The 72089-nt window shown below is 38.7% G+C and overlaps 1 protein-coding gene across 1 annotated transcript; it reads left to right on the forward strand.

Moving 5' to 3' along the window:
• The first annotated feature begins 10076 nt into the window (after nt 1–10076).
• Nucleotides 10077–59899, forward strand: LOC139131215 (prokineticin receptor 2-like). Its single transcript, XM_070697187.1, has 3 exons — nt 10077–10278; nt 17094–17954; nt 57566–59899. The coding sequence occupies exons 2-3, from the start codon at nt 17500–17502 to the stop codon at nt 58308–58310; spliced, it is 1200 nt and encodes a 399-aa protein (XP_070553288.1). The 5' UTR covers nt 10077–10278; nt 17094–17499; the 3' UTR covers nt 58311–59899.
• The last annotated feature ends 12190 nt before the right edge of the window (nt 59900–72089 follow it).

Genomic DNA, 72089 nt, shown 5'->3' on the forward strand with positions numbered 1-72089 from the left:
CGAAAATAAGCTCATTCAAACTTGGGCATTAACCTTTGTACAAGATTGCAATACAACCTTTGACTTGGATTTTTTTGAATCAAAGCTTTGTCTAAGCTTCAGCATGAACGCCAGCACAACCTTGGAGGGAATCGACCTTCAACAAAGGTGGTGCACAATCGCGTGTGTACGGTACGTCGCCATACCTGTGATAAATCGATTTCAATCAGCTTGATTCCAGTGTTGATGTTCCACGGGCTGAACAAACCTGGCACACCTCTCGCAGTCAATCATGATCCAAGATAGCTCCTATATTCAAAACAGAATACGCCTTTCTGTGACAACTACATGAAAGGTCAAATAAATGCTTAACCAATATTATGTTAAACGTTGATTCGTTAAACGACGGATGCATCAACAAAAGCGGGACCCGTGGTACCTCGTTATTCACCCACGTCACACACTGATTCAAGGATTGTTTTTAGACAAGTGTCCATTTTGACTTGTCTCTCTTCCGGTGTTCGCCTCGATATCCGACTTCGCCCTACATGACACAACGGATGTATTGGAAGTACATTGTACTGGCCTCCGCGTTGTCCGCCATCACGTGCCTGCCTCGTTCACAGCCACTTACTATATATAAGGCACATGGCGACAACTCTCTCAGCGTCATGTCCAAGGACACCATGAGTGTCCGATATGGACGTGCATGTAAATGTGCAATAATATTCCAACACTTGCTAGATTCACTTCGAAGAGCAACTTAAACCTAAGGGAGCTAATTAAGTACTTCCGAAAGCTGTCATCTATTTTCTATAGACATTGATGTTGCGCCTTGCCGCGCGTTCGCAGTTTAGAATAGAAGGGATAACTTTCACCAAAGACAGCAGAAGAGGGACTGTCTACGCTTTTACAAAGCGATGATAAAGGTAGAATGCGGTCATTAACAATACTTTTCTGATTTTCAGGGCTAGCGACGCCTCTCAGGCATGTTACTTCGAATTCAAAATACACCTCGGAGTTGAAAGACTTCACACTTTTGCTCAAACCCTCTGTAAGGGCACTGGTGAATAATTGACTTTCAAAAGCAAGAATAAAGTCAGGGGTCATAGAGCAAAATTTTTGCACCGGAGAAACAAATGACCCGATATATCTCTCGACACTTGAACTCAAATGGCCGCCATCCTATGCTAACTTTATGGTTAAATCTTGTAATTGAAGAGATGTTTTACTCCATGAGCTATGATTGAGCTCCCCCTCTCTCGAGTGGTAGACTAAAATCGCACTGTAAAAGTTTGAGACTCCGAATATATGTCTCCTTCTATCATTTTACCTTAAAGGCCATCCTTTGCGTGTAATTTGCATATGAAAAAGGCCAATGGTTCTTTGCGTTGACATTGCACATGTCCGTTTGCCTTCCGATGGACGTACATGTTGGTAACTTTAATTGCTAGAGACAAAGGTCACGCTTACATCTCATTCAAGGGTCGCTTCACGAAGCAAGCGCTTGTTCTGAATTAGTAAATCTATTTGTGTAGCACTTTACCAATGCAGTTGGGTCATGCAAAAATGTGAAGCAGAATGTTAATTAAAGAAATAATGAGAGGGTAAGAGGTTTTGCGGGTCTCCGGGTAGAATTTGATGAAGGATGAACAACTACTATAATATTTTACGCTGAATGACCTTTAGGTAAAGTCGTGAGGTGGAAGCTATCCTCGATGGGTTACCTTGGATTGCTATGTACACTCGCCAACACTGTGATAATCGTCACCCAAGAGCGCAAGCTGAACAATTATGACTGACCTGGACACTGTTTTGTGCAGTTCGGCGAGGTTTAGGATCACCTCCCCTGATTTGGTGAAGTTTATAGTTCACCACGTTTGGGGTCGTGGGATCAAAAAGCAACAATGTAACCGTATTATATAAATTCGGATAGACCAATACGGGCATTTCAAAATACCTTGGAATTACAACGTGCTTTACAGCGAAAACGGAGTCAGCGTGGACTCTCTGTTGTGCGGCGCAACAAAATAAACGCAGCCACAGACGTTTTTTCAGACAGAACACCCAAACTAAACGTCATCAAAGGCACACTGCCTATTCAATCAATCCCACAAATCAAACAAAAGATTCAATTTGTATTCTTATTGTTACAAAAAGTTCCTCATGACGAGTTGAGAATAAAACCAAAAATACGGTAAATTATGTACAGAAAGAGCTTGAACGGTGCGGTATCACGTTTCCTGCGTCTGCATCTACACAAACTTCCTTGGTCAATCGAGGTGGTAGCTTCAGCGAAACTGGGACAGCATCAACTGAACAAACACCGCATCAAGCAGCTCAATATAGATTGCTGCCATCGAAATGCCAGTATTATACACCTTATCTATATTATTCGATGCCACCGTCATCACCGTACGTCTATTATAAACGTCCAGATGAAATTCCGACGACAGCGAGCACACCGTCGACTGTTTTGACCAACCCTACCTCCACCTCCCCCCCCCCCCCGCCACCAGCGACAATCCTTACTAGGGTTGGGTCCGTAGTGTGTTTTTTCCGTTGACGCTATCCGCTTTTAGAGTCAGTTGTTCTTCCTAAAGACGGAAAACCCTTGCTTCCGTGTGTGAGTTGGATACAATTATGGATAATATTGAAATTTAGGGAGCCTACATTATTTATGGCCGGGGTCGGAGGAATTGATTTAGAAACTCCAAAATTTCGAGTACACCCTCCTGCCAACCATAACGTGTTTGAGTAACCCCTTCTCTGCTACAGAAATTTTGAGTGACCCCCCCTCCCCCAAAATGGGGAAAGTTAAATATCTATACAGTAATCTTGCCCTTGCTGGCGTGTGTTATTATTTAAATAGAACATGGCTTAGGTGATATAGCCCTGTCGCGTGCGCTGATATAGCCCTGTCGCGTGCAGTGATATAGCCCGCTACCACGTTCTGGAATACCGCGCGTCCTTTCTGCGCGTACCACATCATCGCGTACATTTGTTTTGGAATTTTCTGTAAAGCAATGGGTTTTGAAAAGGGACAAGAAATTAGCTGGACCTGATGTAGAGGACATTTAGTACATTAATATTAAACGAGAAAAGCTTTAACAACACTGTCTTTGTTTTTATAGATGTTAATTTAAGTGACCTTCAACTTCATGTAGCATTACGATCGAGCAACAAATAGAACGCTTCACTGTTGCGAGTCTCGATCGACACTTGACTGCATTCTAAGCAAAGTTTCAAAACAATAGTGTTTGTTCGGTGAAATAGAATTAATAACACACGCTAGCACGGGCAAGATCACGATTGTTGCCTGCCCTCGGGCTGGTGCATATGACGGTAATATTGATGATACCCTCGCCTTCGGCTCGGGCATCATCATATTACCGTCATGAGCACCATCCTTGGGCGGGCAACAAATCGTGATCTTGCCCTTGCTGGCGTGTGTTATTATTTAGTACTCCGATGACATGCAGTGTCCTCCGTAGGATTTTTTTACAAGAAGGCGAAGATGTGGTGCAAAAGTACCACAAGCAACCGCGCAAGCAGTCGGGGGGGGAGGTCAGGAGGGGGTGTCCCCCTCCTGCTGTTGGAGCTTTTGAAAAATAGAGATTAAAATGGTGTTATTTGGTGGCACTTGGGGAGTACTTTTTTTCAGATTTTTTTGGTATAAAAAACTCAAAGGAACAGAAATCTGAGACAGTATTCCAAAACTTATATTCCAGTTCACTGATTTCAATGAAGATTACATTTTTTGAAAACGAAAAAATAGCGACAGACATACATTTATTCACATTTATTATTTATTATTATTTTCCTGCAATAAAAGATGGGTTTGTTGTCAAGGCATTCCACTGGTTTTAAACTTTATAGAATCAGAATTAGCTTGCTTTACACATTTCCCCTATCGGTAACCTATACAATGTAGAATATAGAAAGCAGACGTTTCTCATGAATGATCAGGCAAGTATATCAATCTTTAATCAGGAAATACTGAAAAATGTACTCAGTACTAGCCTCTAACATAAGGCTTGCCACGTCGAATAGCTGATCATTCTCGTCTGAAGATCACAATAACGTGAAACACATAGTGTAATGAGATTTTAGTTTCTACTTGAAACCACCTGTATTATGAATATACATATATAATATATATATATATATATATATATATATATATATATATATATATATATATATATATATATATATATATATCTATATATATGTATCTTTATATGTGTATGTCATATAGTAATTTACAACACATATTTATATATATATATATATATATATATATATATATATATATAATATATATATATATATATATATATGTGTGTGTGTGTGTGTGTATGTGTGTGTGTGTGTGTGTGTGTGTGTGTGTGTGTGTGTGTGTGTGTGTGTGTACATATACCAGGGTATGAACATACATACTAACATACATATTAAGCTACATATTGCTGTTCTTTATTATTATTGCTGTATTAATTCATAAATTCACTAAATGCTTCAGTACATATCAACAAAATTGAGTAGCCCCCTTCTTGTTCTCCACTTTTGAGCAACCCCCCTCGTAGCATTCGATTTTTGAGTGACCCCCCCTCAGATTCCTCCGACCCCCAGGCCATAAATAATGACGGCTCCCTTAGATTTTTCTCATTTTTTTGTTCAAGACGTGTATTTTGTTGCGCAGCACAAGAGAGAGTCTAGGCTGACTCCGTTTTTGCTTTAACGTGCTTGGATGATACGAAAAACGTTTCTGCCGATTGAAAAATGACGCCACCTACATTCATTACAAACGTTCTCCTTCGATAAATTTTGCAACAATTTAACCCAATACGACATTTACTGTGCCACAGTCAACATCGTTTGTATTGCCGCGCTCCCATTGAAAAACTCACCCGTACCCGTACACTGACTGCTTGGATATTTTTATATTGCCTTTATCACATTTCCCGGCAATGAAACTGCACAGAACGCTAACGATAGGTTTTGTTCTCGATGCAGTGTGTACGGGTCGGTACAGCAACTAATATTGCCCACACTGAAAGTGTTCTGTCAGTTGACATTGGGTTCAATTGTTGCAAAATCTATCAAAGGAGAACGTTTGCAATGGATGCAGTTGGCGTTCTTTTCTATCGCAAGAAACGTTTTCCTAATCACCCAAGCACGTCGTAATTCCAAGCTATTTTGAAATTTATTATAATAAAATCAGACGCTGGTTGATGTCTCATCAGGGATCAATTCAGGGGTTCGCAAACTTTAATGGCGTAATTAACCAGGCTATTATGATCACTTGCAACCTCAATAGCCTCAGAATAGAAACTTGTGTATCGAAGGTTTCGTGGCGCGTTTACAAAATTGAAAGCGGAGTGACTCATCGCTCATTATAGCTCGTGATATGACAACTTAAATTTTGCCGATTGGAAACAATGCAGCCATACAAAACCATTAAAATTGGAATGTTTCAATTTGAAGCTACAATTAATCAGCTACCGTTCTGATTAGCGTTCGATTAATATGTCATAATAAGGCAATAATACAACTATGCTTCTAAAATCAACACGTTCCATGAGAAAGCAACAACAAAAAAAACGCATGCATTGATAAGGCGCATCTTTAAAGCGCAGTGGTCGTCGCGCTGCGCGGTGCGTGGTTTTTTTGTTGATAAACATAAATTTTTGTAAACATAAGTCTTCTCAACTTCAATAGGAGTGAGATGGGAGCAGTCCCCCACTTTGTTAAGGCCTTTGTAAGACTCAACATCATGCAATAGTAAAATATTAAGATCGGAAACGAACTTCAGTGGTGTATTTCTATCTATAAACTCGTGTAGAGCTACGAACATTGGGACACTACACTCAGCACATTATGTCGCTGAGTTTACTGCACGCAGTCACAGTGAACAAAAAGCTTTGATCGCGCGCGATCACGATGGTTGTACACAATGCTATGTACAGTACAGTGAAAATACATAACTAAAATGATCAACATTGCCTATATATGTAGACCAGCAACAAGCACAATGCCTAACACAAAAATTACACTCAAGACCATGATCGGCAAGCCAGAGCAGGACACGTGAGATGTTGTTGGGAGACGGTCACTGCGTTGACGTACACTGATATAGAGAATCCGGTCCCACAACGTACCGGCCCGCTACGACTTGGCCCACAACCAACTGTTGATCACCATGTCTTACTTCTCCTAGTATTACGTGGTAAGAAATAGTAAAATGACAGGAAACAATAAACAAAACGAGCGGGTTTTCGCGGCATTTGGCAGGGAAATTGCACGGCTACACCGTGCATAGACGTATCGAGAGATCCTGTGCCCCGGTCCTGTGCACGGTCATGGCAGTGATCCAACCGCTAGCTGGTGTAGGCCTACCGGTGCTGGGCAAACTTCGTTGTTGTACCTCCTGATTGCCGGGTAGGTCTGAATCCTCTTTCAAGTGAGATAACCCCCACATAACAAGAAGACCTATGAAAGGTCCTTCGCTTGACTTGATACCTGTACTCGGAATTCTCGTTTGCACCCCAAACGGGGTAAACTTTGTAGTTGAGTTGGATTCTCCACAGCCGAGTGTAGCGCGCCATATACCCGGTTTGACACCGACGTTCATACAGACCACGGAACGGAACAGATGCAGAGATGCTTCTTGCTGCAGCGGGCATTGCTCTGCGAGCTGTAGATTTCTGTAGTTTGGGTTGTTGTCTTTGTACTCCTGTCGGGCCTCTTGAAATGAAAGCTCTCGTCCTGCTAGCGAGTCGAAAACTAGAGCCAGGTCGTTGATAGTCTGTTGGCGTATACATGCGTACTTCTAGCTCTATGGCTCGAGCGATAACAGTAGCCGAGCCCCATTCAACTGATTCAAGAAAATCATGAGCAAATGTGATCTCAATCCAGCGTGCAATTATTGTTCAATATTCAGCAGATATTTAACTTAGATTAATTGACCTTTTATTGCGTGTTACATTTGGATAGTTGGTATGCTTGTGACAGATCAGCCGCCATTTTAACAAGCGGCAATATCGCAAACATTACAATCAACCCGTAACATGTGCGGCGTTCTTGGATTTGTTTACAACAGAGGGGGACCCCCTCAGGAGGATGCGCAGCGCGACGACCACTGCCTTTAAGGTACTGCGCACCTTGAGTTTGAAAGGAAAACTGTTGCTCAATTTTTAAAGGAGACTTTAAACCATTCTTTCAGTATCAAGGATCAAAATCAGGTGTCGGCGCGCAATTTTGGTACAAGAGAAACAAATATGCCACATATTTGCAGGAATTTGAATTTCGTTTATGTTCACAATCCCCATTTTGTTCCCCGGCTGTTTTTAGGTTTTCACTGCCTTTCCATTCCCTTACGTGTCCTAAAGTATGTCACGTATGTTGGCAAGGTTACATGTTGGTGTAGGTCTAAAAACTCCTGGACCACGCTCGTTGCAACGTTATGTTCAGATAAGGTCTTCTGGTTCTTTTTAATTGATCAACAAGGATGAAATGCAGTTCAATTATTTTTGTACTTTAACAAGAGTGGATCTTGGAACAAGATGTGAACTGAAACTGCTCACGTATTTCAGTATAAGTTGCAGTTGTAAATGGACACTTTTCTCTGACATGTTGCCGACAAGTCTGCAGTTTTATTAATATGCCATTAGTGACTTGCTGACATGAAACTGCTAAATGTCTTTCAATATGCTTCTAGTTATAATAGACACCACTTGCAAACATTATCAAATTTGATTTAGCCGTTTTTGAAATAAACGCCAAATTTACGAAGTTCTTTATATCTTTCATTATCAGACTATAATATATGTGTATCAATATACATAGCAATTATCATAAACCTTGGTCAAGTCCTTCTTGTTAAATGTCACCATTTTGAAAGTTCGCCAGATATGTAAATTACGAATTCCGTGACGTGAAAATAACCAAGTCTTTCACAACTGTCGTACAATAGCATGAACTTTGATCAACTCCTTCCATTTGTATATCCCTTCTTAGGAGAGTTCGTTAAATATGCAAATTACTAATGAACCGACCTGACCCTGGTTAATAACTTTCACAACTGTTATATCATCGTATATCGTCGATATACATAGCAAGATTCATTATCAACTTGTGGTCAGGTCCTTCAAATTTTATACTCCTAACGTGCAAGTTATTGGTTGCCTGATGTGACGATGGGTAAATGACTTTTACTGCTATCATATTCTTTGTATTTTCAATTTATGTAGTAAGTTCAATCAACTTGTGGTGACTTAATCAAAACATATAGCATGGAACGTCAAAAACGGATTTTTGCTAAAGCTGAGAGCTCGCACGAATGCCAGCAATGATATATCGCCAATATACCATGGCTCTTTCGCGTCTCAACCTATTACATCGCTGTATTTGGGCCATCAATATACTGGTATGATATAATATCAATTATATCATACCAGTATATTGTGGCTCAAATACAGCGATATCATTGGTCGAGACGCGAAAAGAACTGTGGCATATTTGCGATATACCACGGCTGGCTTACATGTAAGCATAATCGCCCAATAAAGGAGAGAACCTCCTAGATACAACGATGAAAGCAACAAATTTTATGTTTTTACATCTAGCTTACACTTCACGAAATGTGACATCTAATTGAAATGAACAAACCATGCTTCACTTTTTGTCTTCCTGTCAAATAAGCAGATTACTGTACGGGGCAATATGGTTCAATTTAAATCGCTCCCGCGATAGGCATTCAGAAGAAATGTTCTATTCAGATAATTCACTTCAGGATAACCAATTTTGTTGAACAAGAAGTTCTTAAATTACTGTTATCAAAAATGAACTATTTTACAATTATTGTAGATGATATATGAAGTAGCTGCTTACAAACATTACAAATATGAGAATAATAAATCGAAGCTCAACATGGTAAATCGTGGAAAATACTTCCGAAACATCTGTCAAGTCAGTACAGAACTTGTCATTTTCTGACCGTTGTTTAATCAAGTGGACTGTATGTTTATTCGATCATCAACAGATTTGAAGTTGATTCAAAAATTTATATATAGGCAATATTATATTCTTGCAAGTGTATCGTCGCGCCTCTATCTCCTTTTGTGTATCTGCTTTTGTTTTTAGGTGTACGGTTAGTTGACGGCAAGAAACAAAGCCACCTCGCCAGCTTTTTCGCAGCGACTGGTGGCTCATCTTCACCTCCTTTCAAGTATTTCAGGTTGCGCACTCTCTGTAAAGACGACGGACGATTCATCTGAACAACCCCGCTCAGGGACATTGACAAGGCGTGACTGATCGTGCGTGTGAGTTCATTTCTACATAATTACAGGCAGGTGTGAATTTGCTTTACAACGCCCAAGTGTCTTCTAAGACAGATAACGACTCGAAAATAAACCAAAAAATGTAACTTTTTACTCCAACTTACCAAGGAAACTTTGAACCATTACCTTTCGTGGTCAAGAACAAAAAAATCGGTGGTTACCGTGCAAAGTAGGTAAGAAAGAAATGATTATCCAATATCTACTGAAACTTGACCTTCAAAATGGCTGCCATCCCTGTGTTAACTCGATAGGGGGAAAATATAATAATAATAATAATAAGCCAGTGAAACTTTTTATTCAATAAGTTTCAAAATTAATCCAACACGTGATAGAACAAAATCTTATAATAAGTCTGAGAGTCCGAATATCTGTCCTTTAGGCGCGTTGACCTAAAGGCCAGATGACAATTTTAATGTCTGTGTAAATGGTTATGAAACAACATCCATGGATTGACAGGATTTGCGGAATAAAGTCCAACAAGTGGATGCTGTCGTTGATGTATAGACTTTCCACATTTAAAACCCACTGGCCTATCGCGTCTTTGTCCGGAGAATCGTGCAAAACAGAACACACGAGACAGAAAATTTAAGACAATATTGCTGTAATAGCACGACCTTAATTTCTGTAATGAGTTGTCAACGCGTACCCATGGTTACGCCGTTCCGTATTTGCATCTCCCACGGTCGTCATTTGTGCGAAGATGAATCACGTGTCTCCTGATTCTATTCAGAAGGAGACCACTCAAGATCCCAGCAGAGCCTCATGGACATTGACCTGCATATACTTATTGTGCTTTTGGCAGCTGGCGGATAACTCCATTGCCACGGTAAAGAGCCACCTTGACGACAAGACATCGAAGCCTCTGCCACGTTTCTTGTAGACACGTTGCCTGTCCAACTCTAAATTAGAACCCAGCGTCGCAAGGGGAGACTCACGGCACTTCCGACAAAAAGTCCAGGTGAGTGACATGGACGCGTGACAACGTTAACCCAACGACACGTGAAATGGCGCTCGAGCTTCATTATACAAAGTCATAATTTTTACCGACGAACTGCGTGTGTGTGTGTTTTTTTTTGTCAGCTGTAACGGTACTAGACTGTAACCTGTCAAATCCTCGGAAAATCATTTGAAGATGACGGTTGTTTGTTGCACAAAACTGAAAACCGACCACCGACAAAACATCGTACAAATCTATATTCAAATGTTCTAATAGTAGCGTTATCATTTCACACGGTGATAAAAATATGGATCAGTAAATTTTCAGCCCAAAATGGAAGTAAATTCGACCACAGTCAGTATTTGGTTTACACTTTTCAATTCAAAAAGATTGTATGTGAGGTAATCTGAATCAGTGTCGATTTAAAATAAAATACTTATTTGTTAGGATTACAGATTCAGTTTTAAAATTAAGGTGTGTATTTCAATATTATTTGATTTCTGTGATCTCCTTACATGTTACAGTCCAAAAGCTGTGACGTCAGCATTAATATTATATTTAAAAATATTCCAATCTTCTCTGTTATATTTTAAATCATCCAATTATAGTGAATTTGTATGTAAACTAAATTACCTGCTTTTACATCCGCCTTTCTCCTATCCATGATGGATTAGTGGAATAAAGTTTTGGGGTTTTCCCGACATTTCAATGCCGAGTGTATACCCAGGTTGGAAATTGTGTTGTGATTGTGATTTCTGAAACAGACAAGGAAAACCAACTGTGCATTGATAACGCAACACTGAACCAGTCTGGACAGAATAGACTAAAAACAGCAATATTTGTGTATTTATAGATGTTTGACAATCGTCATTAATATACAAGATCATAGAATAGGGCTATCGGTTACAAGAAATTTGATTTGGAATTTCACTAGAATGTTGATGCACTATGAGAAAACTGTGAACAATTTTCTTTTCCGATACAAAACTAGCAGTGTCTGTGCATTTGTTTGAAAATTCATACAAAGTAAATGTACTTGATTAGAATAGGGTGTTTGAAAGTGTAGATGTGAACAACAAATGTGATATGGAATTTCACAAAAAATATCAATTCACTTCATATGATAGTCCAGGTGTAAATTATTAACCATTGTTCCTCTGCAAAACTTGTTATATCTGTACATTTATATGTATGTGTTGTTTAATATTGACATTCAGGTTGAATAAGTTTCTTGAGCAACAATAATACTGCACTCTGTACAACTTCAAGCCAGGCCTTGCAAAACATTATTTTCAGTGTATGGATTGCAATATGGCCTATTAATCAGACGTTCGCTGATAGTGCGAACGTAACCAAAAACAACTTAAGTTTACCTGCGAGGCCGGTAATCTTCAACGCACAGTCCCTTTCTGTTTGATTATCGTATGATTCGTAAACAATCTCTCCAGAATACAAATGGTAGATCTAAAGGTATGTTTTTCAGACCATAGGTTGGATGCTTATCCATGGTATGGAACATGATTGGCGTCTTCGTATCCAAAAATATGGCAAGTAAAACGCGTTTCACATGCTTTGTTAGCTGTCGCGGTAGCGTTTGTTACACTTTCGAGTACTTTAGATCTCTTGTGAAATAATCTTACAGTGTCTACATCGCGAAATTTCGACCTGTCAATTCGGTATGTATTTGTTCCTAATGTCAATGCCATTTTTGACGACTGAATTTTTCTCCGCGGAGGCAAGAATACCTTTGTAAACAACAGCGACAACCGTGACTGCTCATTGCACATTATGCATTGCGTTGGCAAGACTGACATTTTGCATTTTCCCCATACCTGAAACTTGATGCAAAGTTGATGTATTTGATTAGAATTAGGGTGTTTGAAAGCGTAGATGCGAACAACAAATGTTATATGGAATTTCACAAAAAATATCAATTCACTTCACATGAGAGTCGAGGTGTAAACTATTAACAATTACTCCTCTGCAAACTTGCTATATCTGTGCACTTATATGTATATGTTGTTTAATATTGACATTCAGGTTGAATAAGGTTCTTGAGCAACAATAATACTGCACTCTGTACGGTAACAGGACAGTTAGTTAACCCCCCCCCCCCGGAAATTTAGTCCCCGGACATTTGCCACCTACCATTTACCCCCCGGCTATTTACCACCGAACACTTACCACACAGGACATTTACCACACAAGACATTTACCACCCGGACAATTACCCCCTCTCTTAAAAATTAATTTTAAAGGATGTCAGATTCATTATCTTTATTTTCAAACTGTTTCAACTTTGTTTTGACATAGCATAGACACTGTCAATGATTCAAACAGCCTTATGGAGTGTATTTTATATATTGGTGATGAAGGAATTTGCAAATATTTTATGAAACATTCTACCCATACAACATGAAACTGAAGATGTGTGTAACTTTCGATGCAACGTGGTTTGGACTAATATTATTAGCTGCCTAGTGTTAGGGTCAAGGTTAGGTTTAGGATAAGGTAATAAAATGATTCGTATAGAAAAATCATTTTAGTCCGTTAACATCATATTGTTGTTATTTTAATGTCATTCATAAGCGCGATTTAAAGACTCACCTTTTTTAAAGCACTATAATTACCAATATATTGGAAGGGTCACCATTTTTCAGTGACCGTTGATGCGTGATTTATTTTTAACGTGTACTGATGCTTACTCCGTAGAATTTTAATCATTTTTATCACTTTTACTGTTTTTACTCTGCAGAAGTTGTCTTCATTTTTAACCATGTACATTTTACCCAATTTGATTTTTTTTACACTTTAGTATCGGGCGTCCGGGTTCCCTTCCCTGATAGGCATAGGGTAAAATTAGAACGTATGGTGACACTTGCCAGGCATAGCAAAAGATAAGTCATGTGGCACCCAGCAGGAGACAGTACTAGAAAAGATGCAAACGCAGTCTCCGCGATTGTCCGGGAACGTCTTTTTTCATCATTTCCTATTTAATATTTGACAAAGCAACATTGTCGTTATAAAAAGTATGTGGGGTAAATATCCGGGTGGTAAATGCCTCGGTGGTAAATGGTTGGTGGTAATTAGCCGTGGGGTAAATGTCTGGTGGTTATTGTCCATAGGGTATTTGTCTGGGTGGTAACTGTCCTGGAACCCTCTGTACAACTCAGACTTCAAGCAAACTATAAGTGAAGGTAAACATTAAAGCCATTGACCTCATTAGTTTTGAATGGCCAATTGTGCTTCAAGTAGTTTGTAGAATTATTTACATCCAAATGTGATCTCTTTTCATCAAAGTAATTGAAACTTTGAATAAAAGTGATTATTTGTAAATGTAGAGAAAGTACTTTAAAAGGTCTAAGGTCAAATGGGAAATCCTTTCATTGAGGTAATATTGGTATGGACCAATGACACGCATCGGTGTTACATTCTCTAAATTTACCAGTTAAAGGTATACTGTCACCTGTTCCAATTTTGCCACAGTTACCATGGAAAGAGAAAATCTAGCCAATCACAGATTTAAGCGGGTGGCCGCTTTTTAAAAACAGCGCCCTCGCATGGGCAATTTGAATACCAAGGAACGCCCCTTTGACCATATATAGGCATATTTAGATTACAGGTGACTGTATACCTTTAAAAAGTCAATCACTTTGAAGCTTATATCGACCGGTAAGCAATCCTACCTCATGACGCAAATGTCTGCTTTCGTTTCTCTCAGCATTGTGGGATTTACTCTCGGATCAAGGGAGAATAATTTGATCTTTCAAAAGTTATGTTTTATTGATGAGGTTAACGCGAAAAGAAAATGGTAACTTGCCTCGGGCAAAATCATTGGACATTATGATAAGACCTTGCAAAAATATTAATCCAAATGCACAGTTTGCACTAGCCCATTAACCCACCGTTGTCTGCAAGGGCGGACGCAAAAATAAAGCTGCGTGAAATGCCTTCGGGGCCATTAAGCTCCAGCGCACCGTCCCTTTCTGATCGATGTAATCTGTCTGTGATTTCTTGTAGTTTTAAAAGTGAAGACAGGCGTCATTACATTTCAGCGCAATTCGTAGAAAGATCTATGAGCGGCTCTTATTAAAGGGCAGAGTGGTTGAAATGTGTTCATTTTAAATTTTTGTTTTGCTTCGTTGACTCTCAGTGGTAGATTATCGCGCCCTCACTGGCATTGCCCTGAAACACTATCGTACATGTAAGTCTGTAAATTCAATCAACCTCTCTGGTTACAAACAGGGGCTTATGCCATGAAGAGATTAATCTTTTCACATGATAGATAAACCAGGTCACAACTCTTATTTAAATAAATATAAAATGGTGCAAGAATCGTTTTGATTAGGTAATCTCAGTAGGTTTAGCATGTACAATTGGGGCTAATTCATAAATGGAGAGAATCGACATCCCCGTAGCTATCGTTTAAGATTTGATGAAATTGTCATGAATATTGATTTTCATCGCCGTATTTTGAAAAGACAATCCACTCATGCCAATGCATAAATCATTTGCATGATCACACACTTTGCATAATTGATGGGCCATCAAGGGTTAGTTCCTCGGACCCGGTAATGTTCAGCGGAACAAATCATGCCGTAAGGGAGTAAGTGTATGCAATACACATATAATGAGGAGATGTGTATTTTGTGGAGTATTGTTACAGCCGATTGTAGGTGTTACAACTTAATGCCTGTCAGTAAGGTCACTCTGCCAATGGCTGCTGAAAGGTGAAACCTTATTGTTCAGTACTGAAACTCTAAGCAGATACTATATAAAGAAATATGACTTTCAGATGGTTCGCGCCCTGAAGGACTTAAAATTTTGTTAAAACTTTTCGTAGGGAAACTTTATATCATTCCCTTTCGAAATAAAGATACAAAATCCGGCGTCACCGTGCAAATTTTGTACTAAAGAGACAGATCAACCAACATTTACCGACATTTGAAATTCAAAATGGCCACCATGCCTTGGTTAACTCTGTGTGGAAAAATAAATTTTCGAATGCAACGAAAACAAGCCGTTGAAAAGTTTTACTTACACCATGATCTTTAAAATGAGCCCTTTCAATTTAAGTTGTAGACCAAAAACAGTACTGTAAAGTTTTTGAGAGTTCAAAATATGTGAATATCTGTTCTCTAGGCGAATTCTACCTTGACATACGACATATCAAAAGTTTTCACATGCCGTACCTTTATAGATGACTCTCGGATAGCTTTCGTCTTTAGGCAAAACATTGCCCGTGCTTTGAGGGGTGGGGGGACTTTTCTCTATATCCAAAAGTTTTGTGGGAAGTCATCGACAATATTGCGATACAGTTACACGTTCATTTGTTACAATCGCAGCTTCAAGATGTTCATTTCGATGTTATTGTGCATCGGTTTTGCAGTCGCTACATTTACAGATTGCAATATTGGAAGCTTTGAAATTTCACTCTACTGGGGAGAAATCTCGTATCCATATTATCAGCCAACCAAAGTTACGCTTTCAGTCAGCGTTACGGATGAATTCCCAAATCTGGGAGAAAATATTTTGATCTTTCAAAGGTTATGATTTATTGATGAGGTTGACGAGAAACGAGAATGTGTAATTTCTATAGGCGAAATCATTGGACATTATAAGACCTTGCAAGACATTACTTTCAGTGTACAGATTGCAACATGGCCTATTATTAATCGGACGTTCGCTGATAGTGCGAACGTAACAAAAAAACACCTTAACGCGTTACAGTGTACCTGCGGGGCCAGTAACCCAACATACAGTCCCTTTCTGTTTGATTATCGTATGATTCGTAAACAATCTCTCCAGAATAAAAATGGTAGATCTAAAGGTAGTTATGTTTTTTAGACTATAGGTTGGATGCTTATCCATTATATGAAATATAATTAGCGTCTTCGCATCCAAAAGAACGGCAAGTAAAACGCATTTCACAGGCTTTGTTAGCGGTAGCTGTTGTTACACTTTCATGTACTTTACTTCTCTTGTGAAATACAGTGTTTGTTTTCCCACATCGAAATTTCGACTTGTCAGTTCGGTAAGTATTTGTTCAATGTAATGAATTGTTCAATTCGATTGAATTTTTCTCCGCACAGGCAAGAATGCATTTTTCAACAACAATACCTCTTATTGCACACTATGCATTTTGGTGGCAACACTAATATTTTTCATTTCGCCACATTTTGGGAAGAAAAAGAAGAAAAAGAAGAAGAAAGAAGAAGGAGGAGGAGAAGAAGAAGACGAAGATTTTTTAACTGAACGTCTAATACTAAATTCAAACTCCTATAGAGAACAGTACATATCAAATCAATTCAATTTTTAAAAACGAAAACGCAAAATGAAATCCAAATGCCGTAAAAAAAGATGAAAAGGAATGACTGTTGAACTGAAAAACATTGAAACAAACTTAAGAAGGAGAAGAAGTTTCCTCGCAAACAAAAAAATAATGAAATTGCGATAAAAGTTCAAGCTGTTGTCCTTTACAGTGTAATGCGCTTTTGGGAATTAGAAACACTCAAACCTTTACGTTTTTTCTGGTCTGCTGCTTTGAAGCTTTCTTGACTTATGTGAAATCTTTGGAGCCTTTGGAATTTTGTTTTAACTGTCTTGTTGTCGTGAAAATCGAAAACATAGTATCATTTAAGAATTCAGCGTAGCAAATAACAAATAGCCACTTTGAATTTAAAACATCGGTAAATTTTAGGTGATTAATATTCTCATCCACGCTTTCATTCTTGATTATAAAAGAGAATGGTATCACGTTTTATTGAGGTAGGTTTCAGAGAGCTTATGTTTTCGATTTGCATGTTAATGAATCCCGCCAAAATCTGTTCTTGCAGCGATCGATCTCCTCTCCCAGACTGCGATTGATGGCATGCACCGAACTGGCTTTCGTCCAATCAAGTCGTCCGTTTCGTCTGCTCACAACAAGAGGGAAGAGCGCCAGCAAGTCGCAGCCTGTCACGACATGTGTGCCGATGGGCCAACACCACATTCGTTGATTTGCCGCGAAGAGCAGGACATTCTCCTGTCGGAGTAGGCGGAACAGTCAAGTCCGTGTCGACTACACTCGGCGGTCGATGGTTGTCAGCCTAGCAGCAGCAAGTGAAGACGACCGCGTAACCCAAACGTGTCGGTAGAGAGAGAGAGAGAGAGAGAGAGAGAGAGAGAGAGAGAGAGAGAGAGAGAGAGAGAGAGAGAGAGAGAGAGAGAGAGAGGGTGCTTGTAATATATTTTGTGTTTAATATGACTTTATACTCCGACTATCCGGCAATGAAGGAATTTTCCCTGCTTGACCCGTCTAACATCTCCAACCAATACAATGAGGTCTACTTTAACTATTACTACTCTTCGGAAAGCGCACTCGCCTCCAATTCATCGGTGCCCGACATACATCCCGCCGCCAAGGTGGTACTGTGCCTCGTCTACTCTCTGATGATAGTCGTGTGTGGGATCGGCAACGTCGTTCTCATGTACATTTTGTTGCGCTACCAGAAGATGCGAACTGTGCCCAACTTTCTCATCGCTAACTTGGCGGCGTCAGATTTCCTGGTGGCCGTCTTGGTTGCTCCGTTGAACCTGACTTTCTACCTCAAGCAGACTTGGTCCTTCGGGAAGCACTTGTGCGTTGCGGCTGCCTACGTCAAAATGATGTCTCTCTATGTCTCGACCAACTCTCTTCTGTTCATCGCCATCGATAGGTAAGCCCTAAATGTTAAATTCCTATGTGTCCGACTTTAAGTTAAAAAGCGGGGGGTATCGTTTGACGAGCCACAAAGATGTGAGCGTGAATACGCGTCACCCTTTGCATGCTGGTACTTTGGTTCCCCCCCCCCCCGACGTCTGTTTGTCGCTGTCGGGGAGTGAGACACAATGATCAAGTGCAAGATTTGAACCGGCGTTCCTTATCACTGGCACCGAGGCGTTGTTTTGGTTCGACTCGGTTTCGATAAAATGTCTCATCGTTAGAAATCTTTATAATCATCGAAAGTACAAGACTTCTGCTCTTGTCGGTGTAAAGGGGAAAAGACATCTTTGATTTCAAGTATGATAACCTGCTTAAATGATGGTTCTCTTGTGCCGTACAGTCATATTTTCGATAAATTAACCCAGAACGAATTCGAATACGAGGAAAATCACAATCACAGCGCCACCTCTTGCCCGTGATATATCCGAAATGACGGCACAGAAATCATTTGCGGGAACTGTCCCGGGATGTATACTGAAGCTGATGTCAAATTTCATTCGTGAGTCCGGATACGTAGAGGGCAAACATGTTCTTGACAACGCGGAGAGTAGTCGCGACTTTGCAAACAGTGACGGGCCTTAGGCGCGTTGTAAGAGCGCCATGTGAAACAGTACGACTTTGTTTGTTCGGTTAATATCACATAAAGTAAACACTTCCAGTGTCAGCACATATCCAGGGTAGCTAGTGTCTGCTAACGCTAGCCTAGAAGCATTTCCTGGCTAAAATGCCAGCCCAGTCTTTGTGACGATCCCTTATCTACAAGCCTGAGGAAAATGGTCCACCTCGTTTTGTGATTTCGTTTTGAAAAATAAAGTCGGATCCATAATTACGCCGAGACACTAGTATGTGAGTCCGTCGAAATGGCAAGTCAACACGAATATGAAAGTGCGCGTCTAATAGACGCCGCGCACAGTTTACATTCTTTTACCATTTTCATAGATTCCTTATATACTGATGCACTGTGTGGGGCATCGATGTGACATTGAGGGAGGGTACATTTGACGATCAGAGTATGCGATTTTAATTTTTGACACTGTGTATTGCAAGCAGTTGGCTGGTGAAATCCTTACCGTCGATAAAGCGTTGAAGTACGGTCAAAGTAAATCAAAACAATATATAGCCATGATATGGTAGTTAGCACCTCGCTCGACATTAAAAGACCTAAACCTTTTCACAAACTTTCCTTAAAAACTTACAACCATCCCCTTTTGAAATCAAGAATAGAAATCAGGGATCACTGTGCAAACTTTTGTAATAAAGAGAATATATATATATATATATATATATATATATATAATATATATATATATATATATATATATATTTTAATAAAGAGAATATATATATATATATATATATATATATATATATATATATATATATATATATATATATATATATATATATATAAGCTTATATATTCCACTTCATTCCACGGTAACAAAGAGATCTTTTTGCATTAAAGATGATGTAAATTGTAAATCTACTAATGTAATATACGCCCTAACATGCCGTACCTTTAATATTCAATATATTGGCTAGACCACACAACCTTTTCATAAGAGAATGTACGGACATCGTTCCAATATCAAAACGAACAGAAAAGATAGATCCCCATATATTATACCTCACTTCAGGATGTCAGGACACTCCTTATGTGATAATGCTTTAACGGCAACGATCATCTGTCGTTTACCTAATCCCAACACGGAAACAATGAAACAATTAGAAAGCTTGTGGATACAGAAAATGAGAGCAACACGTCCTCAAGGACTATATGCATATGACCCCGCAGGAATTCAAAACTATCTTTCCATGCACTGTTCATTTCCCGCTCGTTTCGTCATGTGATTATCTTCTTTTGTTTATCTCGGACATGCGTACTGTAGTAAGTCTTGTTTCTGTTCATTGCGTCAACTGCGAAGCCTGATGAAGGTGTGCTAGCCACATCGAAACGTTGCTTTAAACAAGTTCTCTTTGGGATTTGAAGTAAGGGAAAACTTTAGAACAATACTATCTGAAGGTTCTACTAGTCAACGTATTTTGATATATATATATATATATATATATATATATATATATATATATATATATATATATATATATATATATATATATATATATTCAGAATTAGTCATACTGTTTAAATTCACTCGGACGGAAATAAGTACAGCCATGGTGTATAGTAAAGTCATGTAGATGCAAAGAGTGGATCACTATGTGTTATATATATATATATATATATATATATATATATATATATATATATATATATATATATATATATATTATGTGTGTGTGTGTGTGTGTGTGTGTGTGTGTGTATATCACTATGTGTTATATATATATATATGTATGTGTGTGTGTGTGAGTGTGTATAATATATATATATATATATATATATATATATATATATATATATATATTATATATATACATTTACCATATAAAATATATCAAAACATTAATTTTTCGATTTTCAATAAAAAAACAAAAAAACAAAACAAAGCACTTACAAGAAAGCTTTACTTACTTCACGAACTTCAAAATGTTCCCCTAAGAAGCGGTAGGCCAATAGAGTGTTGTACAAATTTGAGAGTCCGAATATCTCTCCCTGAGGCGACGTATACAAAACCGATTATTTAATGTTCTTCTATGCTCTATTGTAGTTGAGCAAAAATAGTCGGCTGGCCACGTTTCAGTGCACGGTGTAGTCTTTGGCGTCTAGGTCGACATATTGTCTGCGATGTAGTACTAAAGAAATAAAACGGAAAATGTGATCAATTTGGAAGAGGAACGACTGTTTATCTTGGAAACCTAAAGCAAACGATATCTTCTTCCATAGTCAATTTTCTTCTGCAAGACCCTTCGTTGAACGTGCGTGTAAATACGACACCGGGACAAACCAGTAAAGGGCGGAAGATATTGAATTGTTGTCGTCGAGGTTTTCTTACGTAAACCTTTCAAATTGGCCACCACTCTTTAGACCGGTTGTTCTGCATTAATTATTTACCATGAAATTTGTTTTCTTCGAGAAGGAGATCCTTGTACCAGGAGAACGTACAATGTGTGACTGACCTTCATACTTCTTAAGGTATAGTTTGCACCTTTAAAGTGAAAGACTTAAACTTTTGCTCGAACTTTCCTTATGAACCTTTCAACCATTCTCATACTAAATTAATAATAAAAATCGGGAGGGGGGGGGTCAGTGTGTAAATTTTGGTACAAGAAAACAAATAATCGAAGATTAACCAATATTTAAAATTCAGAATGGTCGCCATCACTGTGTTAACTCCATAAAGAAAAACCAAATTTGATTTTCGGATAACTAAGCCATTGCAAAGTTTTATTACATTAAGAGCTTTAAAATGAATCCCAACAAGTGGTAGATCAGAAAAGAATTGAGAAAGTTTGTTCTACTAAGAAGGTTAGAGTTCACAGGTTTCTGCGACCATCCATATTTTGATACAATTCATATTGTCGTGAACAAATTAGCATATTTCTTCTGCAACTTGGTTACTCTAACAGGCATCTCTGCACTCGGGAGCTCTTGCACATGACAAAATTGTATATCTCCCTTCACTTTTTAATTACTTTCCAACAACTTTCACTAGCTTAATCTCCAAAAGCATGAAAATGACACAAATCAGTTTCTGTTGGGGCGAACCTTTTTCAAAATTTTCGAAAAAAACGAGCGTGCATAGCTGATAAACTTTTAATCTCAACTCTCTTTTTAATTTGAAGAATTCTATCTGAATTTGAATGAATTCAGTCTTTGAAGGACAATTTTTCTAGATACGTGCCCGAGACAAAAGAACAGTACATCGAGTACCAACTCCTTCAGTTTCACATTTTATGTTAAAGTTTGAGTCCTTAAGTCACACTTTCGTGGTGCATACTACCTTAAAGCAATATAAAAACTCTCTTGCAATGTTGCGATGACAGACATTCATAGCTAGCAATCCCGCCTGTAGCGTGCGCCTTACGTCGCACTATAGCGTTTGATATAGATAAAGTTTAAGAGGATATAATCAAGGATTTCTGGGATAATCGTATGTTTTCCCAAGCCATTATTACTTAGCTACTTTTGAATGCTTCCGTATCGCTTCAATGATAATGGAAAAGTATAGAGCACAATGGCCGATGTACTGATGGCGACCTTTCGCCCGGGCCGTCGCTACTTACGCCGAAATTAATAACTCTTCCTTCAAATAGGAGTCATTAATCCGTCAGCATCTTTTTTTTAAACAATAATAAAAGATTTTTGTTCGAAAGTAACAGCGAAAGATTCCCGGTTTTCGAAATCGTTGGCGCGGCGTATATTGACTTGCTCCGTATGTCTTGTCAGGTAGAGAGCCTGGACGAACGACCTGAATGATGTAAATGCATCGTAGCGTAATAATATTTTTAAAAATTTACATAGAGAATTTACTCGGAATACAACAAAGTGCATTTCCTATTTTTATTATCTTTATTTTATCATTCAGAACATTCTCATTCGCCCAGGCAATGGGCGCCATTGTGCAGTTCGATGGTATACAATACTCTGCGATATTGCACCGTATTGTATATATTGCGTTGATGAGCTGAACTCTCTGCACCCCCATCCCCGCAGGGAATAGAACAAGAAACCGCAGTTGATACAAGAAATAATAATTCTCAAGAAGGTACAGGACATTACAAAAACTGCTGTTTATTAGTAAAGATTCAAGAATATTAGTTGACTAATTGTAGCCTTTGCGGCGAACCGTAAACTCTAGGTGCTCCAGGGTTTATGTGGACAAAACCGATGTATTTTATCGACAGATGCGAGTAAGCATACGATATTTTCAGGAATTTTATTGGCAGACTTACGTGTATACAGGTACATTTGATGTACCTAAATAAATCTTGTCGTATTATGAATCATAATGCTTTATATATAGATATGGCCTATCCTGATGTTCTCTGAGGACGTGCACGTATTATATCTTTGGTAACGTATATATTGTAAGAAGAAATGCCGTTTAGATAGACGAGGCCTCTATGACGGCAAACATTCAATTTTTTGTTGCATATGTAAGAGTTTCGGCTGGGAACAAGGGAAACAACATGATCATGGCTGCTCGTCCATCATGTTTGAAAAACGGGCGAACGAGGTTTCGCGCGAATCTTGGTCCTACTTAATCATTCTTTGTTCTGAATTTGACTCTTGCAAATGGAAGATCGTCACTGAAACCTAAGAGGACAACTTCCAGTATCTGTAACTTTTGATGAATTTTTCCCACTATTATTTCAACTATAGTTCCGCGTTCTTCTCTCCAAAGCATGCTGAGATACCCAGTATTCAGCTGATCAACTCAGTCTGTACAATGCGTCATGTGTAGACTGCTTTGCTATTGTTGACAAGTGAATTCTGGTACGGACTTGAATTTAAATGCGAACAATAACATTGCATTCAAGCTAAATAGGTGTTTAGCATGCATTGCTTTGGGAACTTACAGTGGACCCCCCCCCCCGCAAAAAAGAAAAACGTCACTAAAGTTACAGCTTGTGGCCCCTTTTTACCAATTATATATACATGCCCATTATACTTATCGGTTAGCGTTGTATCATTACTGATGCCGCTCTGGTGTGTCCAGTACTACATCCCACTCAACACTTTCAGACAACAGGCATAAAAACCTCACCCCCCGGATATCAAAGAAAGGATTAGGCTTAATATCCTAAATCTACTGATTTTGACAGCTGGGATTATTTTCTTACCTACGGCGCGCTAGGAACCACATGCCCACATTCGTATTTATGTCATCAACGATCTACTCGATATCAGCAACGTCACGCATTGGCAGGGGTTTCAAGAAAACAACGCAGAGAAAAAAACCGGTGTCGACTGTCGGTTCAGCGGTCCGTCAACGTCAAGATCCATTATGTCGTCCGGTATGTTTTAATCCCCCACCAAATCCTAGCCAATGTTAGCATGTATCTTGTGACTGTCAAATGGATTTTATCATTTTTCCAAGCTGTTAGCGGCATTTGGGACTAAAATTGGTGCTAAACGAGGAAAAGAAAATTCCGTAGCGAGCAGCATTCATAGTGATGTGACACATAAATCAATATCGAATAGAAGACTTAGCAAACTGATGACCTTTGACCAAACATTGTTCGCAAGATTGTTTACGCTACCGGTCTAGACGATCCTACTGTTTCATATATATATATATATTATATATTATATATATATATATATATATATATATATATATATATATATATATATATTTATATTTATATCACAAATTACTTCAAAACAATATTAATCTGTATCTGCTCTCTCATTTATATGGTTGGGGCGTACCATTCTATTGTCAGTTGGTGTTAACATTTGATAATAACATTCGTTTTGGTGGCGACATTTTGAAACCAAGTCAGATTGTTTGTTTAACAGCGTAGATTTGTCAGTATTAATAATGTGTAGCTTTTCTGATATACAAAGATTACATCGCTTGCTTATCTTAGAGTAACTCGATTCTTTGTCAATAATTGACCACAAGACGTCAAAGACCTGGTTCTTGTCTTTTGAAGACAAATATAAATATATACACAGATATATATATATATATATATATATATATATATATATATATATATATATATATATATATATATATATATATATATATATATATACAATGTATATATATATGTATGTGTGTGTGTGTGTGTGTATGTACGTATTTGTTTGTGTAGTGTACATTCTTGACCCCTTGGCGATGCTCTCTTCTACGCAAATGAATCGTAGTGCTCTATTGTAATCAATTGTCTCCCAAATAAACAAGCAAAAAAACCAAATAAATAAATACATAAGTAAATAAATAAATAGGACATGATCAAATGCCTCATGCATTGTAAGCAGTTGCAATCGGTTATGGTAACGCTCATTGATGTCGTAATGCATGCATTTTCCTTTCTATATGTGTATTACCAAAACAAAAATGCCTTGCAGTCAGCCGACCTGCCTGTACCCTATTTGGAATCCTCAAGCTCTAATTTTTCCCTTTATCGCATTTTTAAAATCACGCAGGCTTTGAAATTTTCCAATTGTTTATTTGTCAAAAATAAAACACAATGATAAAAAAATTAAAAAAAATTCCCGACCGGTCTACTCCATTTCATGAGGGCATGTTTAGGGAAACACAATATTTTTTTATTCCTGAGTAATTTTAGCGTCGATTATTCAGCATGATTTACAGTACTATTTGTCTCCTCTCCCCCTCCAAAAACGCCATGGCGTTTACGTGAATCGAGTCCAACGGATAAATAGTCGTTGGTATGATGGATATTATGAAATATAACCGTTTGTAGGCAAATAATATAAATCACGTTTCGAGACTCTAAAAGCGCCCACTTTGTGATTGCATCTGTCCGGGATAAATGCTGTAAATTTAGGTTAGACGCACTTCAGGTAATGCGTGAACTTTAGAACTTACATCCTCCATCTTTCCATTAATCGACCACCTACCGATTGTACTCAGAGTCATTTTCGACATTAAAGCGACATGGCATATGTGCTGAAGGCGACGAAACCATGCGCTAATGGCTGGGAAACGCATTTCATGACGTTGTCGCTTCCGTTCTCTCATAAGAAACCTGCAATGCCCTATCAGAGTGCTCCAAAGGTAGGGCATAGCAGCTGCACGCTGCTGATGTGTTGTATCGGGTTGCATTACCACGGCGAAGGCAAATACGACGTGTGATTCAAGCGCCCGGTTGACGGCCATTAACAGGACTTTTTTGGACGCGCCAATAAGCCGGGACGCAGAGGATAGCTTAGCCGAGCATATGGCCGCTAGCTTGTGACGCATGGGCTGTACAGGCAATTGTTACGCAGTCGACTCATTCCTCAAGGATTTTCCGAACATTTACACAAAGGTTCATATATCTAGCTGTTGTTGACACCGATGTTATAAATTAAGGCACCAGTACCTCAATTGTAATTTGATTTGCATACAAAGCGGGCACTATATAACGGCAAGATAACTGGAGTTTTATGAGCATGTTTTATAAAATGAAGTAATTCAATTTCGTTTTGTTCATGATGACTCAACTATTATTGTCATTTTCTATTTGTCCCTTGGACCTTGATTTATAATATGTTCCTCGTTTGGCACAAACTGCAAGAGATCAAAATTTCTCAACTCCAAGGTACGCTGGGAGTACACAAGTGTGGGATCGAGACTGTGCTATCGCGCGGAAGAAACACACATTCCTCATATTCGTTTGACAAATGCTCATTGGTCATTCGCTGTTTCTGCGCTTACTGTATGCCTATAGCGCGGGCAGACGACACACTTCAAAGTGATTTTGTGTACTCGCCCATCGGTAAGTAATATATGAAATGTACCAAAGCAGTACATGATCATGTGAAAAAGTTGGTTTGACTAACCAACCGCAAAATGATTATTACATAACGCCTTTAGAGGCAAAACAGTGACAAGGAAACGTTTTGCCATGAAAAGCACGCTTCTTTCAGCATTTGCTCACGGTTGATGTCGACCGAACTTTTTGAAGGGGAGTGATGTCACTGATGAGCGTGGTGTTTCTGTATTACAGTAAATTAACTGCGGTTTTTGCAAGTATTTACAAATGTCAGAAAAACAGTCCCAAACACCAGTAGATGTCATATTCTCACCTCCTTTGGGATTTCCTGTCTCACACATGTCTCCATGACAGAAATTTCCGGACGAGAGTCCAACATTCCACTTCAACTCATTTAGGTTTTGGGATTTTATGGAGCTGATAGGATGGTCTCGCTTAAGTATTGCAAAAGATAATGCAAGAAGGCTCGTACCTAAAATCGTTATTCAAAGCATAATACATTTGTAAGATTATTCAAAAAGAAGTACAGCAGGAATGACGATTTATTTGTGACATTTGATGTCGCCATTTCTCGAAACGTCATTCGTTTTGGGTAAATTGATACCGACATAAGGAGCAAACCCATGTAAAGCGCAGAGCAAACTCACATCAGAGTGCCATGCAGATTAGTTTCGTTATAAAGTCTGAGGTACAAGGACGTTACCCGCGGGACTGCACGGGAATTACTTTTACATTTACGCTGATGCAATTCAAAGCAAAAAATATCTGGGTCATGAGGAGAAAAACCCTGACAAGATCATTTGATCCCACTTAAAAAGTCAAGTTTTGGTCTCCCTTACCGAATAATCTCCTTTCTTTTAGATTAGAGGAAACTTTATCGGAAACAGTGTCAGAAAGGCCATGGCATATTTCTTCAAGCAATGTAAAGTCAAAAAGTCTGCCGCAAACGTGAGGAGTGTTGGAACCCATCTTAAAACGTATAGCTGTATTTCATTATCCTAAAGCAGTTGGGGTCAGTGTTAGGGTCACATTTAAATTGGATTTCCCTCAAGGAAATGACCTCGCTATCTAGCTGTGGATCGGACCAATGAATTATTTCCAAAGTGCAGTGATATATGTTTTATTTGAAGCTTGTCATACTTTTATGAATTAAGGCTTAGTATGTAGTGAAAACATCATAAAGGTATTTTTACTCACAGGACTGTTTAAAAACCATTGACGTTCAAAATGCGTACAATTTTCAGTTGCCCATGAATTTCATTTATTTATTTCAATGTTCTCGGTTTCTCCTTCTCTTTCGTGACTATATTACATCGCAATTTGATTTTTAAATCGTATTAACATCTGAGACGAGAGGGCTCTTAACAGTGTCTGAGCTTGTCTTGGTCAAGCATAACTGTATACCCGATTGCTAATCAAAGTTATATCTCACTGCACAACGTAACAGTTCGTGTAAACCCATGTAACGCAGTTGGAAAGAGAATAGGAATAATATGGAACCCGAGAAGAATCAACATTACGCCATTTTACTAATTGCACTACTAGGTATTAATTTCTCACAATTTCTACAACCTTAAATGCTTTAACCATATTACACGATTTATTTTATGTCAAATTGTCGGTTTCGTTGACTGCAAATTCTTCATGACGATTGTCGAGACCTGACCCTTGGTTGCGGCACAGTCCCTCCACACATGACTGCTATTGCAGGCACTTGCGCCGCGTTAAAGGAACAAAGTTGCTCTTTTTTCTATATCAAGAATTCATTGGATACATGCATAAACATCACGTGGCGTACTAAATGATGACTATGCATTACTGCCAAAGTGTCAAAACTTACTCCCTATTGTCCATATATGAAGGAATTGAGAGCAACGGTTGACCGTTTACGGTTTTTACTGGACAAGTGCGAAAAGAAAGCATAATATCATTTAACGGGCCATGCGTGACCAGCAACACATCGTTATCCCCCGAGACCGAAGACCGAGGGGTAGTGTTTCTGGCAACGTAAGGCCACTAGGGGTATTAAGTCTAACCACAAACATTCTGTGAAAATGCGCATTGTCCTTAATTTGTTGATATTAGAACAGAAACAAGTGGATTCGCGATTACCATTAACGTTTATCAACAGATTCGGGTGACAAGACAGCCAATTGAAATTGACATGCTCGGCCCAGCCCTGCCTAATTTTGGCTTTCCTCTTTGGCGCCAGTGGTCAGCTCGTCGTCATATTATTCCTTCAACGAGCATGTTGGCTATTCTTTGTTCCTTCGAGATATTATTTTACATCATGACGCGTCTAGGACGTGTTTTTTGCTCACGCTTCGCAATATCACTATTGGCAACACTGAACGCTAACCGACACCTGGGTCCGCTGAAATGCCATTCTACTGCTACATTCGGACCTGAACTTGGATGTTTCTTGTTTTTCCAATGGCTGTCCTTCAGATCAACATCTCGATTTGGGTATTCCTTTCCTCGCATTCGGGTCGCTCTCCTTGATCGCGACAAATATCTGTTATACTGGGCAGCGTTACTTTTATCCACACCAAAGTTATTATCGCTGATGCATGTTTGTAATAATCTATGTGCATACCATCAGTACAAATACCATCAGGAGGCTTGATAATCATAGTTTCTATCATATGACATAGACACCCATCGAGCAGAATGCCAAGAGGAGTCGCATTTCATCTATTAAATTTCTCTAAGAAATATAACCTTTGTCTAATTCTGTATAATTTGTTATTTTAAACATTGAAGTTTTGCCCGCTATTTTCTCGTTTCAATTTCGCTAATGGTCTAATCCGTAAAATTAATGAATTTTCTGCCGTCGGTTGGGAATTCTGCTGGTAGGCAGAATTGTCTCCCGAGGCTATCTGAAGCCTGGTGTAGCGAATCGCGGATGCATTGTTTTGATTGAGTTTGTGGGCGATGCACGGTAGTGAATATGTACGTACGTGTGACAATGTTTTTATATGAACTTTGCAGCTGTGTGGAGAGGTCGCTGTCAGAAAACTGCAATAATATCGCTCGCTTAGGTAGTCTTCTTTTTTTTTTAAATATGGGGCTTTGGTTTTGGGGTTCTGCCATAATAGCTGACGATGTCCTCGCTATGTGATCAGCATGTACTAAAAGTTGTTAGCCGGCATTCGATAGAGAAATTACTTAATTGTAATCTGTGGACACTATTTTTGTTACTTAGCCTATTAGCGTATAGTTGTATATATATATATATATATATATATATATATATATATATATATATATATATATATAATATATATATATATTATATTATATATATATATATATATATATATATATATATATATATATATATATATATATATATATATATATATATAAATAATAAACATATTGCTTAAGTACAAAGTAATGACATCTATTACTTAAGTTTCAATTTTATTTTATGCGTTCATTTTCTTCGATGACATACTCTACATAACATGAATAAAAGGCCGGTAACTGTAACTGTTATTGATTTTTTTAAGATATTTGTTGTGTATGTCAGTGCCAGGTTCTTGTTTAAATCACCAAAGCATAGTGAAACATCTATTTATCTTGCTAACACAGCGTATGCGTGTAAAATTTAACTTGTATTGTTTAAATTGAATTTTAGTCTGGAAGAGAATTCACTTGTGAACAATTACAAGGCAGTCTGTAATTGTAAAGACTGAGTTTAAGAGTTGTCTGTTAAGGTGGTATGCGCCTAGAAAGTGAAAGACTTATACTTTTGCTCAAACTTTCCTCGAGGAAGAGTTCAACCATTCTCTGCAAAATCAAAAATTAAAATTGGAGGTCAGCTTGCAAATTTTATACTAAAGAAAAACAAATTACCCCAAATTTATCGATATATGACATTCAAAATGGCGCTATAACTCAATGGAGAAAAAAATAAATTTTCGATTTTCGAAAAACTAAGACGTTTGAAAGTTTTCTTACACTAACTTTTAAATGAACCCCCATAAGAGGTAGATCGGAAAGAATTGTAAAACTTCGAGAGTTAGATTATCTGTCCCCGAGGAGCATACTTTCAGGAGAAGAAGAAACTATGGTTGTCATTAAAGGCAAAAATATCGAAAAAGCATCTAAAGTTACCGCTACTGGTCCTGATAGGGAGAACGTGTAGCCCATGGGATCCCAGAACTATAAATGTGTCCAACGCTCATAGCGAATCCTTTGTCTTATGGAACTGCGTGCCTTTCGTTTCTGAAGGACGACGATTTTCTCCTGCAAATGACTAATGCACTGATGCCTGACAATGGGTCCGATAATCACCAGACGATTCATCCTTCACATGCCCGATTCATGAAAGCGCCAAGATTTGTGAAGTATCAAATGATATCGTTTACGTCTCGGCCTACTTACTCCTTTTCGCACTCCAATAAATGAATATTCGCTGAAACTTGGAACCTGGAACCTCGTTTCTGTAACCCGCAAATTTAGCACGTAATAATTTCTGGAGTTAGACAAAATAAAAAACATGTTAACATGTGCAGTTTTTAATGACCAGGAGAATGCTTTGTTGAAATCAATACATAAATCAAAGGGTGTTTACATGTGCTTGAGGTCATTAGCCTTTTTTGTTATCGGAAAAAAAAACTCTCTCCAATGTACACTCAACTTTCCATCTTGTGTTCCACATTTTCATGAGTAAAGGTTGGAAAAAGACAAAACAATATTTCACAATAATCTTAGTATGTCGGCACGGTTGCGCCACAAAAATATTAGCTGTCAACAGCCAAAATCGGAAATGAATTGTAGCGTTCAATCGAGTAGCGATAAAATTGTATGTAGAATTTTAAAACAACATCTGATATTTTAGGTAATAAAATTAGCAAGTGAATGACCAATACTGATAAAACGCATTATCGCTAACATTTCCGATACCTCATATTCCCAAACATGATGGATACGAAGTTGAAATCATTAAATTTTTAACGACGACGATTGAAGAAAGAGATTAGGTTATTACTTAGCAATCTATTCCGATCGTATTAATGAATAAATAATCATTATACAAACTACCAAGGGAGGAACTGATAATGTTTCAATGGTGACTTCTGTTATTCGGTGAATTCGTATCGGTGAACGTTTCTCTGATATATGTATGTTTGTAGTTCTCGCTTATCAGTCTTGATGCTTGCATTTTAACAAAATGCTATCTATGAATCTGCCCGCTTCAGCCACTGAGGGCAATTATAGCTCACGCAGCGGGCCGCCCAAAACGTCAGGCAGTACAGTACGATAAGAGTAAATCTTGACGGCACGATCGCCGCCATTAAAATCCCATGATTCTTGTGTTTGCGTCATCGTACATCACGGCCCAGAATCAATAATTTTCACTTTAATTAATAGTTGTAAGCAATAAAGTTATAAAACTACTAAATTAACTGAAAAAAAAACCTAAAATATATCAAATAACATCTACATATCGGGATAAAAGATATCACTTCTTTCGATAGCATCGAGAACATGCGCGCGCAGCACGCTGGCATCTGCCTTGTGTCAAGGTACACCTCCGTCGCACAAAATGTGCTGCAGCTCGTTCAGTAGTCGATCTCAGCAAGGTCAGTGAAGGCAGCGAGGCGGTCAACACCATTGCAGAGGAGTATCTTAAGAATATCTTCATCCAGAGTCTATCTACTACGACCTTTGAACTGTCACTTTTATTGAAATTATATAGCTGCGCGAGCTTATTGGCTGAGCCCTAGTATTATATAGCTTGTTATTGGATAGAAACATAAGCTGTAAAACGGAACCAGTGTTATGAAAAGTTTGGGGTTGCAACAGGAATAAAGTAAACAGAAAGAAAAGAGCGGAAAAACCGCGGGCCAGCAGCACGATCCTCATCAAAAGCCACTGTGTACACGTGCAATCATCGGCTCCACTTTGTCGAAGGATCGAACCGTCAGCAAGGTGTGATAATCGGGAAGACGATGGGTCCCCTAGGCCAAGCGTAGTCCCTTGTGCATTTTGTCGTCGCAACTCGACTGCAATTTCACCGAAGCAACGTTCAGTGTCTCGGGCCATCTGTACGGCTCATATAAGGTTTCTTCATCGACAAAAAAGAGAGGGATCAAAAACGAGGACTATCGGCGGTCTGCGCAGACCTACTGATACTCGTATATCGTTTTCAGGTCCTTGAAAAAAATCACCGTACACTGCCCTCTGTGCTGAATGTACCATAACACCAATTTAAAAGTGAAATATCTACTCTCAACACTTTTGAATCTAATTCAAAGAGGAGTAGTAGAGAGTAGTACTAGAGAGAGTAGATATACCATGGCGTAGACATACATCATGGAACTCTCCAAATTTCAATTTCGTAAATTGCGTCCACGTCTGCATGCCTGCGTATACGTGTTACAACATGTCACATGCTCATTCCGAGCAGCGATTCGCCAGAATACGTCACGTGATGAGAAAATAGATATGTCTCCACCCCACTGGTTCGGAAAGTGACGTCGGGGGCATTTTTGGAAATGTTCCAGGTCACGTGACCGTACTCTTAGTGTCGTCTGCAGATTTGAAACAATGGCGGGTGACTAGAACCTGTTGAGCGGCCGGGATGAGTGACCAGCCTCTAACTAAAACAGCAAGATTTTCCACTCCAGCAGAACCTGAACTTGAATAGCTCAATAACTACAAAGAATCAAGTGTAACCAAGGATGCTATGTGGCATACTTTTGATATTTTTTTGCCTTTTTTGTGAAGTCGGCACTTCTGTTACCTCTGCGGAGAACTCGCCAAGTGAACTCTTTTTCTTACAAAAAGTTCATATGTTACACTACCAAAGCATACATATTACAAACAATAACATAAACAACATGAGCGAGTGATTGTTATGAAACAACCGATAACCGGGTCTTTATGCGGGCCATAGCACCTGTTTATTACCCTATTGGCCGTGTTCTACAAGGAACACATCTTTAGCCACCTCGACCTACGGCCTCAGGGGAATAGCAATGTAAATCTGGTAACGTACGGCCCCTCGGGGCAATAAGCGGGCGCTATGACCCTCGTGACTAGATAATAAATAGGTGTTCAATATTAGCATTGGGCATAACCTCTGCAGCAGAACAAAAAGTCCCGTGTCTTATCATTTCTCGGATTTCATATTTTCCGTACATGTGCATTACACATATGTACCTCCGACAGTGACATTTACGTTTCCAGTTTGTCAGTTTTCAATTATTGTAGTCTATTCTATAATGAATATGAAGACTGCTGAGATCAAATTTCATCTATAGCGGTAACCACATTTACATGAATTCATTGATTCGGATATTGTTATAATAAACGCATCCTTGTTGAGTCACTAGGTCAATTATATGGTTCTGAGCAAAGTACATTATTTTCGATAGGGATCACGGGTACTTTTAGCGGTACGCCCAGGATGTCGATATGTTACGTCGAATGCTACTTCGAGACAATCGATCATCTTTTAAAAACACAGTAGCTTCATAAATTACGGCCCCGTAGGTCTGCGATCCGATTGTGATGTTATGTGTTTGCAATGTTTACATAGACTTCAGGCGAGCATATCCTTCGTTACAGTTGCTAAAATGACGATGCCAGACTTACTTTGAAGAAAGACGCGCTCGACGAACGGTGGATAATAGAAGGTGGCGTGCTCGGAAAGTAGTTTTAAGTGGAACGTGACACTGTAGCACCGCTTAGACTAATCAACACTTTTCGTCGGGAGATGGCAAGCTACGATTGAGAAAACAGACACAATAAGCCGACAGATTTGACACTTCTTTATCTCAGATTATTAGTTTTGAAAGCAAGATTTTTTTAGGTATGAAAAGGTCTTTTATGCATCCGACTGAAGTCATGTCAAGACATCCAAGGCCTCTCCTTGTATACTACTTGATATTGCTTGCGGATAGTTGAAATTTTCTGGAGATTTTACATCGTCGTCACCACAGTAATCATTATGGTTTGATTTGACAAGAAACACAAAGAATGATTAAAAGCATGAAATGCCCTTTATCGCTAGGTGAAAGTATCATTTTGCGTGCCTGTCATTGCACATTATACAACCGATAAACTTACGCGCCGATGTGTGATGGACACGTTTAACTTTATAGGTCAGAATGGTCAATTTAATTTAAGGTAGAGACGATTTTGTACTGAAGGTTTTTATGTCATGGTTTGTAGAAGAAGAGTTACAGACTGCTGGGAATGACACACTGACGGCTTACACAGTTTGAACAGCCGTGAATTGTTAAGCCGCACATGATTAAGCATTAAATCAAAGGCACTATATCCCTGTCTCGACAAACCCTCATAAAACTGCCAAGATACCCTTTCCGGGACATGGTTCACTGCGGCAAAGGGACTTTTGACTTCAAAAGACAATTTCCATGTATTGAAAAAACTTTAAATATTGAGAACTTTAACATAATGTGTTACGTGACAAATTTACAAGTTGACAGCATTTGTTAAACGATTAATATTATTAAAACGTTGGCATAAATATTTATGTAAGAAATCATAAGGTTGTAAAAATTAAAACCTGTAAAATTATTCTTATCTCTATTTTACCATTGGATTGAATAAAATGCCAATGTGTTTCTTTTTAGTGACCCTTTATGCCTTTGATAAAAACTAATCTCCCATTCCTCTAGCTAAAACTTGTTAATTTATGTATTCGGGATTCACACAAAAACGTTCCTCCTCGTAAAAACAATATGTCTCTCTAAAAGCAGACTCCCTTCTCACCAAGAAAAATGAACAAGCCACATCGATGTTAAAGGATTTTTTATCCTACACGTTTCGGCCACTTACATAGTAAAGATTCAGTAGTTTCGAGAACAAACCTTGGCCATCGTAAAAACATTATGTTTTGTTGTTATCCTCCGGAAATTGCTTTCAATGTTTTTTTTTTCCAACATTGAGTAAATTATTAATATCCCCGTGACCTAATGAACAGAAAAAGGAGCTGTTGGTTGTAACGGCAGGGAAGTGATTGCCTTATTTGGGTATGAGCAATGCAAAAATACTCACGTCTTTGCTTTGCAGACGGAAACCGGTTAATTGCTGATATAATATCATCAAAATTCATGACTCGATAGCCTCGAACCAAATGAAGGCAGATTTTGCTTCCTGGAAATTATATGACATCGCTTGACGGCTGCCGTGATTTCCTCCTAGCGGCTTTCATCAGCAAAAAAATCACTGCCTCACGATATTTCACTCCATATGGCATGGTGTGAAGAGACACACGATATGAAGTTGGACTGGACAACACCCGCGGGATGAGGCATTTTCCCCCGAATAGGCCTAAATCATATCTATTTTGTGTTCACTGCTTTTAATCCAGCCCAAACAGACTTAAGGTAATTCGCACGTGATTTGTGACTTTCCTTTCCAACTCTTGATCATAACTTACAAAGTTTTATGTTCAGCCTGTGGGGTCTTTTCGGAAACAAAATGAGCAAAATATCCGATCCGATCTATAAGAGAAAGATCCCGCGATACACAACATTGCTCAGTATAGCATTTCAACTTAAATCATCCCCGAGTGATTCTTTATATTTTACTTGGTAGATCGCTTAGAAAGTTATTTTAAAGCGACAGTTGACATGTATGTGTCCTTTGGTCGTATTTGTTGTGTGCAATTAATCAGTTTGCTGAGAGATATAACTGGCTAAAAAGCTGTCCGTTGAAGGAAACCAAAAAAGAGTTCAGTTGTACTTTTTCGCCTTTGTCGTAACAGTATTTCTTCACTGCAATGCACAAATCGCGTATATTCCCGCTCCACAGAATATGCTAGCGGTTAAAGAGAATTGCTTTCTCAGCTTCGTTAGAGCTCATTCATAGAATTGCAGGCTGATATTCCATTCGTGTCCAACAGTCAAGTACTCGACGCAGACCCTCGGAACCCTTTGGCGGGCAGGGTGTCGAGAAGCGAAGCGGATGCGAATACGAGCTTAAGTTTCCTTAAGTACCCATTAACGATGTATCTACAGAGCAAACATCCGAAAGCGACTGTTGCCACTGACTGTCCGATACTACTGAGAATTGACTCCGTTAATGGTCGAGCTTGATTGGCGACGTTAAGCTTTCTCATTCGACCTTCGTGTCATCAGTTCCTGGCTGCTCTAGAGAGCTCCCGCGATATCCTTATGCGGTTAGTCTAACTATTTGAGAATGTGTGTGCACGGGACTGTATGTCGTGCTCGACTCAAAAAAGGTTCGTCGGCGTTTGTTGCAAAATGTCGTGCAATGATTTGTGCAGTTCCCTCGCAGATGTAATAATCAGATGATATAGCTGATCGTTTAGGAATCATGAAAGCATAGTATGATTGATGTTTGTACATATACTAAAAATGTAAATTATGCTTATTTAAGGTAGAACACTCTTCGGGGACAGATATTTTGATTCTCAAACTTTTACAATTCTTTTCTAATCTACCACTTGTGGGGGTTCATTTTAAAGCTCTCGGCAAAAGAAAACTTTCCAACCGCTTGTTGGTCGAAATTCGAAATTTTTTTTTTCTCCGTAGAGGTAACATGGGAATAGCGGACATTTTGAATTTCTAATATCGGTTTATCTTTGGTAATTTGTTTCTCTTGTACCAAAATTTGACAGGACACCCCCGTTTTTATTCTTGATTTTAAAAGAAAATGGCTGAAAGATTCATTGAGGAAGTTTGAGTTCAAACATTTTGCAGTGACCGATTTATAAAATCTAATCTATTTTTTACAGGGCAACATTATGGCATGCACAATTCTTAATCGCTAACCAATATCCGGTCACATCTGGCGTACCGGCACTCGTTATGGTGTTTTATGTCAGTCGGATGCATTTACTGTGAACGTGGTCGACAAATTGCTTGTAATCGGACATGTCAAAGTCACCTCAATTCCGCAGTTTTCAGCCATTATTTTGTTCCACAGATGCAAAAGTATCCATAACGCGAAAAGGAACACCTGTCACTCTAACTTTCAATGCAATCAGTCAGATTTTTTTTTGTCTAAAGATCCCACTTTCTCGTGGAGTAGTAGACCTGGCGTCTAAAGTCAACAGAAAGATCTCATTTCGCAAAAAACAAAATCACGTCTACATATACGTACAGTTGTGACGTACACACGCCATGTAAGCCATTCAACATAATCACAGACATTAAACATGCGCATGCGTGATTGGCATTCTGGTTTTGGAAAACGGACAAGCAAGAAACTCCATGATTTGTAGAACACGGTGACTTTTAAGTCGTATTTAATTAACTTTAGAATTGACTTCAATACATTTATGTTGCAGACTAACATTTGCCATTGGCTGGCAGTGGATAAACTGTCGTTACGAGTTCAAGAGCGTACATCTAAGGGTATATCTAAGGGTTTACTTAAATTCATAATAACACAGATCAGAAAGTAATAGCGCCGTAATCTCGTGTCGAACTCATCGGTTGATTAATTGCGCATTCGAAAAAAATATATAACATAGTAATGCCCGAGCGCATCTTGGAACTGAAAGGGAAGCATGATCGCAAACCAATCATCCGTGTAGATCACGAGACTGTTCTCTCTATCTCTGTTGAGCATGCTCATTATTTTGTCAACTACACGCACATGCCTCGTGATTTACCCAGAAAGAATCGTTGGTGAGCTTCGATAGCAAGATGAATTGTCCCCGTAAAAATCATGGGTTCGTTCCATACGACTCAAGGATGCAAAGGCGATCTCTGATGCAAAGCTTCGCGTGCCTGAAAGACGCAACACAGGCGACCCAGACACTATTAATGAGCTTATTATCGAGTTTTTCTCACTGTTTTCTCTATCAGTTCCTCTCCTTTTCTTCATCACAGTCCCTCTACGGATACAGGGACTGTGTCTTTATGATCTGACAGATCGGAAATAAAATTAAAATAAATAAAATAAACGGTTATATAACCTAACCTAGCCTCTTGAATCTTTATTCATTTTACACCCCATTACAAGGACGTTTATCTCTCATATACACATCTTGTAATTCATTAGTCAACACAACTAATTATGCTAATCCGTGGACTTATCAAGGGTTGGTCAACATTTGAAAGATAGAGATGTAAATGAAAAAAGGAGTTTTATACTATGTTCAGACAGGGAAAAATTGAAACGCTTCTGCAACACTATTTGTGATTTGTAAACACAGGGGATTAATAGATTGAGTCCGCTTGCGTCCACATACACAAAATTAAGCCATTGTTTTGATGTTTAAGACGTCTTAATGCGCCCTCTCGAGTTCAAAAGGTGTGTATGGCCAAGCATTGTTTGTAACAAGATGGCTGAAATGGACGACGTCGTACGTACTGGCTGTAAAGAATGTGAAAGAGGCTCCCCACCTAACTATCCAAAATGTTTTTGTGTCGAGTTTGTGTTTTATTCGTTTCTAAAATGTGTTCCTACATTCTTATCCGATTGTTTGTGTTAATAAAAATGTTTGTTTTGCCTCGCCATAAGCTTTCCCCACACAAACAAAACATTACCGTACACACTAATCCAAACTTCCCTACAAATATCCGAGGCGAAACAAACATTTTTATTAACACAAACAATCTGATAAGAATGTAGGAACACATTTTTGAAACGACTCAAACACAAACTTAATGACTCAATCGAATATTTTGTTCCCAATTAATTAATCATAGATAATCTCAATTCTCGGTTTATGGCAATTTTTGTCGACTGATAAAAGTCTTTTCATCTTCAACATTCCATTCTAATTTCACCAACGGTATATAATATCCTAACCTCCTGTGACTTTCCTTCTAAACGTTGATTTGCTTTGTGCACCAAAGAGATGCTGTATTTTATGCCAAACGATGAAAAAATATGTGAAGAAATAACCATGTATCAGTCAGTACGGCAGGCGAAACCGGACGGCCATACCGGTACCAATTGGGGACAGAGCAGAGTAGATCGAAACGCAAACGGGGTGTTATTATAGGAAAGGCGGTGACTTATTTTAAAGCTGAATAAAATGCTGTCTCTCATTGTGTAAGTCTGTTGATCGAAATATATATTTTGTTTCCAGTTGATTATCATGGGGGATGGCAGTCTCGATCTCCCCTTTATGGTTCGATATTTACTGACTCGTTCCCTCTCATTTTTGTCAATCAATGAAAGCATTTTCGTCTTCCATATTCAATATTACTTTGACCGATGTTACATCCTGACCTATACTGTCATTAGTTTTGACCAACGTACAAAGACATTGCCCATGCGTCCGGCTGATGAGATGTTTTGCAAAACGGTGAAGAAATGGGGGCCCGGGAGACATCGATGTCAGTCTTTCCGGACTGTTTACATGTTGCTAATAGGGGATATCAAAGGAGATGAATCAGTTAGTTGAATAAAACATAACTTTTCGGACTTATTTTATGTCAATTTTGTCAATGTCGGACTTTTGATTCAAGAGAAACCAGAATCACCTACAGAGATGTCTGTATTAAACACGGACGCACAATTGGGAATAGTTTGTTATGCTACTGTCGGTCTCAGTCGTGGTGTCTCTCCCATAAAATTTCGAAGCTATAGGTCTACACTTGTCGTTTCGATTCACAGGTAGCGGTACAGCACCGATGACCAGATATTGTACCGTTCTTAAAACTAGTCTAAGCAATTTTACGACACTGCACTATTTGCCATCGTGTCTCCCCGTGAACGTCCTTGAACCTATGGACGTGACCATTGTTTACTGCGCCCATTAGAGTGTAAAGCCCTGTTCGTTACCAGCAGAATACTTTTAAAGTTCTGTACATCAGTGTACACTGTGTGTATAAGCCCTAAACCTAGTTTAATTCAATTATGGAAATGCATTAAAGAATAAAGGGTCGTTACAGTTGCTAAAATTGAGAGAAAAACGGCACTTTTTACTCAAATAGAATAGTCCTATTCACAAGCGCTATTGTTTTAAATCACGTCCATGGTGTGCTGTTGATTTTCATTCTTTCGTGCAATTTCATTAGCTTGAAGCAATTATCCTTTCATTTGACTGCTCTGTGGGACTCTTCTGAATTTGTGTTTTGGATAAAAAGAACTCTACTGTGAAAGACATAAACTTCGACGGTGAAAGGTATACAATAATCGGTTCGATGTGTGAAGATATACAGATTACAAGTTATTTTAGTTTAGAAGTTCTCAAAACCAGTAAAAATAATTCTGCGCGCCACTATGGGACTCTTCTGAATTTGTGTTTTGGATAAAAAGAACTCTACTGTGAAAGACATAAACTTCGACGGTGATAGGTATACAATATCGGTTCGATGTGTGAAGATATACAGATTACAAGTTATTTTAAGTAACCTTTCCTATCTTTCGCGATGTTGACCAACCCGTAAAATCCCTGATAAGTCAACGGATTAGCGTAATTAGTTGTGTTGACTAATTAATTACAAGATGTGTATATAACAGAGATAAACGTCCTTCTAATGGATTGTAAATAAACACAGAGTCAAGAGGCTAGGTTAGGCTATATAGTCATTTATTTTATTTACTACGAGCAGTCAGAGCGTGAAGAAAAGGAGAGGAACTGATAGAGAAAACTGAAAAAAAACTCAATAATAAGCTTATTAATAGTGTCTGGGCCGCCTGTGGACGCAACAACGGTCGTGATTATTTAATGGCGTTATCTGCTACGATAAAATAATAATAATTAGTGAATAAATTGTGATAGTTGAACAGTATGATACATTTGTAGACGGCGATCCGCAATAAACAAATTTACGCAGATTTCATTTCATCTTAGCAACCACTTGACGAAGCAAACGGCCGTCTCATTTAAAATCTGTCGACAAGACTTCGAATGTCTTTCCATTTCAATACCTTAGAATAGCATAAAGAACAATTACAAGGAGCCTATTCTCCCTCGTCTTCCATGGAAACACCGGGCTTCTCATTTCATTAGGTCATAAATCTACAAAAAAATTGCATGAAGATTGGTTGGGATTGTTAATTTATCACGTTCGTAGTGGGCCGGCAAAATTCATATCGATATTCAAATGAAATGATGTAATCTAAGCTTCCGCATACATTCAAAGAGTACCTTCAGATTATTTTGATCAATACGCATAATATGTTAGTGGGTGACCGGACACAATTATTTCTAGAGCGGCATCTCTGATTAAATGTTCTACTACACTCACCGAGTCATTCGTAAGCTTATAGGGTCTCCTTCATTCATGAAAACATGTTTCCAACTTTTGCATGTCCTTATCGTGATGCAAAAAGACGAGGAAATTCCATGGAAGAGATTCTCGCATGTAGTGCGACGCGACCATCATTCCCATGACACTATGTCTGTGGATTACACACATATAACAACCCTTATTCATCTAGTTTGTAGATTTACACAAGGTGTAACCGCTGTTTGGCTACTCATAGGGGTCAGAAATTCGGACTCTCAAACTTTTTCAGTTTTTTGTGACCTACCACTTGTGGGGGTTCATTTTAAAGCTCTTGGTGCAAGAAAACGTTTCACCGACGTAGTTTATCGAATATCGAAAATTTTATTTTTTTCTTCATAGAGTTCACACATGAATGGCGGCCATTTTGAATTTCTAATATCGATAAATCTTGAGTAATTTCTCTCTAATACCAAAATTTGAACGGTGACCCCCGATTTTTATTCTTGATTTTGAAAGAGAATGATTGAAATATTCCTTGAGGAAAGTTTGAGCAAAAGTTTTCGAGGCGGATACTACCTTAATGCTTACTTAAATTGAACCCGTGTTAAATACACGGAAAAATCTGAGTTCAAGGAAGAGCTGCGACGAGGTAGGGTTCAATTTTTATCAACAGGATTAAAGATCTCCTGAACTGAATAAGAGGCAGACAGAATCAAAATATTCATAATATACATCTAATTTAGGTGAACGCTCGAGGTTTATTCTAAAATCCAGGAATAATTGCTCCAACAGATTGCCTCCTTCGTAGATTGCTGTCTCGAGAAACACCCTTCGAATTTTTTGTAGGCACAGCCTCTTCCTATGTAATCTCACAGAACGTTCACTTATAGTTGCATTTAATTTTAATACGAAATGGGCGAAATTAGCGTTCTATACAACCCTGAAACGTCATTGTGACGGAGACAGTTTTTCCTAAGGATTCCTGTTTCTCTCTAACACAATAGTAAAACCTCTTCGCATGATGGGGTTGCTAACATGCTTTACAGCGATGAAGAGTGCAGCCTTCTGACACTTTTACGGCTCCCAGCTCGCTCTAATGCTTTAAAGAGGTCAATTGCCGGCTGCCTACGTCAGTTAATTGATTACAAGTAGTGAATTTGGACACAACAACGACGAACAGTGAATGATCAAGTCAATTATATGTAGTTACGTGTACATCGATGAACACACTGCAGGATGGATGCTTGACCAATTAACATGAATGAGGGCATTCTGTTCTCCAATCAGTTGTTCTGTAGTTTTACGGACCTCATCAACGTAATCGGAACAATATCATGTTAAAACCTATAAAATTTATATTGATATTTAAGGCTGGTGAAAATTTTTACCTTTAATTTACATACATTGTATGATTGACGCCACACCTTAAAGATATTGGAATCTGTCCTCGCAGCTCTTCCGCTCTGCCCCTGCGCATATAACCCCGAAAGACAGAGACATAGGGGCGTCTTCGAGTGTGGCCATGGACATTTGAACCCAGAGACTATGTTAAAAAACCGCACCCAGCTTTGAAAGTACACGTATGCAAATACTCTGAAGACCACACAGACATCTGTCTCAAAGCAAGCGAAAAAACGTAACCTATCCTACCCCCTCTTCTTTATATGTGTATGTTTTATAGACAAATATTCTCACTAGTTTGTAATTGCTTAAGGTAATTCTAATTGTGTACATAACAGTTTTGAAAATATTGTTGCACAGTTTTCATGGAAACATTCCTATCAGTGCTTAGGGCTTTGAAACAAAAGACAGTTATTTAGGCACAGATTACATTTTTCGTGATATATAACACGTTCCTGAGTATTTTCCTCTCCGTGAAGAATCGGGAAACTTAGTATAGTGCGGAAATCTTGATTTATACCGTCGCAAATTTGGTGTTTTTGCCGGCCATCTGTCGCCACATGATCATTTTTTATTCCAGGAGATATGGCGGTGTGCATCCGCAATTACAATGTTTTTTTGTCTTACAGCACGGCCATCTGTCACTTCCTTGATAGCCCGGAGCGTTCCTCGTCTTGAATGTCATAACGGTTTTGACCATTCATTTGCCTGTCGTTTTCATTCGGCATTAACCCTCAATTTCAATGTCATTTCATCGAGGTGATATGAAGAACACGATTGGAACTATTTTTGGATAAGTGGATCTTCATATTTTTCAGATTTCTCAAAAGTGTTAGGCGCCCGATAGCTAAATGTTGCAAGTTTACAAATTACTCATAAAAACAAGAGTGTAACTTAAAAAGAAAAGTAGATGAGGTTACATTTGAAGATTATATCGACATTACCTCACCATCCAATTATCCCAAATTAGTTCCAATCGTGTTGAAGGCCAAACTAGTCTACCAACAACTAGGGAAATTTAGTAGCTCTCTACTAAGGCAGCTGATCAGGTCAGATTTCGGTGTGCAATTTGTGTAAATTTGTACATTACCGCACGAGACCTTGTTTGGTTTCATCATAGACAGCAAAGTGTGTTTTCATGGTCTACCCATTTGTAGTCATGCCATAAAAATCAGCCTAGGGCAGCTATAGAAAATCAATTGATGCACGCCGCTGTGAAATACCTATTACAAGGCCGAGTAAAATCACCGTATTTATATAATATGACCAAGCAAAACAAGCAAACGAAAACTAACTGTGGATGTGGCTGTTGCACCCCATCACGGCCATAGCAAGTTCCATAGACGAATAACTTTAATCGAATCAGTGTGCGAGATGCTAGTGCACAGGTTTTTTTTTATCCATTCCAATCCACTTGTACAATCAGCCAACACTCGTCGACGTCGAAGTCAAAAGCAGAACGTAAAAGACAGAAAATCACAACCACAAGTGAAAACAAGCTCGTATGTGTTCTGTTTCGGGTGGTTCAAGGTCAAGTTTCTTAAACTATATTATATGAGGCATATTATGATTTACTGATCCACCCGACTCTATGGCGACAGATCAACGTGGCGGGAAGACTGTAGATAACGAAGATCCATTAATTTATATACTACAGACGAAATGATGCACCTCACTTCCCTGTAGTTCAGCGCTGTTCACGTGCTTGGCTGAGTCAACATAATTATCAAGATTGTAATCAATTGATCTTGTCAGTCCTAAAATTTCAGTGAAGCCCGATGCGACTTCAAATTGCAGTTGAAAACGCGAATTGGTGTGTTGAAAACGCGAATTGGTGTACAGTAAACACATCAAGTGATCCAATGTCAAATATAGGTATTTACCACGAAGAATGTGATACGTAACTTTCTTGCCGTATCCTGTTCAATTTGGAATATCACATTGCCAGCAAGAAATCGTACTCTGATAGAAAGCTGTGTCCTGAGGGATGTAAGCTGAATCGGTGAAGGAAGAACGCGATTACAGCAGTCAACACGCGTAATTAGATAATCTTTTATCATAGTTTTGCCCCGCTTCATTTTTCTTTCTTTCGTTCTTTCAAATATCATGTTCCAGTGCTGTGTTCACGGTTTTACACAAACATGGCAAAGGGAGCAAGGTATAGCACGCAACTTCTTTTTATCACGGAAAGCCTTGAATCAGCATTCGTTTTCGTTCTTTTTGACTGCAGGGTAATGTTTCAAACGATAATGGAAATGCTTTTTTGTTATTGAGGAGTAATGATAAGCCACTAAGCTTTCGGGTTTGCTTGTCAGTCGTTTGGGTGACGGCTAGCGCTGTATAGAACTGTACCGCGTCGAGATGAATGAGAAATGTATAACATTATTCTCAAACCGCAAAACGCGTGCGTTACGATATCCATGTCAATGATACTTGACCGTACTCTCTGCAATATAAAAACTAGCGATTGGATTAAAGAAAGCGTTCACGGGAGTTATAATAGGATGTATTAGCACAAGAATGGACATTAAAAGTGAGAATTTAGAAAAAATTCATGTAATCTTTGATGTTGAAGATGACGATGCTTAGCGTCATATGGCTCAAAGAAGACGGTATAGCATTAGAAGCTATGCCTCGTATATAATCACATCCCATATGTTATTAGAAGACTACTAACATTGGCACGCCAATAAATATAGTGCAATAAATGTATTATTCTAAATAGACCGTAGATCTAGATTCATCATGGAGTCAATATAATCTGTGTCAACTATGCTATGTTTTATGTCATATGGCCTCAAAAGTATAAGGTATAGGCAAAGCAATGTCTCATAGGTAAGCCATTTCCAAACTTTCATTTGAAGGATACTAAAACAGAACATTCGTATAAATATAGTGTGTTCAATCTTACTTTGATACAGATCTATCACGGAGTAAAAACGTGTGTCAAATATATGCGTATTTTTCATCGTAGGTCCCAATGTATAGTGTATAGGCTAAGCCAGGTCTCGTACGCAAACATCTTTCAAAATTGTATAATTAGAAGGATATTACTATTGAAACTTGAGCTAAATATTGTGCAGTACATGTATTAACCTAGTTAGATGTTACTTTGATACAGATCCAGCATGGAGTAAAAATAACTTCAATTTTGTCAAGTATCATGTGCTTTTTATTTATGTATGGTTCATGTATAAGGTAAATGCTAAGCCATGTCTCATAGCTTGCACCTAACTTTAGCCATAGCATGCCACGAAGCTGCCATTGCCACCCTGCTGGTAAAAGCTGTTGTAAGACAAGCCAATAGTATTGAACTACCAAGGCAGGAAGTTAATAAGACATGTGCAGAAAACACATGTCGTTGTATTTCTGTCATCATGTACTGACTTCTGGGAATGAAAACACACGGAGAGTCATCGGATTTTTTAAAAATCAAGTGACCCCCTCCCCCCTCTGTACTGTTTGAAAAAAGCATGACCCCCCCCCTTGCAGTTTTCCAGTTCCTGGTTACACCTCTCCGAGATTTTACTGGCCCATCCCGGCCATGAAAACCGAACGCTCCCGAAGACATGTAAATACACGTTGAAGGAGAGGAGATTGTTTCAATTCAAAATGTGGTAATCTATGTATTTAAACTAATAACATCTGTGCCAGTGGCTTGTGTAAAATATATTCAATCTATGCATCAGGAGTGTTGGCCTTCATCACTGATTTGGCAAATTGGCTTAGTGAGCCCACTGACCTCAGGTTGGATAGGTAGGATAGGAAATGGTTGATAGGCCATGTAGTCGGTATGTACCAGATATGTGTGTATAGAGAGATTGGTGCGCCATTTTTCCTCGAAATGGCTGCCTTAGAAATATGCTGATAAATAAGAGGCATATTGGTTGTCTGTAAGTTAATGTTGGATTTGTCGATATGTAAGCTGCAATATTTGTGTAATTTTGATGGCCATAATGTAATACAAAACCATAAAATAGATACCAATTTTGTAATCAACACATTTAAATACCTTTTTAGGGTGAGATATATCAGTGTTCACATTATTATTATTGTCTCAGAAAAATGTCAACTTTGATGATTAAAGTATACCACGGAAACATATGACCATAAAAATGAATACCTTGTTTGTGATCGGCAAGTCCAAATGCTACTTTTTTTGTAAGTTTAATTACTATGCACAGAATTGATAGTGTCATTTGAAGATAATTTTAATATTGATGGCGGAAAGCGTTGTCATGGAAACAATTGATCATAAAATAGAGTTTGTATTTTCAATCACAAAGATCAAATACCTTTAAGCTGTAAGTTTGATGAAAATTCAGATTCTTAGTATCATGGATATACGGAAAATGTAATTTTGATGGAAAAACTGGTTGCCATAGATACATATGTTCACAAAATGAATACTATATTTGCAATAAGAAACATTAAACATCGAAGACAATACCGAGGCGTACGATGTACGATGACATAAATTCCGGTATTTTGTGAAAATCCTAATTAATATACATCTTTTCAGCCCAATTGTCAAGAAAAAATCGAAATTGATGCGTTTAGGGTGCCCGTCGCTCAATGCGTCGCGCGATCGCGAGCACACTGAAAACTCGTCCGATAATCGCACAAAACGAAACTTCACAGCAAGTTATTGGACTCCACGGCCTCTCATACCAAACCTTACTGTACGACGAAACTTCGTAGGTTACAGACGCAGGTGTTTAATAATCTGATTTACAACAAAAGAAATTATTATTTACAACAGACCACGCTATGAGCTTTTGAAGGTACAACTTTGTAGTGGAAAAAGAAGATTTGTTGTATGCTTCAAATAGAAGCAATCTAAAACCATTGAACAAATGCATTAAAACACAGAGTGAAAACCCAGAACATCAAAGACGTATCTAATTCGGAACCTTCATTTCTACAGTTGGTAAAGAAAGCTCCAAATGCTTTAATGTCGCCACTGTTCCAATCATTTCAAGACTTAAGTGAATGATGTAAGAACACTGATTTTTTAGCCACAATGTTCCTGTAAATTGATATTTCATGGGGTGGAATTGGTGTTAAAGTAGAGAATTTTGTGAGACAGTTTCGAGAGAATGTCGATGATTCTATACATTTTTATAAGGTGCATATCCAATCTTCTATATATCAAAACTTGAAGAAATTTGATTGAACTGAGCAGATATTTTAATCTTCTGTCAAAGTATAGATAAGAGAGGATCTAAACGTTTAGTACCTCGCAAAAATTTTAACCTTATGCAAAAAGGCATACAATACGAAAAAGGATTCAGCAAAAATTACGTATTCTGTCGTATTCGTGTGTCAAGCTGACTGGCTGAGTCGGCCCTTTTCAAGTTCACTTACAAATAGCAGAGTGTAACATAAACTGACATGTCGACAGGGTGCGATCAATTGCAGAAAATAAGTCCAATGTCTTTGGACCAAAAACACGCACTATGTAGTGTATGAACGGCGAACGTATCATCGTCGTCCTAATTAGTATGATCAAAAACAGGGTTGTATTCGAACATTCCTGTCTTTTTATTCGGTAATTGGATCATAACAGCTCCAAAAAGTAGAGTAACATAAAAGACCGTGCCATATCACTTTATAAGCATGTAAGAGTTATGTAGAAATTGAGACAAAATGATTTGTACATTTATTTGTTTATTTATTTATTTATTTATTTATATTTATTTACTGTTTATTTATTTGTTCTTCATTTTCTCTATTATTGGTTACTTATTTACTCTATTTATTTATGCATTAAATAGAACGATACAATTCCATTCACTTCTCTGACCATCGACACACTTTATATTGTAAACCTTACATTGGCTGACAGTAGATTTGCGTCACGTTCTTGAAAAGAGAAAAAGGACGAGAGACCTTGCGTTTCATCTGTATTTAGTGAACTTTTTGGAAAATACATGACGTACACGACAAAATTCGCGTATTCTCCGTCAGAATCGGGATTGTCTTCTGATTTGAAAGCAGGAATTCTGGTTCGCAAAGCCTGGATATCGGCAGATAGATCTAGTTACACGTGATCGCGTCCAGTCTTAATTCTACTGTATCGTATGCTTGGTCATCACAGGTGTCGACCACCTGTGCGCTAAAATGTGCCAAAAACAACTGATCAGGAATGGGTACGACAAGGTCTGTGGAAATAGCAATTCCCTGTTTTATGGCAAAACCTAAACTACACCGGAATGGTGCAATACTGTAATGAATAATTCGCCGCATATACTTGTAGACTGAAGCGACGGGAGGCAACGTTTTCCATGCGTTTGCATACATATAGCTGACGGCTAAGTTTTTTTTTCAAATGTGCGGCAGTTATTAGACAAAGTAATATCTGCAGCCATACGGCAGACTAGGAAAGTCATACATTTATATGGAATACCTACAGTGAACTAGTTAAATCACAATAGTCGTCACATCATTGTGTAAGAATTGTCAGGAATACCTCGCTCTGATATCGAACTTATATCATATAAATATAAAATAATGCTTGTAGAACTCTTTGTATAACAGCGTACGTGTTAACCTAACTAATTTAAATTTTGTAAATGGGCCAGGCTCAACTAGCGAACAGCTATATTTTCTGGCTCCACATTACAACTGAAATGTAAATTTTGTATTTGCCTGTTATGACTTATGTAGTGTACTACTACCTTTCATGGTAATAAATCAAACCAATATGTACATCTCAGTAAGAAGATTCCGAATACTATTTCGTGAGGTATACTATCAGTAGTTGTTTTATCACACGTCGCGACCAGCTCCGGAACAAAAGTTTATTAAATATGCAAAGTAATTATCATTTCATGCGCAATGGATTACCCATCTTTTGCGAGGGTTGAATGACAGCCAGCGTGAAAAGTCTCATGGGCAGTATTATATCTGTATCATAGGATATTTGCTCATAAATAAACAAACCGGTGACGTGAGTAATCGCTCAGCAGAGAGTTGATCAAAGAGCTCTACAGCTGACGCAACTGTGAATGGATCTATATCTTCGGTTGAAGAAGTAGTTTACGAAATCCGATTCGTTTCAAAATATTGTGTAGCTACGGGCTCAATCATGCGACCGCATCCTTGTGCGAAACAAATCTCTGGTTCTCTTACCAAAAGTATGCAAACATGATTGACCAGCATAATAGAAAATAAGGCAGCTTTTTAACTTTTTTGTTACTTTCTTTATAAACACGAAGTCATTGTGAAAACTCAGACATTCCAAAATCTATAACAGCTGTGGATGTTTGAAGTAGTGATCGCCGGGACAAACTTTGCAGCGAACAACGATTACAAATTTTAACAGGCAGAAACAAATTATAGTTGCAACACAGGACACAGTTTATGCCTAAGGCATAGGATGTCTCAAACTCTCACCTTGTGCAAGTTCCTTAAATTGTTGGTACGTAATCCTCGGCAATGCGCCGAATTAACGTATATCTGGTCATCTTAAATTTACATCAACGACATTATATTACAGTGATATCGAAAATCATGTAAAATAATCGCGTGATAGGATTTAAGTCTAAAAATATATAATGAAACGGTGTTCCTTTTGAAGTTCCCCGAGTAATGCCTAGGGCACAATTTTCTTTTGCACTCAATGTTTTACTTATAAACATGTTACACCAGTAATTTGATCTGAGAACGAATTAAAACGTATAATATTCCCCTAAGTTTGAAAAACAATACTGCAATAAAATGCCGCACATTAACAAAGAGTGGATCTCTTGTAGTGAATGTTGGATGTTCTTGTAAACGACATTTTTTCCTGGCACCGTGCATGGAATATCAATCATGATATCCCCCGTATACCAGGTGCTGCGTAATGCCGGCCTGCTAACGTAATAGCCCAAGCGACTTGTTCGACTGACCGACGGGTTTACGGTAATTTGTCAATAATCTCAGACAAATCCTCGCGATATAGAAAATACCTTTCAAAGCAAGAATGTCCTTCACCTTCATCAACGTTTGTGTATATTTCATAGCACTGAAACAGGACATTGGAAATTCTGCTCCACTTATCAAGTTTATTGCCCTTTATCAGCAGTGGAACAAAAAGCTTTCCCGGTGATGGAAACCATAGTTGTTATCATATGGAATCTATATTGCAGTAATAAATAAATAAATGAATAAAAAACCCAATTTCCATTCAGTTTAATGCATTTTTATCAGGATCTATTTTTAGCTTTCGCAGTAATCCATGGCATGTGTAGATCGTTATGATATATATTATTCATCATAGCTTAACACTGGATATGAAAATTATTCCGCATGCATTTATATTTAGAATTGGTACACACGAGCGAAGCGTGGGAAAAATGTGTACTCGGTTTGATATGGCTTTACATTTCTACATCTATATGAAGGACGCTTAATTCGTATTTTATCTTTTGAGGGGGATCTTAAGTCAAGACGACCAAACCATTCATCCATCATTTTCCGTAGCTAAAACAATATCATATTAGTTTGAAATTTACTGTCCCGCTCAGTTGGCATGATTCCCTTTCCCGCGCTTAAATTTTCACAGCTACTATCTGGATGTGTCTTGACCAATCAGCTGAGCTTTTGCTACATGTGTGAGAGTGACCGGATCACTACAATTTTCAAAAGTAGTAATTTGTCTCAGACTGAGAGAAGGAGGCAACCCATAAATGTTGAACCGAATTCTTGCATCCCTTTGAGTATCGACAATGGATTTTCAGACCGATAGTTTAAATGATACACCGTCAGGAAAGTAGATGTCAACGATGGATATTTTAAGACACAGTCACCTCTTTAGGGTCAAAGTGTTTTTACTGTGACGTCGTTTACGCTAGGTGACTGTGTGCCGTACGTCGTGAGTGCGAATACGAGAGAGATTTTACTGGTGTTTCTGCCCTGGGTTGATAGCTTTGCTGGTGGACAGCATTGTCACTGAGGTTATATGACGCGCAGTTTAGCGATGTCTTCGACTTCGTTGCTCAGATTGAGCTCGTGTGCACGGTGCAGTAGCGAGAGTGTATGTGCGTGTGCTTCATGAACTCTACAGCTTCTGGAAAGATCGCAGTGAAGTAAAATTGCAAGAACTTAGCTCAGTTATTGAACTACTAATCCGATACGAAATTTGCTGAACTTAATCCTAAAAAGATTCAGCCAAAGACGCTATTGTAGTATATTCTAATATCAGAAGATGAAACGCATAGATCATCTTAATCACAGAGTAACAACGCTTGCATGCCTTTTGTTCCATGGTCGTCTCGGTAGACTATTGGCTTTTCATATTAAAATGAGCTCCAAAGGTGTTAAACTTTTTGGAGGCTTTGTTTGTTGTTGATAATTACACGAGATTATGCGAAAAATACGACGAGATGGCATCGTACTGCCAGTCGCGTAGCAACCATAGTTACTTTGTGAGCTCTCAGGCCAGAAACACTGCTTCACGCCAATCAAAACATAACACGCCAGCAGTTTCATAAACATGTCCTTCCTTGACGCACGTGTAAAAGAGGGTATGACTGACCGTAAACCATTGAGTAAAACCAGACAGTATCGATAAAAGACTTTCACATTTGGTTCAAACACACTCATTATATATTCATAAAAATATGAGAGGAATTTTTAAAACGGTAAAACTCATTTTCCTGAAGCTCAAAACACTCCCGTTTTCGCCAGCACGTCAATTCTGCTCAGCACCACACGACAACAACAACACAAACTTTGCCGAACATACTTTCGCTTAACAATTGGCGAAAATCCGAAAATTACCGAAGGATTCATGGTCGGCACTCTTCGGAAAAGAGAGGCGAGAGCAACCTGAGGCGAGGCGAACATGGATGGGTTACGTAACCGCTTCACGCCTTAAACAATACCCGTTGCCACTCTATCAATGTTTCTCTATGTCTTAATCAGCTACAAATGTATATAATAATCTGTATAAATCTGTCACGACGTTGTTTGATGAAAAAGAAACGTGTTATCGTCACATCTTGTCGATGAAAAAATAACATAAATCCCGAAAAAGGTGAATCTTGAAATCCACAAGAATTCTATCAGTTTTAGATCTCACAGTTACATTGATCACAACATATCTTGAAATAGAAGTTGAAGGACATTATATTCGTGTTAGGTCTAGGAGGGGACATTGTGGGACCAACCTTGCCCCTGATTCACAACATCCGACATTTTTTTTGCTCTAAGTTTGAATATCACCATTATCTGACATAAATATCATGTGTAAAAGAACTAGGAATTCCGATGAATTGGCGTCACGAGGGATGGGCCCTAAAGCCTGCACACAATTTAATAACAAAGAACCTTAATTGAGGAGACAAAGTTTCCCTCGGCATAAACTCATTTGCTCCACAAAAAGGGCGCCGCGGTAAGTCTCACAGTTGGAAAATCAGAGGGTAGAATTAGCAGAGCTCGGGATGAACTGGGTGAACTTCTGAACTCCGCTGTTTGTTGAAATTGCGTCCCTCTGCGTCTTCCCGCGACCACCATACCTGTAATTTTGTACCTTTTGATGTCGCAGCCTCCGAGGGTCGAGAAAATGACACAATTGCGGACTCATCTGGTGCTTGGCATTTGTTATAATGGTGACTCGAGGAACATGCGATACAACCTAATTGGAACATTCCGATGACGTGTTTTGTAGGAAAAGGTTATTGGCTTCAGGATGAAACGTATTACCACGCATGAACAGTAGCTTGTTTCTCGGTCTACTTGGCAATGAACTACCGGCTACCTACACATACAAGATAGTACAATATGCCCTGGTATAGTTGGTGCATTGTTAATCTTTGGAGTTTACGACAGACTGTTATATTGCTTTTCTTTACTAATGTGATTTTAAAAGAGCAAAATACGTAGCTCGAAAATAGTCGATGAGAAGGTAGAAGAAGCAACGAAGATGTTCTAGACCTGTAAGCATACTGCCATATCTTTCCCGATTATCTTGGTATGACAATAGTGTCATTGCTCGATTTCCTTGCGAGCCTGAACATTTCTCTGCCGGAATTTTACGACATCTAACTACCTGATCAGTATATGTATCACTGGACAAACAAATGAAAAAATAAAACAACACAACAAGAACGCAGTCACTGACACCCAAAAGGAGGTACTCAAATACGGACGTGGATCTAGCAGGAACTAGAACAAGTATAGGACAGCGGAACTAGAACAGTTGACATATCAACAGATAATTTTGACAGAAAATGCAAGATTCTGTTCTTTACCTTCACCCTACAGTATGTATAGTCGAGGTCTGTTTTACAACACACGTTTGCACTTTTGGTATTTTCCACTGTTTCTTTGTATATCAACTGCAGTTTCTAATTCTACTCCCCAAAGCATGTTGAAATATACAGTATTCAGCTTTTCAAGTCAGTCTGTACATGTGTATAGGCACTGACTGCCATGTTATTGTTGACGATGAATTCTGGTCCAGACTACAATTCAAATGGCAACGATCATCGTGCACTTTGCACGTATACTGTACATGCTGTGTTGACAAGGTAAATAGTTGGTGTGTGTCAAAGAATATAAGAGGTTGCAGATACTGACCCTCTAACAAACGGAAACGTAACGCCTGTAAAGCAAGTATCTGACAAAACGTACCTGGCAAACCATATTACCAGTAGCCTAGGGAGTATTTTGATCGAATCGCCGCAGCTCTGAGAATTATTTATGGGAGGTTTCAACATTGGGTTTTCCTCTACCGCTATTTGCAGTTAACTGGAACGTTCTAAGCTTAACACAAACAGTAAATGTGGTGATATATACTCCCTTTAAAGACTTTTTCCCCGACGATTTATTACAATAATTGTACGTTTGTGTGTGAAGAAATCTGAGCTTGTAATTTATATGCTAATAATTTTGAATCTAGTCTCAGTGATGTTTGCTGTTTTGTTTTGTTCATTTTTATGTGCAAAAAAACTGACTATATATTATTGCCTGAATACATGGGTTTATGTGCCCAAGAGCGAGGACAATTTGCCCGACGCCAGGAGGGCAAATCGTCTCCTACTGTGAGGGCACATAAACCTATGTATTCAGGCAATGATATTTTCATTACATGCTTCTTCACAGTTATTGCTGTATGGCATTTAGTTACTTGCAGGATATTTTCACACAATTTTACCTATCGACCAACATCGAACGGATTTTAACGAAAGTCAAAATAGCAGTGCGCGCAAGGATATTTTAAATCTAGCGTTAAGCGTCTACTTTGACGTCGAAAACGTCGACGGGCTTCACTAGACTGGGTAACCACGGAAACCGGTCAGTACATCGTTCACAGGCCCGCAACTTCCCCGGATGTTCCTATTCAAATCAGTGCACTGATTTGTACTCACATCTGCGCATGTAATCGGTTGTATTACATGCCTCGATGTGAGTGTCATCTTCTGCCATTATTACGCAATTTTGTGAAATTTGTTAAATTAATTACGGATGCTCTAGTTTTATGTCATATGTTCGTTGTCTCGCTCGCGTGACTAATGTTCCAGGATTACTTGCTGTCAACGCGTAGGTTTACAACATAAATGGGTCGATTTTCTCACATACGAACGTTTTGTCAGATACTCGCCTTAGTTACAAACTCTAAGCAAATTGATCGTAGATAAAAACTGAAGCATGGTGTATCGCTTTCATAAAATTACGTAAAAGAAGATAACTACAAAAAAGGTTTCAGACCGTATGGAATACTTGGCTTTAGGGCTAAGAGATAATGCAGACGTACACGGCAATTCGTTTCAGAAATACGCTAATCATTGTATTCTACAATGGTTACAGTTTGCAAAATACTGCAGTTCCCGTGATGCAACCGTTCGATGACTCTAAACGCAAGACCCCTGCTTAGGCAATCATGAACGTCAAGCGTTTTGACCCCTGCATTGACCGATTCTCGATCGACTTGCATGCAAATAGAATCCCTGTCGTAGATCATCTGATAAGAAGATTTCGTTGCTGTTTCTGCTTTACTGAGTTGGTGGTTAATGTGGATTTAAATGAGAGAATAGTGCGCGCCCACAAATTAACTGTTAAAAGCCTGAAATACAGGACTTAAGCCAAGAATGTGCCAAATGAACGCACTCATACTGAAAATAAATGTTAGCATTCGCCCAATGTGATTAGAAAATGTTTTCGCCCGGGAATTTTACATGTACCATTTGATTGTCGTTGACTGATCACCTGTCTCTAATTGATGCTTCTTGTATCATGTGACCTTCGATTCGTCTCTATGAGAAGATTGAGAGACTGGTCGGTTAAAGGTTAGAAATTCTCGATCTAAAAGGCACTTACATGTAACATCTATCTGATCGCGGACGAAATGAGCGATTCGGTCTCCCAATAGTCAATCTTGACCTACCGCCTGATAACTGAGTCTTCTCAACTGAATGACGAAGATGACGATTCCTGGCACAGAAAGCAATAAGGACAGCAGGGCGCACGCTTTTCGTAATCACGATATCAAATTGCGATTATCAACGAGTATTGATCGTGCCGAGACTCTTGTCCACTGTATTGCCGACCGTGGTTTGCCAAGAGCTTTTGCCAACGATAAACGATTCATTAAAAGTCGTTCTAAACTACGAGCACATGGTATTTCAAAATTAGAGCTATTATACCGATTCTAAGCCTCCGAATGTATTTTGCAGATGCACCAATGCCTCAAATGTAATGACTTGGAGAGGCCAATAACGTAAAAAACAGACCAAACCCCCGATTATTTCCTGATGATTTCATCTTGCTGATAGATGGAGCTGACTGAGTCCCTGCCGGACGGCATGCTATATTTTTAAGAAAAACCTCAACATTGTCTTCCTCTTCAACTCATTTTATCAGGAGTTGAGAAATATCTCAAGCAATTGCCCATACGTCTATAGCTGTTGATGACACCGATCGTATTAATTAAAATCCCGGAATCTCAAAATGGAAGTGATTTGCATACAAAGCGGAGTCGGACACTATCCGGAAAGACAGCTGGTGTTTTATTGATTGTCACAATTTCAGTAAACTGTGGTTTAGGATTCCCTGTTTATTTCGTATGTCTACAAGTTACCCATCGTCAACTTGAATACTATAGGGTTAGCGATATTGTCGTGGTCATTTTTTCTGACGGATACATAAACGGCGTCACGCGGCATGGTTTCAATTATACAAAGGATGTGAATACAGATAAAAGAATTCATTCCATCATAAATATTAACACATGTCTTTAAACATGCCACTATTTAGTGTCACAATTAATATTCATAACTGACTAGTTACACAACCATTATTTGTGTTTGTTTTCTGTTCAATGGTTAATTTGTTCAAGACAGAGTCGTAAAAGCTCGGTTAATTATATAAATTAAGTCAATGAAACATGCTCGTAAAAAAACATCTTCCTTCCTGGATAGTGGCCGCTTTGTAAGCAAACCAACTTATAATTGATATCCTGACATTTTCATTTATGGCACAGCTTTCAACAACAGCCATATATATGATTATTTGTGAAAAAGTTTGAGAAAATCTTGGCGACATGAATAATGTCCGTAACGCCAACTCTTTCAGTTTGAATATTTTATGATTTTTTGTGTGTCTGAACACAAAAAGCTGCATATGAGTATTTTTGTATATGTAATTTCGTTTTTTTCTTTGTCTCTCCTAGATATGTCGTCATTGTTAGCTCCAAACCGTGGACGCCTCGAACCAGGGTGAAAACCGCAACCATCGGCGCCATTGTCGTTTGGCTGATCTCGTCCCTTGTCGTTATACCCACGGCGTTATTCACCGACCTCACACCTTATGGCAAGGATTATAAGTCCTTCTACTGCGCAGAGAACTGGCCGCAGCGCTACATCAACTTCCTCAAAGCCTACGAAATGTTTGTTGTTTTGTTCGAGTTCGTCGTGCCTCTGGTGATAATGGCCTTCTGCTATCTGCGCATCGCCATGAAACTTTGGCGGCACCGGGTGCCGGGCTCGCAAAACCAGCGGTCCAGTCAGCGACACGGAGACTCCAAGAGGAAAACCGTCACGGTTCTCGTCGTCGTCGTGTTTCTGTTCGCCCTCTGCTGGATGCCCTTTCACGCCTTCACCATTTACAGGGACTTCTACATCGACATCTTCAACAGTTTCAAGCACAGCATAAACATCTTCATCATCGTCGAGGCCGTTGCCATGTCAAACAGCATGGTCAACACCATCATTTACATCGTCATGAACAAGAACATACTGCGCAAACTCCGAGGGTTGGCGTCCGAGTTTCGCTCGCGAAACGAGAACAGCAGCAAAAAGAACCGCCGGCAGTCCGGGAAACGCGATTTGATATCGCTTCGAGAGAAGAACGGGGTGAAAAATTACTCATTGAAGACTTGTTCGACCAAGTTTCACTGTGCTGGTCCGGGACACTAGTCCATCAAAGCTGTACGAGACTCTGTGCGAGACCTTGCGTGTCTGCAAGTTTGCACGACATTGTCCTGGGACACACGGCACATTTTGACGATGTTGCCGACAATATGAAAGGCGCACACTTCAGATAAGCCATACAGACACGCCAATGTTGCATGATGAAGATGAATTTGTTTCACTCGGGCGGTAACTGACTTCGAATTTCGAAGTCTCATGAGATCTCGTTATTATCGGAGATCATCGCTGAATGGAAACTTTATTACGAACTTTCAACGCGGGGAAAGCCATTTCTATGGATAAAGTCAACCTTTTTTCTTCAATAATTGGAAACTTCTGTGTTAACTAACAAGATACGGTTTACAAGTTGCATAACGACGTGTGTGATACCAAGCGTTACTCTCGGCTTGTGGTGCGCCCGTCACTATGACGACGCAGATTGGAAGAGGTTAGATTTTTGACCGAGCAACTTTTAACGCCGACGACAACAGTGTCATACTTTGGATCGAAGGCGTGCTCTTGCTGTGCAAATTCTTTGGAATAACGTCAGAAACATAAAGTGTGACTATGTGATTGATAAAACAACATTTAAAAGGACATTTACAAATGCAAAATCGTAGGCAATGAGTAAACTGTAAGTTTTAACCAATACTGAACATTCGATACTGCAATTTTGTGATTTGGGTAACATTCCTTGTATGGTATTTAGTCGTTACGTAAATTTGTCACTGCTAAGTCAGAATATTTCAGCTACATTGGATCGAGAAGACATTTTGGTCAAATATGGCAAAATGCAAATGAATTTGAAACTCTTGTTTCTCTTGTTCTCTTAGTGTAAGAAGGGGGACCACGGTAAGACTGCTGGAGCCACCCGGTAATATTTACCGGCATGCCACCAGTGAACGATGCGGTACTGTAGTCTATTTCAATGGACACAATTATTGCTTCTTGTACTTTACGATGGTGAAGGATAAAAAGGTATCCATCCCGAGAATGGATTGATGCTTTAGGTCGCTAACAAGACTGCAATCTGTCGAAAGTCGCGACAAAACAAGCTTTGCTTGTCGCTTTGTTGTTTTTTGACAATGCTATTGTTGTTACCACTAATAGTATTGTAGTCGTTATTCTGTAAGCCGATGTTGTCAATACTACTCGTACTCACATAGATAAACAAACTTTCTCACTTTTAACCGAAAAAATACCGTTATTACCTCATCTAGCGGTGCTAAAAGAGGAAAAGATTTTCCTTGAAAACTACCCCAACAACACGCAATTTTTCAAGAAGTATTGACGTTTCGCTGTAGTAAGCCTCCAAGTCGATTGAAAAAAATATCTTCAGATTATTATAATTGTTGTTGTATTTGTCGATGTCAACTGTTCTTTTCTTTTGGTACAATGCTCTGTTTTTCAGATTCCCGTTCTTGTTGTTTGGAAGTTCATTTACGAAAGTTGCCTCAGATGTTTTTGATGTGAAACTTTGAACCGGGTGTTTCAATTATCGTGAGACAAAACATTACTTTCGACATCCATTCATCTATCTTGGGTTTCATTCATAAGGTTTTGCTGAGTCATCGGGTCAAAATTTGATTAAATAAAGGGAATTACATTAAGAAAATATAGTGTGGGTACATTGCATCGGCCTCTGACTGAAGTAAAACGATTTTTTAAATCAGTGTTCTGTCTTAATCGAACCGTAACGAACAATAACTCGACAAACTTGTTAAATGTGCGAAACCCGAAATCGATGAGCGAGTGTTTTAAAAACCTGTATGATTGATGTCTTGGATGCCTGTACTTTGGCATTTCATTTGTTGATTGACTCTTGGTCAAAATTCACACAATGCAGGAATATACTTTACTATTTCAGTACTAAAATATATTTTCCACGCCATAACACGTGTCATTTACGAGCAAATTCTTGACGAACGGAGGCATGGGCGATCAGCACGGTAGCAGGGACAGCTACCTCTACTCAACGGGATTTGCCATTGTTCCATTAGATCATCGGCTCGAACTCTGTACGCTTTCAGAAACTATGATAAAATAACGCCAACTGCATCAATTGCAAACGTTCTCCTTTGATAGATTTTGCAACAATTAAACCCGAAGGATAACTGAGTGCAGGTGGCGTCATTTTATATCGCCAGAACCTTATCACCTAAGCACGTTGTAATTCCGAGCTTTTTTGAAATTCATGTAATTTTGTTTTCTGCAATAATAGTGTGTATAACTAAATATCATAACTAATCTTCGCATATCCACGAAAAGTTTCTTACTCCAGTACAATAATTCTATGTCCCATTCATAAACTTGTCTTTGAAAAAAATACCGTGAATATCTCTGTGCCCTCCACAAATCCTTAAGGGCTGTTTTTCATCGGAGTGTGTAAACCAGATGAAAAAGGAGGCACCGTGGGGCAGTGGTTAGGGCAGCGGCCTCTCTTTAAAAGGATGGTTATTTCGGGACTCGGTAAGTCCAGAATAACGGACTCACTGTCAGAGGATGGTGATTCGAGACTCCAGTACCGTGTTGTGCCCCTGAGCAAGGCACTTTACTCCTCATTGCTCCATTGGATAGTGAGATATGGGTGCCTCCTCCTGTAATTGGGCGTTCGCCTGTTAGATGATGGATTTAAAAACAGAACATAAAAATAAGATAAAATGTCATTATCACATTCTCTCTATGGTTGTTATGCCATTGTACCTTTTGAGACAATATTGGATGTGTTTTTCCTCAATGTTGTCTAAACAGAAAAGCCGAGTAGGCAATATTAATGTGAAAAAAATGATATCTACCCTCCCTTGCTATTCCTTGCTATGTCGCTATTTTAAAATCGAAAAGTATTATTTTACCACGTTCTTTTGTTGTGAGTAACTCTGTTCATTTTCAGCAAACACTTACAATTCTACAAAACCCAGGGAATGTATACTTTGTGACAGGCAGCACAGGGAAGGTTTTGACGAAAACATTTGTATAACACGGGTTGCACAATAAAAGTAATCCTTCATAAAACTACAATATCTTTGTTCAATTCACTGCATATTTTATTATGTACATGACGTTGATGTATACTTGTACGTGTATTTTGTCTCTTCTTCTGGTTTCTCTCTGCCTGTCTGTCTGTGAGCTTGCCAGACTTCTTCCTCTTGTTTCCTGTCAACTGTTTTAGTCCAATTTCTCTCTCAGCCTCTGCGCGCTTTCTTCGTTTTTCCCCTCAAAACATCAGTGCACGGACCGAGTGGCGTCGATTCATAGTGATGTATAATTCGAGAAAAGCTTCCAAGTGTTCAGTCAATCCTTGAGTTGTGAACAGCTTGAAAGAACCGCTTGAAAACATGGAAAAAATTCTGTGATAAAGCAAATAAATCATGAAAGCAAATGCAGTGCCCTTTGTAAAGCATAATCGCTTAGGTATCAGGCATCTTCGAACATCTGAAAATTATAATCAGGGACATGCTGCATCCTGCACGATTCTGATTTCCCTCATTGCCTGCAGTTAACAGTCATTGTTGATTGGTTTGGCTGATAGACTAACCAACCGAAAATATCTCAATTTCTGACGTTCTGATGTGCATTTTCTGGGTTTTTTATCCTGCATTATATTAATACAGAGTTACATAATTGAGACTAAATTTTTGTGAGAATTCAACGAAATGCATCGAGAGTATCTCTTATGTAATATAGAAACAGGATTTCTAAGTAGGGGTTAATAATACAAAAGGCAAGACGCTCTGCAGTAGTAATTCATCGTTAAGGTTCTCCACTCACGACCATAATTTTATTAACATTAAAATCGCAACTACACACACAAGGGATCTACTCCATACAACATTACTATAAGCAAGATGGTAATTGTTCGAACACATCATTTCCTGAAGCCCTGTTTACCGATGCATTCATTATTTGATTAAATTGTTGTGCAATTTATACGATAGCGAGTATGTGCATGTGAGTGCTTCAGGAATTCTACAGCGTGTTAAGGAGTCGCGGTCAGAAAAGAAAATTGTAGCAACTCAGCCCGGTCATTGGACCACTCTTTATTAAAGGTTGGGTACTTGACCACTTATGTCTTCACTGGGTGAATTGTGAATCGAATCCGATGTCGAATTTACTGCATTTTTACCAAAACACACACTTTCTTGTCGGACCGGAATTACATTGCGAATTTTTTCGTTGAGTTGTGAAAGAAAACATATAAATGCGTATGCAATGACTATAGCAAGTTCCATAAACTTTAACTCGAGATCTGTAAGTGTTTTGGGAAAGGCCGTTAGATATTCAGATATTTTATTATAATTCTTGAAGGTGGAGGTCATACAGCATCAGCTATCTCTATTGATTTGAGTACAGGATTTGAAGACGGAGATTTATCGCACAGCAGAGTGTACTTCAGAAATTTTAAGGATTAGATTTAATCTAATTATCATCTCAAAACTCTGATATGACTGTAACATCCTTTGATTTGACCCCATGAAGATATAACAAATACTGATTATGTTATTATCGTTTCTTGCACATGGATAAGGTATTTGAATTCAGCTGACTTGTGTTTGCAGGAAACGCGCTCACGCCCCTCACGTGGAAAACACCCCACGTACTATCACATGGGACGAAGGTGCATCACCTCACGTGGGGTGAACACATCTCGCGTGCGATCAACGTACATCGCGTGAAATGTTGGTACCTCACATTGCTAGGTCAAATGCAAAAACAACACAAACCTGTATAGCTTATATTTGAGAAAAATATAACAGGAAGAATTCTGTGGAGGTCTACAGAGACGTACATGTCCCTCGAGCTACTTTTTAATGATAAAGATCTGATAAGGTAATTATAACTGATATCTTGGTTCGCTAGCTTCAGTTACTAAAAATATTAGGATCGATCCTGTGGTACCTACATGTAAGTCCTCTGGCCCCGAGATAGCAACCTACAACAACATTTTGTTTATATCTCTTGTCTTCAAAACGTTACATACAACGTAAAAAGCTGTATAATGACAATGACAATAAATTTAATATTATGTATTCCATTACTAGAAATTGAACGGTAGTTTTATCAGTGGTTCAAGTATACGCCAATATATGGTCTGATTCACGCTGGTTTTGGTAGAATTACTGTAATCAGCCGTGCTAAAATGGGTACCTCAACTAGCACAGAAGTTTAACGTCGAGATAAAAGACGTTTGGCTAACGGAACAATGGTATTAGAACATTAAATATAATGAAACACGTTGATAAGTGTACGCCACGCTTACATGCCTTCGCTTATTTTTGTAGTTGAAAATTAAGCATAGTCCTTCTGCCTGAAGTTAAGGGATTTTTGATTCATTTGACATGAAAACAATTTTTTAGACGTATATATATATATATATATATATATATATATATATATATATATATATATATATATATATATATATATATATATATATATATATGTTTGTGTGTGGGATGTATAATACCTACGTACCTGCGTACACATGTATGTATTACTTTATTTATGTAGGTATGTATGTATGTATGTATGTATGTATGTATGTATGTATGTATGTATGTATGTATGTATGCATGTATGCATGCATGCATGCATGCATGCATGTATGTATGTATGTATGTATGTATGTATGTATGTATGTATGTATGTATGTATGTATGTATGTATGTATGTATGTATGTATGTATGTATGTATGTATGTATGTATGTATGTATGTATGTATGTATGTATGTATAAAAGCAGTAATGTTAGTATGTCACAAGTCAACCACCTACATTCACTTTGTCAATTTCAAGTCTAAGGTCGGTAGTCAAAGGTCAGTGCTGATTTTATGCTTTCATAGAGGCCAGTTCAGGCAAACGTACACATGCACGGAAGATCATTAAATGTAAAAGGGCCTTTCAATTCACCAATCACTTCGCCATTTAGGGTAAGTTCCCAAAGAGGAATCCCTGAAGAAGTGTTTTTTCGTAAAATGTATGCTATATGTAAGTGTAGCTGTATCAATAAAAGGAGAATTATTGAAGCGTGACAAATCTCTTGCTTGCGACAATGGCGACGTTCTCCATATTTTCAGTAGTCGCGACTGCGCCTGATAGGAAGAATTCCGTCGAGGCGCCAATTTTACCTAGATCAGTTGCAGACTATTTGCTTACTCTACTAAACAACAATGATAGTTATCGTGATCTAAAACCTGCTGAAACATGTCCCTTGTATCCTCGGCATTTGTCCTTCACCCTTGGCCATACAATCCATGTCCTGTTTTTCCGAGGTCATTTGCAGTTATGAGTCCGCTCTTTTGACCAGGTTATCAGAAGATGGCGTAGTGACGACTCATGTGAACCAAGAAAAAAACCCAGAAATGTTCTGTTACGTTGAAAACAGTTTCTTCGTACACCTTGCCAATGTGCTGAACAGAAATTAATTTTTATATAAATGTCCTGCCATGACCTTTAGAAGGCAAAACTCATCAAAAATGAAATCTTTCAACTGCATCCACGATCATATATTTCTCGTCGTCGTGAAATGATAGGAACGAGGGTATAGCGAAGCACCACAATTCACGTCAACCAATATCACTGCATCTCTACCTTTGCTCAAGCCGCTAAGCTTCTTGGCAAAGATAGGATCATCCAATGAAACGATGAGTGTGTGAGAGAGAGAGAGAGAGAGAGAGAGAGAGAGAGAGAGAGAGAGAGAGAGAGAGAGAGAGAGAGAGAGAGAGAGAGAGAGAGAGAGAGAAGAGAGGAAGAGAGAGAGAGAGAGAGAGAGAGAGAGAGAGAGAGAGAGAGAGAGACAGACAGACAGACAGACAGACAGACAGACAGACATGCAGACAGACAGACAGACAGAGACAGAGAGACAAAGAGACAAAGGGAGAGTCAGAGAGTCAGAGATGTGCAGCCTTATAGAGTCATCTCAACCGTGTGTATTATTAATTATTCAAAGTGGCTAGACCACTCCATAAAGATGGATTTCAGTTCAATCTTTTCCATGGCATCAGATCTTGCACGCAGACTTTAGCGTATGGAGAAGTACTTTTTGTAATACCAACTATACACCGGAGGGCGTACAGCATCTTACATTTTGAAATTCTTTAACATTTCAGATTTCCACAAAGAGTGTCTTATTCTTGTTGTGAGACCCAGCCTTCATGGTGTACTTTTTTGAGACGCAAATGCTCAATTTATTTATGATCATCCCATACTTAAAGCAAAACGATTTTTAAATACAGTGCAAGTGAATATATTATGAAAGCATTACGTGCTCTTTATTTCCTACGAGTTAAACACAACTAGAATCCAGAGTACGAATTTCCTCTTGAAAGAGATAAATCAGAGTCATGTTGCCCTAAATGGATTTAAAATGTACTAACAATAAACGATAACTTAGAACTGTAGGCCTTTTAGACCTTTCTGACAAGCACGGTAAGCCTTCATCGTAGCTGTCACCAAACAACATTTCCAATTACAAAAAAAGAATATCATGCCGGAAAATGCCGAGAGAGTTTGACCGGTTAAGAAGGGCTTGACTACGCAGTTTCTGCGTAGTGAAGCTTCATTACGTATTCATGGTGACCCCTGGCCAGCTGTCAATAACTTTGGGGGCTTTTGTCTTTTGGCCTGCTTTGCATATGCGTCGTTGGACACGACCTGCCAATCACCCAGGTAGTCAATTAAAACTATTAATTGACTGTTTACCGACCCAATTAACACTATCCAGCAGTATCAGTCATATTTTAATCGCGTTGCCCGGGTGGGCACAACGTAGGAACGCGTGTATTTCTGTGTGTACGTTTCACTTGTGGTGTTGTTTGTACCATCGTGTGTCCTTGTTTCACCTACAGCATTACCTTCAAGGTGACAGGCTTACTATTAATGTTCAGTATCATTGCACCGAGTTCTGCCCACGGTGAAAACCACCTGTTTTGCCTACTAATTACTGCCCGTCGCTGCCCGTCCTGAATGTAGCCTATCTATAGCTACAGTAATCACATAAATCATTTATCAGTTTTGATATATACTCCTAAATTGTAAGTTTGATCAAAATCGAGACCACATTCAAGGGCTATGCAGACTGTCCATGTAAGCACACACAGTGACAAGAAGGCGGCAAACACCTACTCACCAAGCACATCGAATCGGCGAAAAGAAGCATAAAAAGCTAGGCTTATCGCCAAAACAAACGCGCCAAGCGCTAACAAAAACCCATACCAAGCGGCCCTTTTCAGGGCCACCAAATACTCCAAAAAGGGAACTACCAAAAAATACGATAAGATGACATAGAACACACAAACACTTAAAAGAAATAACAAAATCGTACACATACAAACAACTGAAACACAACATTAAATACAAATAAACATCACAGTAACGTAACAGAAAACATGGCCGTGGAAATAAATCAGCTATTTCCAAAGAAAAGCCGACAACAACATGAAATTCAACAACAACCTATCATCGCTCAAACTATGAAACTCCGAAAAATAGTACTAGGCAAAAGCCTTAAAATTCATTCGGACACCAACAAAACCAAACAGAATAAAACCACCTCAGGATTTCAACAAATAAAGTCGTATAATGTGACTACGCTACATCGTGAGACACAAACAATCGCAACAACACCAATTCAAAGAAAAGTCAAATTGGACTCCACGAACAACAAAAAAACAAAACTTGAAAGCTATCTGAAGCTTCTAAACTCGCACTTCTAGAGATACCCTTTCAAACAAGGAAACAAAACATGTCGCGTGCCAAAAGAATCGCGATAAACCAGCTTGCAAACATTGGACAAATTTTGGGAAAATAACCCTTCGACAAGGGTCGGTTTTTCGTTATTTTCAACACAAACGATTACGTACTCGAATGCGAAAGGCAATTACGTAACACTCAGTATTATACACAACAAGCCAGAACAAACAGTAAACAAAGTAAATGAACTATTAATTAAAATGTACGAGAACAAGCACATCAACCAGGATACTTGTAAGTATCTTGATCCAATAAACATAAAATCCGTACCCCGCAGTGGTACTTATTGCCTAAAAATTCACAAACCTCCGCAAAAATCTAAAAGACACACCAGTCAAAACAAAATTTACCGAAGTAAAGAAATATAGAACAAACAACCGAACCACCAAACGGACTCACAACGTGACCAAAATTAATATACTTGCCTCGCTAATCGGAAAGCAAGACCACTAATATGCATTAAAATAAATTTTCACAAACACAAACTAAGGAAAGAATCTACACTGCGACTGATGAGAAACCACACTCGGGTTTCGAAACGCAAGCGTCAAAGTGCGACTCTATCAACTTTTGTAACAACATAGGTCCGGCTGCGTCTCGCCATAAGCTTTCCCACACAAACAAAACATTACCGTACACACTAATCCAAACTTCTCTACAAATATCCAAAGCGAAACAAACATTTCATTAACACAAACAATCGGATAAGAATGTAGGAACACATTTTCGAAACGAATCAAACACAAACTCGACACAAAAACATTTAGGATAGTTAGGTGGGAGCCTGTTTCACATTTTTTACATCTCGCTATACTGTCTATGATTCTAAAAATAAAGTCATCTGCCACTTTTTCTGTATACGCGGTTTGGCAAACTCATCTCTTCAATCGAAAGTCGGGCGATTTCATGGTTCTTTGGGGCACTTAAGTGTACGTCGAGCTTAAGGAATGTAGTTACATTCGCGATGTTTTATTCGAAAATTATTTATTCCTTCAAGAGCAAATGCACATAATTTATGCTGTTGGAAATACTGGCCGCTCATAAACAAGACAATAAACTCAATATATGTGCATTTTTACTTATATTGTCAAAGTACCACCGACACCCACAAAAAACCAAATGGTTCAGTCCAGGTATTTGCAACTCTGCCATCCGACTGGTCAACAGGAAATCAACCATAGGTGTCTTTTGGCACGCGTATACGCCAGTCACCTAGGCGACGGTAATCTGCACCACTTATCACCATCGGGAAGGTACTCCTCCCCATATACCACTGGTGATCCCACCCTCAAGGCACTGCGTCATTCGACCAAGCATTGTTATTGTAATTTCCTGCATAAAATTAACAGCGAGGTCAACCGGTCAAACTCTCTCGGCATTTTCTCTCATGTAAAGATCTATCAAAAGTAATAAGACTTTAAGTGTAAGCTCTGTGAAAACAAGCTCACTATTTGTGTATAATATTTAAAGGTAAGGTTCTCAACTTTCCAAATCCTACTCACTACAGAGAGACACTGAGAACAAGCAAAGAATATTAGGTGCTTGTCTTTATGTCGTAAAGTGGAATCCCATAAGGAGGGGTACTCTCATAATATGGGTCCCCAACATAGGAAATATATCCATACTTCAGGAAAACCTTCACATGTGGTACAAAAAACAGTTAAACTCTACCCTCCCAAAAAAAGTTTTTGGTCAAGAAAATCCCGAACAATGAGTCATATATTTGGAATATCCAAGGGTAGATGTTTTCAACTTGAGCCGCATTTCTCTGTATGGAAATATTAGGACTATCCAATTCCCCGTCGGGAAGATGGAATTACCGTAGTGGCATTTTATTTGCCCCTGTTTTAGCTTAGCCGCCATGATATCTCCTATAGCTCTACATTTACCAGATAAAGTGCACGGTTCCCGGAGCAGCTAACACGGTGGTATCATTGCAAATACGCCATTTGGAAAACTCTGATGCGTTGATTTGATGAACATTAGTCTCTTATTTAATACTTGGATAAGTAATTAAGTTTTCCTATTTTTGCAAATAAGTGACTCAAGTGACATGGTACATTTGTGCATGGAAAACAGGTCGCCTAATCAAACTTGGAACATACCAAACTAAAGTTAAACAACATTTCTCACATGATTAAATTCTTGAGTGAACGCAGATTATAAGACCCCGAGAGGACATATTCAAGCTTGAATAATTGGTGCGTGCAGTTTCAGCTTTTTTCCAACAAGGGACTGTTGTGCAGTCGTTCACCTCAAAAATGATTAATTTATTTCCATGTTAATATAATCTTGAATGTGCTTAGTATGGATCTTGAACCATCTTTTTGAGGTCATGGGCGGACTTCTATTTCATGCACGCTGGATTTAAACACTCTTAATATTTTTGTGAGGTCATGCTGTAACTTCGTAATAGCACCGGCTTTTCGGTGGTGTTGTGCCAAGTATTCATTGATCTTTAAATGGCGTCAACATTGCTGGCAGTGTCTTGTTTAAGTTAATATGTCTTGATTCTTACCTTGAAATTTCACAAAGAAAGCTACAGGCAAAATACTAAGACCTCGACCTTCGCTTTCTCAAAACCTTTAATAGTGACGTAATGTTGATCTTTTCCATGGTAAAGCTTACTGACTTTTGTGCAGATTGGCAAGTAAAATTTGCTGTATTTTGGCATGTCAACGGGAGAATTAATTCGAGATCACTAAAGTTAACGATTTACACGAGGAATTGGCCGAAACAAGACGAATTTAGGATATGTCTATTGCCTATCCACTCAGTAGGTGCGTGACTTGTCTGGTCAGGAATTCTCGTTCGTTCTGGTTCTCTAATACTACGTTTCCTGGGCACATCATGTGCAGTCTCCCTATTTCGAGTTTCGTTCAACACATGAGTATGTTGCAAAGGCAGTTTGTGCTGTCAAGATCCATGTTTCAGCGAGGCATGACTGAAAATTAATAATGCTTGGAAGGTTTCTTTCAATCCCAACGTGCAAGCCAAGAGTATTGAGAGCCTAGCATAGCGACTCTATTGCAATCGTTGAAAATCTTATATCTTAATATATATCTTATATCTTAAATCTTGTCTCTCGCGAGATCCAATCTCCGTGTTAGGAAACGGGGTTTTGGAGCTTCATTTATAGAGGCCAATCATGATTTTCATCGGCTAGCGCAAGTGCTAATGACATTGCATAGGTAAAAATGACTAACATTGCTCTTACACATATGGAAATGTATGGCAAATTGATGCAATGTGTGTGTACTTTTCTTTGGAAGTGACATGAACGTTAAAAAGAGTGAAATCACATATTCAATCACACCCTGAATCAAATTTCTGTAAGCTTCCTTCTTTTTTTCCTGTAGTATTCTGAGTTCAGTATGTTGGCAGACGCAATTTGCCTGACTTTTTGAAAAAAATATCGCGGGCTAAGGAATGATTTTAATTTCGCTTTCAGTCCTATACATATAATATGCAACGACATTTACAAAACAATAATGCCAAAAGAAAACCCATAACTCTAGATAAGTTTTATCCAATTTGAAACCTCACACCTTTGATACAATTTCACACAAGATGATCGAAATTTTGCTTTCAAATCAAACGTCAAATGTCAAGCGCAATATAAGAATTGGAAAGAAAGCAGTTCCTTGAAGCAGTGATGGGCTAGCTCGAAGCAAACATTCTTTAAAAGGTCAACTGTGATTATCACCTAATGCATTAGAGGAAGGCCGAGCACATTACGGCACAATATCTTAATAACCAGCTGCTATGATGATAGAGTGTCTACAAAAGATTCGATCTGAAAAAAGTATATAGTATGTATTCGGTGTCATTCTAGTCGATTTAGCTACGTATACGCGCAACACTCAAAATAATAGAGATTAGCATAATATCAAAAGCCGATCTCCTCCGATGAATTACCCCGGGGACCAAAATATGTGCCATTATCCTCTTTTCGAAACCCCGGCGGCTCGAAAGGTGTCTTCTTGCCAAATGCGTGGGCAACATGACTAGTATCAATACCCGTGCATCATTTGTAGCAAATGTTAGATCACACACTCCAGGGTTGTGTCGTTTCTGTATGCCTCCTGGACGAGCTCTAGCGCCGACTTTTGTGGGAACTGGCTTGCAGAGGCGCACCGAGCCCATTGCATGGCGTTTCGTTGTCCATGCCTTCAAAAGTCGCTTTTCCATTTTAATCATTCCTTGTCAGCTGATCAATTACACAGAATGAACGACGAGCGAAGATCTGTCAACAGACTACTGTGCTGATATCTTCTGTCGAAGAGTTATATGCTTCCCAGTACCCCTTTTTGATATCCGTGTACATTCGCACACTATATTGTATGTTCGTGGTTTCTCACCCTACGTCGAATTCTCTTTGGAGCAATCCTCTGTTTCGTCAGTACACAACTGTTAGCGACTTGCTGTTTTTTTCTTATATTCAGCTGGATGCTTGAAGTCAACATTTTTTGTCTGACAATCATTTGGAAGATTAAATCACGATTTGCTCTTCTTTCATCATTGGAGCGTATTTAATGAACAAAATACCCATGCAGCAATAACAGGGTTAAAGAGCATGCTCCATGTACCCCAATTACTTTAGCTCCTGAGTTCACAGGAGTGCATTAATGTTATAACAATGTACGTCTCTTTGCCCGTCTGTGTTTATCGCCATATATACAGTACCGATATAGCACAAGCATTTCGTATTTCGAAGATTCTGCTCAACCAAATTCAAAACATGAGTATGTTTAGTGCGAATTCTAAAGTGTTCTGATCCTGAAAACGATGCTCTCAATTAAGTGATGGAAGCAGCCTGTGAACCATGTTTCGTGTGTAAACATTCAGCGATTTGTTAATTTTCCGCACGTGACGAGATCTCGCAAGACTATTAAATTGCAGCCATTTATACAGTAATAGCTTCTAGTCTGTTGAAAGAAGGCAATTATTCTTTATAACAGTGGCGTGCCAGCAATTAGTGACATATGTGTAATCTTTTATGACTCAGATGATGCATTCAAAGAGAAAAGAGGCTCC

Source organism: Ptychodera flava, chromosome 4, assembly GCF_041260155.1.
Source record: "Ptychodera flava strain L36383 chromosome 4, AS_Pfla_20210202, whole genome shotgun sequence".
In the NCBI taxonomy this organism is placed as follows: Eukaryota; Metazoa; Hemichordata; class Enteropneusta; family Ptychoderidae; genus Ptychodera; species Ptychodera flava.

Bases quoted from the DNA above. Each gene is read 5' to 3' on its own strand.
- LOC139131215 (XM_070697187.1), top strand. From the start codon at position 17,500: ATGACTTTATACTCCGACTATCCGGCAATGAAGGAATTTTCCCTGCTT. The intron at 17,955-57,565 runs GTAAGCCCTAAA...TGTCTCTCCTAG, and splicing joins CTGTTCATCGCCATCGATAG to ATATGTCGTCATTGTTAGCT.